General features: G+C 40.0%; 2 protein-coding genes and 1 long non-coding RNA gene across 6 annotated transcripts in view; all 3 read left to right on the forward strand.

Annotated features, from left to right (window-relative positions):
* The first annotated feature begins 859 nt into the window (after window positions 1–859).
* On the forward strand, window positions 860–27,757 carry RALB (RAS like proto-oncogene B). Of its 3 annotated transcripts, none has more exons than XM_088146418.1 (5): window positions 860–968; window positions 13,545–13,700; window positions 17,619–17,827; window positions 19,653–19,830; window positions 20,918–27,757. In XM_088146418.1, exons 2-5 carry the CDS (start codon window positions 13,587–13,589, stop codon window positions 21,035–21,037), a joined length of 621 nt encoding a protein of 206 aa, XP_088002544.1. In that variant the 5' UTR covers window positions 860–968; window positions 13,545–13,586; the 3' UTR covers window positions 21,038–27,757. The 3 variants fall into 3 exon arrangements, with proteins under 3 accessions (XP_088002544.1, XP_025022136.1, XP_007427799.1); XM_025166368.2 differs by having other exon boundaries at window positions 874–1,009; XM_007427737.4 differs by lacking the exon at window positions 860–968 and adding an exon at window positions 1,017–1,249.
* A 25,520-nt stretch (window positions 27,758–53,277) lies between these two features.
* INHBB (inhibin subunit beta B) lies at window positions 53,278–61,599 on the forward strand. Its single transcript, XM_088146419.1, has 2 exons — window positions 53,278–54,930; window positions 59,099–61,599. Exons 1-2 carry the CDS (start codon window positions 54,519–54,521, stop codon window positions 59,872–59,874), a joined length of 1,188 nt encoding a protein of 395 aa, XP_088002545.1. The 5' UTR covers window positions 53,278–54,518; the 3' UTR covers window positions 59,875–61,599.
* A 6,115-nt stretch (window positions 61,600–67,714) lies between these two features.
* The window catches only part of LOC112540577 (uncharacterized), a 20,963-nt gene continuing 16,588 nt past the window's right edge, over window positions 67,715–72,089 (forward strand). For both annotated transcript variants that reach the window (XR_003084666.2, XR_003084667.2), the window contains exon 1: window positions 67,715–67,924. This is a non-coding gene — a long non-coding RNA (uncharacterized LOC112540577). The remainder of the gene's footprint in view (window positions 67,925–72,089) is intronic.

The raw sequence follows: 72,089 nt of genomic DNA on the forward strand, positions 1-72,089 counted from the left end.
GCCTATTTTTATTAATTCCAAACCAAAATCCAATAGATGACATTCAGCAACATCACATGTTGGAAACTGGCCCTATGCAGTAGAAACATCCACAAGATAAGCATTGTAGCCCTAGAGCCACAGAAATGGCCCATTAAGGAATCCTGTTAATTGAAAGCCTGAATAAGACCATTACACAGTATGTGCTAGTGATATACCACTGACATAATTAGCTGCTAGCACTTAAGCTTCTAATAAAAAGATAATTTCAGCTACCACTGACAAGTTTCTATCAGCTGTAATTGATTAAGATAGAAGAGCTGATATGTAATAAGTGTGAATATGAAACAGCAATTTCTTCTCAGCATTAAAGAACACCCTGACTATAAAATTTTAATGTGTAATGAAAACCTATAATTATATGTAATGAAAGCTACATATCAGCTGCAGCAATATTCCCCTTCAGCAGGACAATCCAGTGGAACAGAAATATAAAACGAGATAAAAGCACAGCTAAAGCAATAGGAAGGAAAATAAGCGTAACTGCAACACAAGTAAAAATCCATACTAACATTACCCTAAACCCAATTCAAAAGGCCTTGTTGAAAAGGAGCATCTTGTCTCTTTGTCGAATAATGATGCAAGCCCGTGATTAGCCACCGGCCAGAACGTCTTCCTAGCACTGACTGTTACATACAGACGACCCTTCTCATTTTCTTCCTCGACCACCCCTTCTACTCCTACTCTACTCCATTCTCTACTTCAACCAATCATCCTTCTTCTACCTCCAATTGGACAAGAGGTGGCACGTGCTTGCGACGAACGCTTCTTTTCCTATCGTCGGGCTCCTAGGGGTGATTCGCGAGAGGCGCGCGGAAGCCAGTCCGGGGTGGGCGTGAGCACAGAGAAGGCGGGCGAATGCAAACAAACAAACAAAAAAAGAACGCCGCGTTTGTCTGACCCGCGACATCATTGAGCGCGCCACGTCGGTAATTTAAAAAGGAAGGAGCTGCGCGCGCAAGATGAGAACGTGAGGGAATCGAATGCTCGCGCGCGACCAGGCTTTCCTCCACCGGGGCGGTATTGAGCGCGTGCACACACACCCGCGCGCGGCGGTGGCGCTGCTGCTGCTACTGCTACTGCTACTACTGCTAATATCCGCCTCCCCAAAAGCCAGGGTAGCGGCGCTGAGGGCGGCCGGCCTCGGGCAGGGCAAGCTTGTTTTGCTCGGCAGCCTTAAATAAAGAAAACACAGACTCCTAAGCGAAAGGTAATGTCATGCTTCTCTTTCTTGCGGGGAAGCCGAAAGCGAGAAGACAGGCAGAGCCTTTCGAGGGGAGCGGGCTGCAGAAGCCGCGGCAGCCAGCGCTGTTCGTGCCGCTGAGGAGAGGGAGGAAAGGGGAAGCGAGCGCGGCGGGACTGCTTTGGGGTTGGACCATTTGCTTTCCATTTCGTGGGACTGCAGTTGGGAACGAACGCGAGGCTGGGGGTGAAATACGTTCCCCCCCCCGGAGGTATACCTGGAGGAATCCCGCAGGCAGCGAAAGTACTTATCGGCATAACTAATCCGTTAAGGGGGGATATCGCCTCCCTTTCCTTTCCTCTCCATTCTTATCCCGTAATGGCGGCGGAACTTTACGTGGTTCGGATGCCTTTATTTTACGGGAAGAGGTGGCTTTTGCTTTAGGTTCTTTTGGGGGAAAGAGAAAGGAAAGCGTTCCGTGGAAGGAGCTGTTCGTGGCAAGCTGCTCCTTCGGGGGCTCCGAATGTGTCAGTAGGGCTACGCCACTGGAGATCCCTTTGCTTAAGGAAATTTTTGTAAAGACTGGGAGACTTGGGTGCTTTATTGACCTAGGATAGGCTAGACAGTGGGAGGGGAGTATTGCCCAAAATAGAGCTTCTATGCGGGAAGCAGTGTCTCTTTAAATATCGCTTTGTAGGGGCAAGGGATCTGCAAAAGCCTGACTTGGTTTCAGAGAACTAGACCAGCACAGAACAGGATTGTTGGATTGTTAGCAAACCTCCCAGGTCAAATCTCGTTTCCACTTATAATTTACTAGAAGGTTGTACCAAATAAGCTTCAGTTTTCCTTTTTTCATTATGGACAATAATACTATGTAACCATTCTCTGCTGTCTAAGGTAGGGGAGATAATATTAACTCATACTAGAAACTAAGATGATGGGTAAATTCTTTATGAAGTGTCAACAGATCATATGTTTGTTGCTCTCCCCTTCCTTTCTGGATTTAATTGAAAAAGGAGGTTTTGCCTTTCTGAACTGTTTTAGTGGATTTCCCAAATTAAGTTGGCTTGGTCTATAGAAGTTAAAGTCTGTTAGAATAGAATATTGTTCTATATATATGGCAGGAATTGTTCAAATTATTTGTTATTAACATGTCATAGCTGCCTAGGTCCAAACAGTTATAATCTGCCAGAAAACATTTCTGATTCGCTAATTTGGAAGTGTCCAGTTCTTGGAATTCAGATTTGGATAAATCTAATGCTTGCACTGGAAACCCTTGAGTTGCATTACTTTTGTTTAAACAAAAAGTAGATGTATATCAATCCCAATACAGATTCTTAGGGAATTCCACTGTTTGCATTCTTTCCTTTTTTGTTCTCTAATAGATAACTAATCTCTCCTCTCATTATATGATTGTTAATTATCATACACTAAGGCATGTTGCCAAAAGGTTTTTTGAAAGTCCAAATAAACATTGTACAAAATTATACATATATTTGTGAAATTTTCAAAGAACTAAAAAGGCTAGCAAGACAGAGTTTTTCTTTGCAGAAGCCATGTTAATTTCTTCTCAGCAATTTTGGTAGAAAGAAATTAAGGTAACCAACCTGTAATCTCCTAAATCCCCCTAGGTCTTACATTGGTGTTAAATATGCCCCTTTTTGTACTGTGCATGTATTTTTAATAGCTCAGTAGGGTTTTTTCCTTCTAATTTAAGAATTCTCAGGTCGATGTCATCTAGATCAAGTATTTCTTTTGTTTGCCACTTCGTTTCTTACTATTATTTGTTTCACCTCTTCAGGCTCCCTTGAAGATAGCATTTCAAGTGTGGGTATCTGCCATTTATCCTTGACAGTGAAGACAGATACAAATTATTTCTGCATTTTCTCTGCAGTCTCCTTATCCTTTAGTAGTATTTGAACTCCCTTGTTTTCTAGTGGTTCAGCTGCCTCTCTGGCCAGTTTCCTAATTCTGACATGTTTAAAGAATTTGTTATTGGTGCTATTAGGGCTATTGTTTTAGGGCTATTAATATGTGCCTCAATTTTTTTTAGCTCTTTTTCCTTACATTCTTTTGTGCAATGAGGTAGCATTTTCTTTCATTTATGTTGTGCAAATTCTGATTGGGATGACCCCTTCATACCCCTCTCATTATTTATTTATATGGCCGCCCATTTCACAAACAAGTGACTCTGGGCAGCATACAACAAAGCTTAAAAACAATATACAAAAGCATTATATACATTGCAAAATATGGACTTTATCATTATGACTTATTTTTTGTATGTGCTGAGACATGTTAGCTAGTATTACACAGAAGCTTAACATTACTCTTGAGCAATATGAGAAAGAACACAAAAATGCTAGGTAAAGGAAGGGTAGGGAAGACTAGAGCAGGGGCTCTTTTGCCATCCAGAAAGAAGAAAAAAATCCTACTCAATGAGGTTCTAATGTTTCACTGAAGAAAGATATGGAAAATAGCCAGTAAATCTGAGGTTTGGTATATTGACTTCAATCTTGGTTTGTCAAATTTTGTCAGTTTGGGAAAGCAGGATACAACAGATTTAACTGAATTTATGATAAGAGACAAACATTACTAATTGATATTTTGGTATACATTTTTTGCAGTTGTATATAACCATAGAGTATTTAATAAAATTGTAATCTGTTTCTCTTTAGAAATTACCATTTAAAACTTCTGAGAATGACAGCATTTATAAATATACTTCTCACGTACTAGAGATTTGTAGCTGAGATTATTTTAGATGATTGTTGTTTAGCTCAGCTGAATTAGGGTATTTGAAAGAAAATACCATCTCCACCATTATCCTTGTTCTAAACTTATTATAAGTGGGTTTATAACCTATTAATATTGATCTGGTTCAGTGATAATGCTAAACCAAAATGTGGGTAATGGTGGAATGGGGTGATACATAAATCCATTTTAAGAAATTATGTTTACGGATCACCGAGGATAGGTTTGCACATCATGCACAAACACAAATCACAGGAACCAGGCAATTTTCTACTTCTGGGACAATTCCCCAGATTTCTAAGTGTCACAGTTGTGTTTACTAGCATCAAGGAGAACTTTATAATATGTATTTTTACTTACAATCTTTTTGGGTGGCATGGCTTTAGCTATAGTTCAGTCTATAAGATGTAAGCATTAATAACTCATTGTATTGTGCCTCAAAATTATTATGGCCTTATAGGATAGATTAGTTTAAATGTAATATCCTATTTGAAATTCATATTTCCTAAAGAATCATTCCTAATAGTTATTAGAAATTTTTATTTGTTGTTATAAAATTGGCTTGTTATAAAACAGAGTCCATATGCAGCCAGCACTGTAAATCAGAACTTTCAGTTGCAATCATTTTATATTGAAAATGATCCTCTAGAAATAAGAGCAGACTTTTATACATATTTTCCCACTCTTACCCCCCTCACCCCCAGCTGCGATACATTTCAGGCTTTTCTTAAGGGTCTCCTTGCTGTTCAGTGTTTTGGATTTTTTGTTTTGCTTAAAGGCATGGTGAGCAGCAAAACTCATTGCTTTTACTTGTATAAACTGTGAATCCAGGATAATGAGATATTTTATTCAACATTTAGGTTCATTACGTGCAAAGTGCTAAGGTAGCCTCTCCCAGCTGTAACTTTAAGATGTTTTGGGACTAGGACTCAACTCCCCAAATTCTCAGACCAAATTATTTCCCCAATACATCTTGAGGAGACCTGACTGGGGAAGGCGGAACCTTGCTTTCAAGGGGCTTCTTAAGGAAGTTAAGTAGGTGTGCATTAGCTAACAATAAATGTTGGTCAGTGCCCTCAGTTTTATTTTGACTTGAATTAGCAATCCTTTTATACTCTGACCTCTATTTTGTAATCAGAACAACACATTTTAAGAACAAATTCAAATTTCCATTGTGGTTGGAAAAAGCTGTTCTAATTTTAGGACATTTCCAGTGAAGACTGAATAGGACTTCTGGGATTAGGGTGTTTTAACTGTGAAATATTTTATACATTTCTAGTACTGTACCATATTATTTAAATACTGTAAGTTATTTATACATAGACTATCTAACCCCTATATTCATGGTTGAAAGCTACCTAAGTTGTGTTATTACTGAAGGAAATAACAGTGCCCATTGCTTCAAACTTGAATTACAAGTTTTAGCAGTCAGTAATAATTGTAAAGTCTAACAGCAATGGCTAAGTTGACTACAATTAATAACCTGATGGGGAAAAAGAACTGTCTTTTCTGTGTGTTTGCGTCTTACCTACTCTGGGTTTTCAATCAAGGAACAAGCTAATATTCAAATAAGGTAAGAGTCTTGTTTCAATTTATATCTTTCACAAGTAGTTTAAAGATAAAATACAGAACATTTGTTCCATCTAGAAGAACCTAACTTTATCTTGGGCACTCTTTTAAAATTGAACATATTTGTAAATATTAAAAGAATGCTAGGCATTTATCTTTATAAATATAAAATATTAGAGTTGGACAAGAAATATACCACTTTTAATTATTAAATTTTAATGTATGTATCAAATAAAGCCGTGTTAGGTTCATTGGAAAATAAATGAGAAAATGCTGAGCTGCACTTAAACATGCACATTTATGGACTTAGTTCTACACAGCATGCCAGCAGAAATGCCAGAAACACGTGAATATAGGACAGAAAGAAAAAGAAAAAAAATATAGGACACTCAGTAGTAAGGATTATCAGTAGCTGGTAACATTTTGTCATATAATCAATAGGTATCAGTTATACTCTACAAAAATGAGTTTTGTTCATTTCAGTTGCATTATAAATGCCAATCCATAAGTACATTAAGCTTTAACCAAAGCAAATTACAAAAACTTTACTGATATTCACATTATTTATTTATTTATGAGATTTAAACTACATAACAATTCTGAGTGGCTTACACTAAAAACTTTGAAAACAATTAAAAGAAAATCCTGTGGGTCTGGACAAATGTACTTGCTATAACATCAAATATAGTAACAGATTTTAATAGTTAAGCATCTTGTAAAATGAATGTAGAAAATTTAATTCAAAATTGTCTTCTATAGCATAAAGAATAATTTAAAGATTGGTATTGTTGATTCATAGAGCTCTTGTTCTATGGGTCATGACACATAGTTTAAGAATCCCTGCTTTATATAGCTTCTCTCACTCCCTGTCCCCATTTTTATGCAATTCCTGTTACCAGCACTAAGCTATATTCAGTACAAAACTTCCTCAGTCCTCCACAAAGTTTTTCTGGAGATACAAGGAACTGCAGCGGATGGAGAGGAGGGAAGGTTGGCTAAAATGGAAAGTCTCTTTGGATATAAATCAGTGTATTCCTTCAAATGGAAAAGTAAGATAATATTCAGTAAGAACATGTTATATATATTGCAATTTTCTTCCCAAAATTTGTTTTCTGTAAAATCTGTCCCTCATAACTTAAAAAATGTCTTCTCCATTTGAAATTTCATTTTTATGGTAGAGCCAAGAAGTTAATCTGATTTTGCTATCACAGCATTATCTTCTGTGTTATGTTGCTGCTTTTTCCTACATGTTTAAAACTAGTAGAATCCACAGGAAATTTATTTTCAATTATTTTGGTTCCATCCATTCATAGGAATTTTGTTAGTAAGACACTGAGCTAGGAATCTTTAATAGAGATAAGTAATGTTTGCCATCCTGGGCATTCTTGTACAATTTTGTATTATTGTCTGGCATTGGGGGAAAATGCTGAAATCTTGTAGGATTAGAATAAGACTTTGGTAATTTTTAAATGTTATGTGGGGATGGAGTACAAGAGCACTTCAGTTATCCTACATTGCCTACCACTGGCAACCTGTGAACCCTATATTCTGAAAAGTTTCTAGATTTGTATTATGGCATTTCTAGCTTGTAATTATTCACCATGTATAGTGGTACCTCGGGTCATGAACTTAATTCGTTCCGCGACTCTGGTCGCGACCCGAATTGGTCACGACCCGAATCAAATTTTCCCATAAGATTCAATGTAAATACGGTTAATCTGTTCTGAACCATATGTATTTTTTTTTAAACCACAAAAATATGAAACAAAGTACAGTACAGTATGAAGAGAGAGAACACTAACCTTGCTTGAGGCGACTTCTGGTGTGAAGGACAGGAAGGTGGGTGGGGAGGCGGTTATTGTTTGGAGGGAGAGTCCCCCTCGCCTATAGGAAGCCACAACCATGTGTCACAGCAGGGAAAATGGCCGCGGGTCGTGTTCGTCACCTGATGCGGAGTTCGCGAACGGAAGCAAAATTTTGCGAACGGTGCTGTTCGTGAACCGAATTGTTCATGAACAGAAGCGTTCGTGACCCGAGGTACCACTAGATCCCCATCATGGAAAAGTCAAGACTGAGTGATTGCTTGGATGAAAACCTGTAAAAATGGTTATATTGACACAAAATGTTGCATAACCATCTGAGGCTGGTTTTGCAAGTGTCAGTTCTTTAAGCTCTTGTGATGTTGATGGTGCTTAGCATATAAACTTGTTTTTCCTCTTCAGTGTGCCAATTCTGATTACATCACTAATGAGTTGTGAGCATGTATCTTGTTAAACTTTTAGGCTTGGTCACTGAACAGGCTTGGCTGTTCATGCCCATACACAAAAAGCCAGTATGTGTCTTCAATTTTACTGAATAGCATGGTTGTAAAAGGCAAGGCAAAATGATAACGTATAGCCATGGCAACATTTTGTGTGTGGGTTTTTAAATGTGGAAGAATGCAGGTATTCTTGGTTATTGCTTGGCGTTTTTATCTACCAGCAAAGGAATTTGCATTTAAAGCAACATAAACTTTTGGCAAAGAATGGAAGTATGTACTCTCTTGCTTCAAAGAAATAGCAAAATCATGCAGAAATGGGATTTGGATTATATAAAGAAGGATTTCTTTACATTGAACAGAGTATTAAAGGAAGATATTTTCTATAGCATAATATACAGGAATAGATAGTTGCCTTGCTATGTTTGATTTATTTCATGAATGCACTTTTATATATTATATAATGTTCTGAGCTATTCAAGGTTAAGTGATACAGGGAGAGAAGCAAAAATAGCTTGGCATATCATACTTAGATATATTGAAGAGCACAATGTAAAAATTTAAAAAATTGAAGTGCCTCTTCCACAAAATTAAGTAACCAATCATTATATAAATAGCAATCATATGACTTAAACTTAATGGTTTGGGACCAGCAGCATGACCTTAATTTTATAGTCTTCCTTCAAATGGATCACTTTAATAAATGCAGTGCTACTATATATATGTGTGACTGTGAACTCTTGCTAATGCAAATTATATTGCTTTGGAGATAATGGTCACAATAAACTATTAGCTGCATGCATAAACGTAATACGTATTCTCTAATAAAATATGTGAAAGAACTAGTGTGTTGTGACCTACAGACAAGATTAATGCATGCTTATACAGGTAGTCCTCGCTTACCAACTACTCGTTCAGCGACCATTTGAAGTTACAGTGGTGCTGAAAAAGGAGACTAACAACTGGTCCTCAAAGTTGCAGCCATTGCAGCACCCCCACAGTCACATGATCGCAGTTTGGGTGCTTGGCAACCAGCATGTATTTATGACAGTTAACAGTCACATGATCGCCATTTGCAACCTTCCCAGGGGGCTTCCAACAAGCAAAGTGAACAGGGGAAGCTGGATTCGCTTAATGACTGCAGTGATTTGTTTAACAACCATGGCAAAAAGGTCGTAGAATTGAGCATGACTCATTTAACGACTATATTGGGAAGTTCCAGTCCCAATTATGGTTGTAAATCAAGGACTATTTTTTATTTATTTATTAAATTTGTCCCCACCCATCTCCCCCTGATAGGGGACTCTGGGTGGCTCACAACTCATTAAAAACAATAAATAAATACACAATTAAAAGCCTATATACACAATTACAAAAAATAAAGGAAAAAGTCCATTAGGCTGATGGTTCAAGGCAGCAACACCAGCCCTCTAAGGGGCTAGCCAACCCCACACTTGATGACTTCTCTCCTCACCCCGGGCCAGATGGCAGAGCCAGGTCTTCAGATCCCTTCGAAAGGCCAGGAGTGAGGGGGCCAATCTCACCTCCGGGGGCAAGATATTCCAAAGGGTGGGGGCTACAGCAGAGAAGGCCCGTCTTCTGGACCCCGCTAGTTGGAGCTCTTTTGCCGAGGGGGTCCGGAGCATGCCCTCTCTGTGTGATCGGGTGGGATGGGTTGAAGTAGTGGGGAAGAGGAGTCCCTCAGGTAACCTGGTCCCATGCCATGTAGGGCTTTAAAGGTGATAACTAACACCTTGAATTGGACCCGGAAGCAAACCAGTACCCAATGCAGCTCACGGAGCAATGGTGTTATGTGGGTCCTTCATGCCCCAAAAATAGCTCGCGCAGCTGCATTCTAGGCCAGCTGAAGCTTCTGGATACTCTTCAAGGGTAGCCCCATGTAGAGCTCATTGCAGTAGTCTATCTGGGAGACAACAAGGGTATGAGTGCCCGTTTGAAGGGCATCCTGATCCAGGAAAGGGCATAACTGGTGCACAACCCGAAGTTGTGCAAAGGCCCTCCTGACTACGGCTGCCACCTGCTCTTTGAGCAGGAGCTGTGAGTCCAGGAGGACCCCCAGATTACGCACTGGGTCTGTCTGGGGCAATGCTACCCCATCCAGCACCAAAGATGACAAAATCCCAGATACAGAGGAGCCATTAACCCACAGCCACTCCATCTTACCAGGGTTCAGCTGAAGCTTGTTGTTCCCCATCCAGACCCTTACAGCCTCCAGGCACCGCGAGAGGGCAGTCACGGCATCATTTACCTCACCAGGGATGGAGATGTATAATTGAGTATCATCAGCATACTGATGATATCTCATCCCATGATGGCAGATGATCTTACATCTTACATGTAGATGTTGAAAAGGAGCGGAGAGAGACCCTGCGGCACCCCACAAAGGAGGGGCCGAGGATGGGACCTCTTGCTCCCTATCACCACTGATTGGGATTGGCCCTGAAGAAAGGAGGTGAACCAACACAAGACTGTGCCGCCCACCCCCAATTCCCTGAGTTGTCCCAACAGGATACCATGGTTGACGGTATCGAAAGCCACTGAGAGATCAAGGAGAGCAAGGGTTGTTGCACTTCCACCATCCTGCTCCCACCAGAGATCATCCATAAGTGCGACCAATGCCGTTTCCATTCCATAACCAGACCTGAAACCTGACTGAAAAGGGTCCAGATAATCCATTTCTTCCAGAACCCTTTGGAGATGTGATGCCATCACTTTCTCAACCACCTTCCCCAAAAAGGAGAGGTGGGAGACTGGACAGAAACTGTCCAGTATGGAGGGTTTCTTGAGGAGGGGGTGCACCAATGCCTCTTTAAAGGCAGCTGGAAACACTCCCTCCCGCAAGGATGTATTAACTATCGCCTGGATCCAACCGCATGTCACTTCCCAAGCTGCTTTCTCCAGCCAGGAGGGGCATGGATCCAGATGACAAGTGGTGGCCTTCACAGTCCAGCAGATCCTGTCCACTTCCTCAGGAACAACAGGATCAAACTGTTCCCAGATAACTGGGTAAGAACGATCCCCTGGTATCTCCCCGGACCCTCCACCATGCTCGGAGTCTAACTCGGAACGAATCTGAGCAATTTTATCCTGCAGATGCTCTGAAAATTTCTCCACGCGCCCCTGCAAAAGAATCCCCAGAACCCCCCTACTGAGGAGGGATCTAGTGATCCCAAAGAGGGCCACCGGGAGGCACTCTGCAGACACGATAAGGGCGGAGAAGTATTGGTGCTTTGCTGCTCTTATTGCCACAATGTAGGCCTTGATAGCGGCTCTAACCTGTGTTCGGTCGGATTTGGTCTTTGTCTTCCTCCAGCAGGGCTCTAGATGTCTCTTGACCCTCTTCAGCACCGTCAACTCTTCCGTAAACCACGGGGAGTGTCGGGGCCGATGTGGCAAGAGAGGTCGCATAGGCGCGATCCTGTCCAAGGCCCCGGCTGCCTCCCTGTTCCAAGCAGCAGCCAAGGCCTCCTCTGGATCGCGCGGCAGATCCACAGGAATACCCCCCAGCTCCCTCTGAAACCCTGACGGGTCTATCAGGCACCAGGGGCGGACCAGTCGCATGGGTCCTGCCTTTCTGCAGAGGGGGGTGGCATAGGAGAAACTCGGGGTCACCAGGATGTGATCTGACCATGACAATGGGGGAAGCTGTAAATCTCCCTTCAGATCACTTTGTCGTTGCTCCAACAAGAAAACCAATTCCAGCATGTGGCCACTGTCTCGGGTTGGGTCCCGCACAATTTGAGACAGGCCCATGGCTGCCATGATAGCCAGGAACTCCTGAGCTGCCTCCGAGGTCCGTCCCAGGGATGGCAAGTTGAAGTCCCCCAGGACCATAAGTCTAGGGAACTCCAACACCAGCCCCAGGATGGCCTCCAGCAGCTCAGGCAGGGAGGTTGCCATCCAGCAGGGAGGCTGGTACAGTAGCAGCACTCCCAACTGTTCACAGGACCCCAGCCTAAGAAACAGTGTCTCACAGCTGGAGACTTGTGGAGCAATGCCCCTGAAGGCCACCAGAGGCTCTCGGATGACTACCTGATCTACGTAAGCCAGAAGGTTTAATAGTAGGTAGGCTCAATATGAACTGAAACATCCTTGCTGACTGTACATTTTCCAATTCAAAGAAAATGGGGGTGGGGGGGCAGGGAGAGATTTACTATTCTTATGCTGATAGAAAAAGTTTTGAATTGCCACAATCATGTTTTAAAGTATAATATCTCAGTAGAATTGCTGAACATAAGATAAATTCTAAATGATTGTGATGTATATAATTGAGCCATCTAAAATATAATCCATTTGACTTCATTACTTTATCAGATATACACTATGAAAAAATAAAATTCAAATTTTTACCTTTGCAGTTTGTGATTTCATGTTAACAGTTAAATCAGCCTTAGATATGGGGTACTAGAAGGCTTTTACAAAAGCTTTCTGTCTCTATATAGATCAGTAGACCAGACTCTGTTCTTAAAGAATGGCTGCTTTCAATTGCATTGTAGCTGGAGAAAGTTGTTGAATGCCAGCTGCATGGCAAGTAAAAGAAGGATTGTATCTGCTTGCCTTATTAGAGTCAATAGTAACTTAAAGTAGAATTTTAGAAAAGTTCTGAGCAAATCTGGGGAGGCAATCAAATTTGAAAGCCATTAAATATTTTTAAATACATACTAGACAGGCAGAAACTATTGGTTATCTGCTATGAGTCTTACATATGAGCCTTACAGGGCAATTCCTAAAAGTCTAAGGTATCTCAGGGAAATTCCTATTCATTGAGGAAAATATTCAAATCTGAATAAATGCAGAGAAAATGAAAAGCACCTCAAAAGTATTTTGCTATTTCTATCTATCAAGTGGGCTTGAGAAGACCCATAGTCTAGCAGAGTTTGACAGAGAATGTTTGACTCCCCTGCCTGTATTATATAGTACTGTATAGACAATTTTAGTGTTAACAGTTCTTCAATTTATGAGCCTTATAGAAAATCAGTGTACTGTAGCACAGATTTGGTTTTTCACAATAGTAGGTAGAACTGGAGTACATAGACAAGAGCTTCAAGCTTCCAGTATAGTCCCTCTCCTGCATCTCTTACAATCTACACTACATTACAGATTTGGTTGGCAGGAACTTTCTTTGGGGCAGAATTCAATGATGATTTTCCATGACTGATAATAAAGTGATTTCTTCTCATGCAGTGCCAGAAAATATTTTCCCATCTCCCCAGCAATCTACTCTATGCCTTCAAAATCTAGGGGAGTTCTCCAAACTCTAAAGAGGGTACCACATGTTTAGTGGAGTATAAGCAAGCTCCAAGCTTTTATTTGTTCTTTTCTGTTCCAGCACATTTGCTTCTAATGCCAACTAATTGCAAAGTTGATATTTTAACAGAAATTGAAATTGCATATATCTTAATATTGGCTTGTTTACAAATTATAGTTTAAGCCAAAGTTTGTGCCTATTCAAGTGGAATTACAAGTTATTTGAAAAGGAAAGCAGAATTTTGCAAACATTTACTCAAAATCGTGCTAGAACTATAGGAAAGCCCATCCTATTCTAAATTGGTTCAATGGTGTATCCAGATGAAATTGCAGTTAGAGCATTAATGTTTATTTAGCCCTTCTCAAAGGTTTTGGCATATTTATAATTTTATATTATTGTGTCAGAGAATTCTGTCATTCTAATGATTAAATACTTGATCTGTTTAACAAAACACCTTTTTTTTTGGCTTTTAGCTCATCAGTCTACTCAGCTCATACCTGACAACTATATTAAAAATGGCTGCTAGTAAGGCAAAAAGTCAAAGCTCTCTTGCCCTTCACAAAGTAATCATGGTTGGTAGTGGAGGCGTTGGCAAATCAGCACTTACCCTTCAGTTTATGTATGATGAGGTAAGAGATTTGTTGCCTTTACATGTATTAAAGTAAATTACATCAAAATGATATATTAGAGGGTCTGCACTAAACTGCTTTTACTGTGCATTATGTGACATAAATACAACACCATACATTTGTAGAATATTGTTCAGGAAGAGAAGTAATTTTATTCTGTTTTCCCTGTTAGTGGTTCAGGTTAGATCTCATGTTCTTATATATGTGAAACATTCTAGAATAATCAGTAAAAATAATATGTCTTTATAACTTTCTATCCTTGAAAATAATTCTTTTCAAAACCAGTACACCAATTCATACATTTATTCTTGTTCTTTAAACTTCTCACTTCTCTTTTCTTAAGACTCTAATCATCTCTATCTCTGGTTTTTCCCTTCTTCTCAACACATGCCCCTTTTCCTTTATTTATTTATTGTGTGGCGGGAGGACTACTGGACACTAAGTAATACATTCAGTATGTATCCTTGACCTTATATTTCTTGTTTTACCTTAAACGCTTCTTAAATAATTTATTCCTATTTCCTTCTACTTACTTTTAAATTTCTCCTGACATACTCAACTCTTATTTTCATATAACGAAATGGCAGAAGTTCTTAAACAGAGCCATATTTCTACATTTTTCCATGTATACTACATATTCCTACAGCATTACCATTTTCAACATTTTAACAGCATCTATTACTTCATTTTCATCCATTTTTTCTTGGACACTAACATTTTTAGCGTTCATTTCAATTCTAGCCTTGGACATATCATTGTAATTATTTACATTCAAAATTGCTCTGCGTTGTCTTTGCCTTTTTTATCTTAACCATTCTTTGCTTTCTTTGATTACATCCTTTCAAACTTTTGTTCCTGTCAATATACATGATATTTCTCTTGTTCTCATTTTTGCAGCAGTCATTCTCTTCTATGCATTTTTCTCATCCATAGCTTCTTTCGTTTTATCATTTTTCTATTATACCTTTTTCATGCTTCTCATTATCATATAGTGCATTCGGAAAGTCTTCGGACCCCCTTCACTTTTTTCAATTTTGTTATTTTGCAGCCTGATACTACAGTCGTTCAAATTAATTTTTTTTCTCATTAATCTACACTCAATACCCCATAATGACAAAGTGAAAACAGAATTTTAGAAATGTCTGCAAATTTATTAAAAAGAAAAAACTGAAATATCACATTGGCACAAGCATTCAGACCCTTTGCAACAACACTTGAAATTTAGCTCAGGTGCCTCCCATTTCTCTTGATAGTTGCTGAGCTGTTTGTACACCTTGACTGGAGTCCACCTGTGGCAAATTAAATTGATTGGACATGATTTGGAAAAGCGCACACCTCTCTATAGAAGGCCTCACAGCTGACAATGCATACTGTATCAAAGCAAAAGCCACAAGGTCAAAGGAACTGCCTGCAGAGCTCAGAGACAGGATTATTGCAAGGCACAGATCTGGGGAAGGCTACAAAAAAAAGTTCTGCTGCACTGAAGGTTCCCAAGAGCACAGTGGCCTCCATAATTCTCAAATGGAAGAAGTTTGGCACAACCAGGATTCTTCCAAGAGCTGGTTGCCTGGCCAAACTGAGCAATCGGGGAAGAAGAGCCATAGTAAGAGGTGACCAAGAACCTGATGGTCACTCTGACTGAGCTCCAGAGATCTTGTGTGGAGATGGGACAAAGTTCCAGAAGGACAACCAGCCCTCCACCGATCTGGGCTTTCTGGCAGAGTGGCTAGACGGAAGCGCACTCCTCAGTGCAAAACACATGAAAGCCCGCTTGGAGTTTGCAAAAAGGCACCTGAAGGACTCTCAGACTGTGAGGAACAAGATTCTCTGGTCTGATGAAACCAAGATTGAACTGTTTGGCCTCAATTCTAAACATTATGTCTGGAGGCAACCAGGCACCGCTCATCACCTGCCCAGTACCATCCCAACAGTGAAGTGTGGTGGCAGCATCATGCTATGGGGGTGTTTTTCAGCAGCAGGGACTGGGAGACTGGTCAGGGTTGAGGGAAAGCTGAGTGGACCAAAGTACAGAGATATCCTCAATGAAAACCTGTTCCACAGCACTCAGGACTGCAGACTGGGCCGAAGGTTCACCTTCCAACGTGACAACGGTCCTAAGCACACAGCCAAGACAACACAGGAATGGCTTAGGGACAAATCTGTGAATGTCCTAGAGTGGCCCAGCCAGAGCCCTGACTTGAACCCTATTGAACATCTCTGAAGAGACCTGAAAATGGCTGTCCACCGACAGTCCCCATCCAACCTGATTGAGCTTGAGAGGATTTGCAAAGAAGAATGGCAGAAAATCCCCCAATCCAGGTGTGCAAAGCTTGTTGCGTCATACCGAAAAAGACTTGAGGCTGTAACTGCTGCCAAAGGTGCTTCAACAAAGTACCAAGTAAAGGGTCTGAATACTTAAGTACATGTGATATTTCAGTTTTTTCTTTTTAATAAATTTACAGACATTTCTAAAATTCTGTTTTCACTTTGTCGTTATGGGGTACTGAGTATAGATTAATGAGGAAAAAAAATGAATTTGAACAATTGTAGTATCAGGCTGCAACATAACAAAATTGAAAAAAGTGAAGGGGGTCTGAATACTTTCTGAATGCACTGTAATTGCACACACCCAGTGTAATTCCTTTCATTCTGTCCAAGCAGTTTTTTATTCTCTTTCCGTACATTCATTTTCCATTCATTCTATTAGGAGATTAATTTATCTCCTAAGTCTTTTTCACATAATGCTCCTACTTTTTTTTTTCTTGTTTTCTACTTTCTAATTATTTCTACTACTTTCTGGTTTTTTTATGCCCATTTTTCTGAAGATCTATTGTGACCTACCAAAAACAATCATTGGTCTTAGACTGAAAACCTGTTATCCCCTTTATACCCTTTACTGATACCATCAGTCTTTAATCAAAAACTATCAAATTAGTCATGCTTTTTTATTCATTCCTTTTCCATGTATACATATGAATTGATTTATGCTTAAACTACATATTCGAAACACACCTTTTTGAATAATTCATACTCTTTACCATTTATTCATCTTACATTCAGGTTGCAATCTTCTACATGCCATGGTTATCCCTAGATGGGGCACATAAATCTGCCATCCAACGTGGCTTTGATTATTTGAAACTTTCACATAACACTCTTCAGTAAGACAGGAAAGGGGTAGATTAGGTTACTAGCTGTCCATGCTGCATGCAGCATTCCCTGCTAATAGTAAAGACACACAGGGCAGTTTTGGCACATATTGGCTAGCATGCTACAAGCACAATCAAACCCCAGTTTTTCCCCAAGCATTTTCACTCTGTGTAAGGTAGGATTTCTAATATAGAGGCTACCTTGCAGGCCAGTATACTATTTCCAGTATCCCACTAGCTATTGAGTACATACTGTACAAATTCTTATTAATAGTTAATTTAATACTAAATTCATTTTTACCTCATTTTGTGGTTCATGTTAATGTGGCAGAAGCATAACATCTGGCTGGGTTGGAATCTTACTTCTCAAGAAAGAAATGCATAATGCTTTGGACTTCAAAGCTTGGCTTAGAATTGAACAAATTCTGATGGAAATTTAATAAAGCCATCATGAAGGGCTTCTGGAAAATGGAGCTTTTTGCCTTTACTCATGATAAACAGAAGTAGAATTAATGCTTCTAATGTTTTTAAAAGGATTTTAAAAAATAGAGTACATTGTTTTAGACTTTCATGTTTTGATCTTGGCCTTGTTTATTGTTACCTTAAGCAGATCTTTAACACATAAGTGAAGGAAGAATTTTTGATTCCAGTGTTATACACACTGGGGCTGCAAGTAGGCATCACTGCTAGCTGGATAATCCTCCAAATTAATTTGCCATCCAAAGGAGTGCTAGAATCCTATTTCTAACTATTGTTTTATATTTTCTAGTTTGTTGAAGACTATGAACCAACCAAGGCTGATAGTTACAGAAAAAAAGTTGTTCTAGATGGCGAAGAAGTCCAAATAGATATTCTGGATACAGCAGGGCAAGAAGATTATGCAGCTATTCGAGACAACTACTTCCGTAGCGGAGAAGGTTTTCTCTTAGTTTTCTCCATAACTGAGCACGAATCCTTTACAGCCACAGCAGAATTTAGGTAAATATGATCTCTAGATGTTTTTATCAGACTTTGATTTTGAATGAATCTACAATGGGTCCAAAAGAAAGATGTCATATTTCCTCCCCGTTTTTTCCAGAACACATTAAGCTTTGAGCTTCTGTTAAACTGAACAGGAAAATACTTAACATATTCGAAGATGCAAAGGCTACTAATTAAATGTGGCTGTGGGGTTGCATTTTGGGGGAATGGCTGATAGTTTTTATTATTCAATCCTCTCTCTGTTGATATGAATGTTTGCAGTAACTAATTGTATGGAACACAAATATATAATTTTATATCAGTATATTAGCTTATGAGAGCCAGTGTGGTGTAGTTGGTTAAGATGCTGGACTGGGAGACCTGGGTTTTGTTCTTCCTTAGGCATGTACCGCTCACTCTGTCAGCCCTACACTGGGAAGTCAGAAAACATCTATCTACTGATGCATAGTGGGCCAGCATGGTAGATTATGGTCAGTAATCTTGGCCTTCATCCTGCTGTGGATTGATTTGGGATAATAGTAATAATAACTACTACTGCTACCTGTATATTTGCAGGTTTTTTTTAATTGAATATACTAATATGTTGGAGTCCTTGGTGCTCTCTGAGCCAATTTTTTACCCAATTAGGTAACATCATCAGTGCAGGCAGTGTGGGTAATGGAATGTCTGCAAACAAACAACCAATCTTAGAGAGTACCAAGGACTCCACAGTTCAACTCTGAGCTACATATATTCTCTTCTAATGATAATACGGTGTTATGCTTTTCTGATGGTGAGTGTGGTACTGACTATATAAGGTGTACACTTCTTACTTAATCTCATTTAAAGTGTATTTAAAAGACTCTTAAGTTTTTTAAATACAATAGATTGCATCAATTAGGAAGTTGCAGTAAAATATTACATTTCTGAATGTTTATCTGCTATTATTATTTTGCTTAAGTCTTTTTAAAGCATTTTTTTAAAAATGTATTTGAAATGCTCTTGTTAAATTCAGTCCAAATGGGCCTTTTGTACTTAGATGTGGAATCTTTGCAATGGTTTTGCACTTAAAAAACAAAACCTTTTTCAAATTAAATTAACAGGGAGCATTCTGTACTTTAAAAAGGCAAAAATATAGCCATCATCTTAGGTCCTGAAGGAATGCCTGCAAATTTATAAAGTTACCCAGCCCCATGGATGAAATTATGGGACAGAATTGGGCTAGTATTTTGCCTTGAGCAACTCTTTTTAAGATTCAATTACAGAAGATACATTTCCTCAAGATAACATTAACAGTGTCTTTATATAAATATTTTATTATTTAGCAAATTTATATAGCCACCCATCTCACAAAACATGACTCTGGGCAGCATACAAATACAATAACAGTTAAAAGCCATATAACAATCTTAAAACACTGAAACATGAAGAAAAATAAAAACATAAAAATACCCAAGATTGCAGGAGAATAACAATCACTTAGCATTGTACAACCACTTTGCAGGCTCCCCATGGGAGCCCAAGGCTGCTGGAGAAACCATATTTTAAGGGCTTTCTGGAAGGCTAGCAGGGATGAGGCTAACCTCACCCTGGGGGGAATGATGTTCCAGAAGGCAGGAGCCACAGCAGAAAAGGCACATTGTCTGGGTCCCACCAGATGGAATTCCTTAGTAGTTGGGACCCACATCCTACCCCTCCTGCTTGACCTGATGGGATGGGTAAATGTAATAACATAATTCCTTGGTATACTATACTGATTGTTTCTGACATGTATGCATTTTAGACTCTAACAGGAAATAATTATTGTGGCCATATCTGTTTTTCTTTTAATACGCTATACTAGGGAACAGATTCTCCGTGTAAAAGCTGAAGAAGATAAAATACCATTACTCGTGGTGGGAAACAAATCAGACTTGGAGGACCGGCGACAAGTACCTGTAGAAGCTGCTCGAAGTAAAGCAGAAGAATGGGGAGTACAGTATGTAGAGACATCAGCAAAAACAAGAGCAAATGTAGATAAGGTAAAATAACAATTTGTTTTCAGCAGTATTACATAAATAAGGTTGTCAGATCACAGTTGACAATCAATAATTCATTTTTTTAACTGTACTTGTATATAAATGCAAAGCAAGAGAATTTGGCACTTTGAGTTCTCTGCATGTTGCGGAGAATCTGAGAGTAATCATTATAATAGTTATCAAGCATTTTGGTTTAATGAAAGAACTTGAGCAAATGGTGACATAATAAACTAACTACTTTTTGGGGAATAGAAGGATTTCTTGGTTGCCAAATTTTCTCTTCAATTATTCCCCAAACTGCAAATTATATATATAGCACAGTACAGCAGAAACTGCTATAAGCTTGCTGGAATACTCTTGCAATATATTAATGAAATAATTGCCATAAAACTTACTGAAGGACAATTGGTTCCTTGCAGCTCTATAAGGAATAGATAATATTTCTAATGGTGTGTAAAAGATGCTTTTCTTCTCAGTTGTGCTAAATTACTTCTTAATGAGGACTTCTAAAGAAATAATCTGAGTTTGCTTTCATTTTAATGAGTCGCTTTTTAATGAGATGGGCAGTGACAAATGTAATTAATTAATTAATTAATTAATTTGTGCTCCTGCTCCCCATCCCATGTCTTCTCGCAAATATCTGTGGATCGATCACAGGTTTTTTTAGCTATTGCATTGCCTATTCTCCATTTAATTTGAGAATCATATAAGCATGCTTAGCTCTAAGAAGTTAGGTATGATTGAAATGTGCAAATTCAACTTGTCTTGAATAAGTCCTTGTGTTTAACATTAGCATGTGTGTGTGTAGGTTAGATTACAGTTGAATTTTTCTGAGGCTCTGTTAAAATTTTCTTTTGAATTCCCTCAGAGTCCCAGTACTGTGCTTTCTGCACTAAATTCTAATAGTTATATAACAAATTTGTGATGGTTAAAAATTAGCTATTAAAACTCATTATTGTGGATAAACAGTAGTATGTTTAGAGTTTATCTTTTTTTTATAGTATCTTGCATCAATTTAAAATATGCACTATTCATTAATACAGGCCAATTACAAATGCTGATAATACTGTCTCATTTTCTTTCTTTTTAGGTCTTTTTTGATTTGATGAGAGAAATTAGATCCAAGAAAATGTCAGACAATAAAGACAAGAATGGCAAAAAAAGCAGCAAGAATAAGAAGAGTTTTAAAGAACGATGTTGCTTATTGTGATCTTTAAGAGCTATACATATAGGTGACAGTACTAACAAGACGTTTTACTACTAACGATAGAGGACTGAATTAATAAGAAGAAATCTGAAATCAATACATTTTTCAACTCACATTGGTATAAGAATTGAAGTCCAACAGATCCATGTATACCAAGAGGGATGGTTCTTGAAAGCAGCTGTCACTGGTAAACATTAATGCAAACATTTTTTCCTTTTGTCATAAGCAATTTACCTGTTAGTCACATGGTGCACTCTGAATTTACCTCCAGATCCTGTTTCCAAGGGCACTCTTCAACAACTCTTCACCATCCTTTTTTTGTTTAAACGGCAAGTTTTCACTGAAGTTCCACCAAAGTTACCTGTCTTTTCTTTGTGACTTCAGTTTGTGTGCTCTTAAAGGTTTAGGCCTTCAGTGATTCTTTAAAAACCACAAGTTGAAAAAATTGAGCTATTTCTGCCCTTTGAAATTTACAGTGCTGCTTAAAATAAGTTACGGTGGTGTCAGTTTTGCTGTTTTGCCAACATATTAGATGGACGATATAAGGCTTAAAAAAACTGAGCAGTGAGTTAGTATTTCTATAATGATTATAGTAATTTTCAGCCTATAATTTCAGAACATTAGTAGTTATATTCTGACAAGTTACAGTTTCTTAGATTGGGAGTAAATTAACCAGGCATCTTGATGTAGAGGAATTTCTAGGCTTAACCCAACTTTTCAATACATTTGAAGGGCAGAACTCCCATCCTTTTAGTCCAGCATAGTCAGTAGCCACAATTGTTGAGGATGATGGTATTTGCAATCCAAGACATATGAATGGCATCAAGTTAGGGATTGTTGGTTTATTCCATTGAGTAATTCTACCCTTCATCCCAAAGCTTGAACATTTCTATTCGTGATGTTGCAGTGGTTTGTGGTCATGTATTGAAGCCATAGTGGTTGCTACATTTTTGCTCTTAAACAGGAGAAGGGTCTGTTTTTTTAAAAAAATGTGAGTTCACATTCTGTAATCTCATGAATTGGATACAGTCTGTGTCTTAAAAGTAGATGGTAAAAGAATCCACCAGTACTTATCCTGCAGTTACTCCATTGGAACTGTTAAAAAAAAAAAGAAGCTTGTGCAGAAAATGCTTCTAGTGGATTGTTCGATGCAGAGAAACCTAGTGATGCATTACAATGGGCTTTACTTTCTTTCTCCCATAAGAGTTGTTGATATCTGCCTAGGTGACATCAAGACATGGAATTCCACTCCTGAGCACTCACTATTGTTTTCCTGGACATTGCGGAGCAGTGGTGGGTAAATTAAAAAGAGGGATATGGACAATCTTTTCACATGTACTTAAAAAAAAAAAAAAGATAACCAAATTAATGTTCAGTTGCCAAAAAGTCTGACCCTTGCTCTTGTTGTACAGACTTAATTAATTCTTCTGCTGAAGAACTTTTATAGTTATTCAATGGATAATGGGGAAAAATTGTAAGGAAGGCTAAATTTATTCACTTAACAAATGTTTTTTTTTCTTGTTTTGTCACTATTTGCATCATTAATGGGGTAAATAAAAATGACACGTAGAAGTATATACTTACACTTTTAAAAATAGCCTCAGCCAATACAGTAAACCATCGTTCTCAATTTGGTGCTCTTTGGATATGTTAAACTGTATTTTTTTTTTTCATTTCCAAACAGGATGTGAGAAGAACTGGTCTAACCCCTCAAAAAGCACCATGTTGGGGAAAGCTCTATTGGGCCAATACATTTTATAGAAGTGCTCTCCCCTGGTCATAAAAATACTTTTTCAGATTGTAGAATAAATTCAAAATTCAAAGAATAAGCATGTATGAGAATGCTCTGGAAGGTTCAGAATATCTAAAATAGAGCTGGGTATTCTAAGAGAGAGCTTTAAGAAGTGAGGTTATGATACAAAGCCAAGTCACATAAATCAACAAGCCAGGATTCTGTCCCAACCCCTCAGTTTTAATTTTTTTAAAAAACCATTATGTCTATATTGGAGAATACACTGTTTTCATTTAGTATGTGGCACAAAACTGCTCTGATCATTTTCAGCAAGGGGCTCTGGAAGGCTGCAGAAAAGAGGCTTGTGCAATTCATATGGTCCTGTACCAATGACTTGGAAAAGTGAATAAAACAGCATCTTCTGAGATCTGCAACTATAAAGTTGGGAAAATGGGGAAAGAGACAGGCAGCAGTACGAGGAAGAAAAAAAATACAACCATGTCTGAATATATAAGAAGTCGGTGATTCTCTCTGAATGTGAAGATTAAAATGTGAAGATTAGATTTATCAAATAAGATTATTTGAAGAAATCTGCCTGATAGTGCTAAAATGAGAATACTGTCAAGAGGTTTTATTAGCTTTACATTGGCATATTAATAAAACAGTACTAAAATGATACATGAATATATAGGCTGTAGCAGGTATCCAGTTAACATATTGTTACTATGTGCTGGAGAAGAAAGGATGTTTCTAAATGTGTACATGGGACCTGACAAGGCTAAAAAAGGCAGACTGGTCTTCTAACAAAGGATGAATGAGGTTCAATGTCATCTATCCGAAATGCAGATATAGATGTCATAATTTTCAGATATGGAGCTTTCACTAAAGTATTGTTTGGGGATATATATTTTTGACAGGTGTATCTGGGTACTGATTTTCTGGAATCTGGTACCTATGGATTTCATCTTGAACAGGGAGGGGCAATATGTGACCTTCCAGATGCTGCTGAACTTCAGCCTCCAGTAATCATAGACATAGGCTAACAGGAACGGACACAGTTGTTGCAGAACCACATCTGGAGGACCAGAAGTTGCTCAACCCAATATAGAAGTTTTTCAGTGATGATACTGTACATAGAACATTTCAACAATCATGAAGGAAGATAGAGCTTCCTAGCAATCTCTGAAATAGGTAAACATAGTGAGAAACTTCAGCAAAAAGAAGATTGGTTTTTTTTTTTTTAAAGAAGCTAGGGGATTTATGCAATAAGACAAGCAAAAAGACATAATTCATATGTCTCTCCAGTCTCTATATGTAAGACATAATTTAATGCTGAATGCCCTTTAGTGTGCAGGAACCACAGAAATTTATTGGGGAAAATAACTTGCATATTTCAGGCATATACTTTAGCATTTTGTTTTTAATCTTTGTAAGCCACACAATCACTTGTGTGAGATGGGCGGCCATATAAATTAATTTTGTGTGTGTGTGTGTGTGTATATATATATATATATATAAATAAATAAATAAATAAATAAATTCAGGGTTTAGAATAGAATTTGAGGGAGGAGCTTTCTTTTCAGTTCAGTTTTTGAAGCAGCTATCTGAGCCTTGCAAAGGAGGTATATTCTTAATGTACCTTGCAAACCACTTCTTTTTCATGCTTTATACAGCCTTAATACATAGTCCTTTATTCAGCAAGAACTTACTCTATCGTGGGAATTGCCCTGCTGCCTAAATTCATTAAATTACACTTATTCCCCTGTAACTTCTTATAAATGGAGCAATTAATTTAGATGTTTACTTTAAAAGACAGCCTGTGAAATCAGTATTAACATTGTTTAAGAATGAAGCCATAGCTTAGCTTGGGTTCTTCAGTTATTGAACTACAATTCCCAGCATCCCTCATCCTTGCCTATGCTGCTTCAGTTTGTTGCAAATTCAGATTCTGCACTTCCTGGCATAATTGCTTGGCTGCTTATACTGAAGTGTTTAAATGCATATCTAATTGCAAATGATGCACATTCTTCAAAGGATTTGAAATATTGTGGTATCAATGATTGCATGAACACAGTGACGGGGACACTAAATATATAGGAAGCTGTCTCATAGTGACTCATATCACTGGATCTAACTCAGTATTAGCTCCTCTGATCAGTAGCAGTTTTCCAAAATTCCTAATGAGACTTTTTCAGTCTTGCTTGAAATGGGTTGAATTATGAAATTTGATATATGTAGTTGGTTTTTATTAAGTGTACAAATGAATACATTTGTTTCCTCCCCTGATTTCGATATGGTCCATTATTGCCTATAAACCAGCTATTGGGAATCTGGATCTTCAGGATCCTGAGGACTATAGGACCTATTCAGATTTCCAAATTTATCCTTTCTAGGAATTATAAGAGGTAAAGTCTACTCACACTTGGAAAATCACAGGCTCATACACATTTTAGGTGTACATGTAAAAGCATCTGTAGAAATTGGATTCCAGATATATGGCAATTGACACACAGACCATATATGATCCCACACACTCATTTTTGCATTTAATGATTATGTAGTTTTGAGTTGGTTTCTACGCTTATTTATAAATATCTGTTACGGGCCAACACCAGTTAGGCAAGTCTAAATAACCAAAAGCAGATTGTGAGTGTGTCAACCATTCCAGCAAGGTAGTTGATCAAAACAGTTGGGATGTTAAAATTTAATATTAATTTAATACAATTCTGGGAAATAGTTTTTAAAGCCCCCAAATTATTAAGATTTTTGTGGGAGAGAGAACTCAACAGTATATTTATCTTCTTGTAGTAAAACAACAAACACTGAGCCATATTAGAGAGGAAAAAAAATAATGGGATAGTTTACAAACTAACAGTAATTACAGTATTTTCTAGTGAATGATCTGCTTCATTATAGATTCATAAAGTGTTGCCTTGGTTCGGGAGACTATACACATCTATAGTTGGGTGTGTAAAATGGGAACTGTGAACAGAAAGGAAATTTGAACAAAAATCTTTTAAGCCTTACCTATAAAATATTAAACTAAATCTTTTCAATTGGAGGTTTCATCCTTTACCGTTCATATCTTTTAAAGAATCTGAGTTATAGTTTTCATTCTTATTCTTATATGAATAATTAAAAAGGAAAACAGCTATTGTGAATGAAATGTGATTACTATCAAAGGTCACAGAAATTACATAAAAACATTGCATTAGAATAATGGAAAATTAAGACTAATTTCTATATATACTTTATATTGATATTTCTTATATAAACTATATTTATAGAATATAAGCTGTTTTTACCTTGCTCCTCCAAAGTACTTTAAAGTCTCTCCCTGAAACTCTTTTGGTTCACAGATATTATTGTTTTCAATGTTGTATGATGTAGCCCCACCAATTATGGCTTAGTATTGTGTGTAAATGAGGTCACTCTGGCTTGTCTGCAAATGGTGGTAATCCTGTTGACATGATTTCAGTATTATTTATGAAATATGACCTTTTAAGTGGAGTCCCTGGGGTTCTCTGAGCTTTCAACTTTTAATGCAACAGCATTTAAGAAAAAATTTCCTGGGTGCATAGCTGGAAAATTCACATATTTGGTTCCATATGAGAATGGAATTGAAATGAGCTAGAAAAGTGACACAATAGCACAATAAAAGTCTAGTTTCTGTTCTGAGAAGGCTTTGTGGTCACTGGGCACTTCAAGGAGAGGATGGTTTCTTGAAAGGCCCTGGCCTAATTACCATAATCCCTTGTCATACAGAAACCAGAGTATTTGGCACTCCAGCTTCTATGCTAAGAAAATGGGGTAGTCATTGGACTTGGCAGAAGAGGCTTTTGTATGTATGTATAAGAAATATACAAAAATATAAGAATAAAAATAAAACAAAAAGTGTAGAAAAGAAAAAATAAGAAAAAATAAAAGTATATAAAGAAGTAACTTCCCCCTTTATCACAAGTATAAACAATTTTAGTAATTTATCACCATCTCTCAAAATACAACAGATACTCTCTTCATTCCATATCTCATTTCTTAACTATAACTTAACTATAAACAAAATCCAAAAGCCTCCTCATTATCAGCAAAAGTCCATTAAGTGTTACCAGAAATAACTACTTATCTATTTTAACCTTGATCAAATAAACCAACTCTATATTTTCCTATACTTTTAATAATCTTGGTTTTTAATCCCTTCAAATAATGTCCTAAAGCTTGATTTCTTTTCATTTTTTTGTCCCTTCTCAGAGAATCATTCAAGACTTTTAACAGATCTTTTTTGTACATCCAGTAGGAAAAGGTTATCCAAATCATTCTTCTGGTTTGATACTTGTATATCCCCTTTCATGATTAAGGTATCATCCTGTTTCATTTGTACGTCCAGTATATCTTCTTGTTCCGTATAATTCTTGTAACTTGTCATATTTAAATCCACATTCAAATTAATTTCAGTCTTATCTGGTATAGCTTGTTCTTCTGTGACATCATTGACACACCACTTATCTATGCTATTAGACATTCTTAAAATTAATTTCTGAGTCCATTGTTCAAAAATATTCTTCAAAGCATCCGCTATTAAAGTATTTTGCGCAAACCACAAAACCTCAGTTCCTGCAGTCTAGTCACAAGGAGCAGCTATCCAGAGTGTGCATGTGCAATCTCATGATTTCTCCTTTCTCCAGAAAGATTTTGCTGGCCAAGATCCAGCATCCAGCTATCAGTCTCCCCCAAAAATGCTGTCCCAGTTTGGCAGGGACATCTAGCTCGCCATGGTGCTCACCAGGAGTCCCCACAGAAGAGGCTTTTCAAGAAATTGGCAGTGGCTGCACCATTGGTAAATCAGGCAATTGGTGGTGGTCATGAGCAAACATGGAGGGTCATGCTGTGCTTCAGATTCAAAGGCAGGAAGATGTATTGAAATGTGTAGAGATGTACATGTAGCACCTGTCTGCAACTCTTAAATTCAACACCTTTTTTTTTTTTTTTTTTTTTTTTAAGCAAAATGGTGCAGCTTCAGAGGGCAGCCACACAGTCCTAGGAAAAGTTGAAAAGCTTAGTTAAGGAGTTGCAGTCAGGTACTGTGATGCACTCCCAAACACCTTTTCATCCTCAGATTCATGTCCCAGTCTTAGTCTTCAGACTTTGCCTCCCTTTTTAGGGCTTACAGATAGTCTTCAGTTAACCACGGCAGTTGGGACTGGAAGTGCCATTGCTAAGCTAAAAGCTCATAAAGTGTGATCTCAGGTCCCTGTGCTGCATAGTGATGGTGATTCTGGCACGCCAGGTTGCCATCAAGTGAATCACCATGCGTTGTTAAGCAAGGATGTCACATGGTTGTCATTTGCTACCTCCTGCCGGCTTTCCCATTGATTTTACTTATTGGAAGCTGTCAGAGAAGGTCACAAATGGTGATCATGGGATGCTGTGATGGCCAGAACTCCAAGATTGTAAGTACCACTTATTCAGTGCCAGTGCAAGTTTGAATGGTTGCTGAATGAGTGGTGGTTAAGCGAGGACCACCTGTACTGAGACAACTAAAAACATGTAATTTATTAAAAGTAGTCTCACGTGAATAATAGTCTCATGGTATAAGACTGATTTAACTGAATAGCTTATCCATTGTTCACTGTGCCAGTTTTAGGCAAAGAATCTTGAATAAAAACTTCTCCTTTGTTGTGATCTATGAATCTGCTGTATGCCATTATGTAACTCTTAAAAACAAATGGAAAGATTTTACTATAACTAAATTTTAATCTATGTAGTTCTCTTGCCAGGAGTACAAAAGCAGCTTGCCATTGCCTTATTTCAATTTCCTTATACCCCGGGATTCCTGGAAGATCTAAATGTTAACAAGGCCAGATCCTGCTTACTTTCCAACCTCCACCAAGATAGTTGGGTGCTGCCACCTGCTGAAATATGCCAGCTGATGGCTTGTCTACTAAGCAGGCTGTAGAGCCGGATAAATTCAGAGATGGTCAAAGGGAGTTTCACTTAGTAATAATTGCTTGGCGTTTCCTTAAAATCTGCTCCATCTGGGCTGGATTTAAAAGCCAGCAATGTTTGTGATGTTTTTCAGATGAAAATGTTCTTGGAACACAGGAAATGAATGTGATCAGAACATATACATTTACTCCAAGGTTGAGTTAATTCTTCTGGCTAAAGATCCTGTCTTATATCATCAGGAACTGCCACTGAAAAGTGAATAGAAGCACTGCAATATAACTGAAGATCTCAGCACAATGTTTGATATTGTTGTATATTGCTGATGCAATCACAGCTGTGTGGAAGAACCTTTAGAGATTGTATGTGATTTACTTACAAATTGAACAACAGAGGAAAGGACAGGCAATGGATTGCTTAAGCCAAAGTCTACAGTGTTCTCCAAAATCCTGGATGTGCATTAATAGTTTACCACAACTTGATAAATGAGACAATCAGTAAATACTAGGAATGTGCAATGGACCCATGATGTTTGAACATGTCACCTCTGAAGTAGTCAAATCCATATCTTTGTCTCCTCACTTTCATCAACCACAACACTGTTTTTAATAGGGCTAAAGTCAAGCAGCTATCACTTTATTTTATTTGCATATAACTCAATTGGTGTCCAGAGATTTCTGTGTGCATTTGAATCCATATCTTACACATAGAAATAATTGTCCTATTTCAAGACACGCTTCTGAGTCCAATTTAACTGGCCACTCTTCAAGTTGAAATATTAGACATGATGAATTATGTCTAATATTAAAATGTCTAATATCTAAATCTAAAATGTCTAATATTAGACATATTAAATATAACTATATAACATGTTATATAAATATAACAAATTATATTTGTTTTATTCTCCCGTGACATCTCATTATATTAGCTAACAGTGATTATAGTAAGTACAAATTAATAGTTTTGTCCAAAGAGAAGTGGGTTTTTGACAATGGCTTATCTGCTCATAACCATATTTGTATTGCAAAATCAAGCACAAAACACACCATTATACTGTACTTACAGTAAAAACTCTACATAGCAGCTTTTAGCTTCAGAAGGGGGAAAATACTCATTTTTTCCCCCCTTTATACCAAGAGCAAGAAATTTCAAGTGCATGGCAACTTTTCACTTTATCCAGTCCAAACCTTATGGCAAAGATCCTTGGAAAACAGAGAACTTCTTTCCCCAAGACTAATTGTAGCACGGAGGGCAGTGGGAAGAAGCTACATATGCATGATCACCTGAAGAGGTGGGAATATGAGGACATAGTACATGAATGGAAGTACTGCTTTGGCCCCACTTTCGTCTTGCATCCGGGTCTCAGAAGGTTTTGCAGCAATGAAAATTCTGTGCCCTCAAGAAAGCTGAAGACTTTGCTTCCATAGAGCAACATCATATGAGAGGGTCTGCTTGCTACTCTTATACACTAACCTCTTTACCTTGGCCGGAAGCCTGGTCCATAAAACCAAATATTTGCCATTTTTGTTTAGTGCTGATAACTATGCTAAGAGGCAGGAGATTGATAAAATGACTGCTGATGTGAGAAAGGTATGTAAAATATTGATAGTTTAAAAAAAAAAGGAAAGTCGTCTAGAAGAGATTGGTTTATGGACATATCCGTGCAGTTTTCTTGGCATGCTATGGAAGTGGTTTGCCATTGTATTCCAAAATGCTTTTTTTTTTAAACTTCTCAGTCTAGCATGAAGCCTCCCATCCAAATACTAACTAGTCTCAGCTATTAACTTCTAAGGCCAGACACTTGGCTAAGTACTGTCTCCTGCTGAGTCACAGACAAACAGGCTAGTTCACAAACATTGTCTCTCTCTGCACATGTCCAAAAATTGCTACATGAACTAGAACTTTAAATTTGAATGAAATCAAATCAAACTTAGTTTTGTTAGGGACCACTGTACTTACAGCTGGAGATGAAACTGCCCCTGAATGTCAAAGTATGGCTTTGATCTGAAAAAAATTAGTTTGCCCATGCACCGTGTGCTGTTTCAAATGACAGGGATGGCAGGGATGGGCAGGATCACACCACCTGCCCCCCAAATAAAAGGCTGTGTTCCCTGTTGTTCATATGCACAGTGTGATGTTTGAATGAGTATATACATAGGGCTGAAAATTAAATTGGGACATCAGACTGTAAGAACTGCCATGTAAATTCCCCAAAGTTTGATTATATCCCCAAACCTAATATTTACTTCTAATCACATATGTCCATATGAAAATCCAAACTTGGATGGGTACATATATTAGAATGCATTGATTTCCTTTCCTATAAAAATGTAACAATATTCTGTTTCCCACCACTGCTTCTCACTGGGTTTCTAGTTCATACAATAAAAGAAGTCAATGACTCTGAATGGAAAATTTGAGTAAAATAATTATATAGCCAACAGGCTTTCTTCAAAAAGAAAAAAAGCATTATCTTCATACGTAAAGGTCAATATTCTAAATACACTGAACTAATAAATCTTTCAGATACGTTTATGAACATTTCTAACCAAATGCTTATGCTTTTTGTTCATGACTTTGGAAGCTAGATGGCAGAATAGTCACATGGGTAAAGTATCTTTCATTGAACAGTTTAAGAATCTTGGAAAACCTACTACAGTGTTTTGGCTACTAAATGGTTATATGTTGACTGCAATAAATAAACTGCTACAATAAACAAACAACTGATTATTAATATGGGACAAAAGACGTTTCCCAACATTTCCCATTCTCAGGATGAACTGATAGGGTATATTTTGTGTATCTAGTTAATTGTGAGGCATTTTGAAATGGGAATTTTTGCCTGTATCCTTCATTAATCTGGATCATAAAAATTTATAAGACAAGATAACTCTTTTTGTAAGTAACTGTATGCCTGAAACCCATATGCACAATTATCTAAGAACCACTAAATATATATATATATTGTCCTAAATCCACAACAGGTAAGCAAAATAACATCAACTATCCTGGAATAAGGATAAGGAGACAGCAGCCCTCAGATGTTGTTGACTCAAATTTCCATCAGCCCTAGCTAGAATTGCCATGATCAATTACATTTGGAGTTGTAGTTCAATGACAGCTGGAAGACCACTGAAATTAATGGGATTAATTAGCTATTTCACTGGAGCTAATTTGTATGTTTATTGTGGAACAGTTCTTTTTTCACTCAATACTGGGCATCTGTTGTGATGTTACTGAACCTTCTTTTTCTTTGCAGTTCACGTATTTCCCATGTGGTTCTACAGTTTCTTTTCAGAGTGCAGTAAGCCTCTTTTTTTAAAAAAAAAAATCTTTTTAAAATTAATATTATTTCTAAATTTGCATCTATAGTATTAACTGTAGATCAATGTCTTTTCTTTCTTCCTTTCTATGCATAAATACCTCCCAAAGGCACTATTGAGCTTAATTATTTGATTCTGAATTCCAAACTAGGATCGAAGTAGGAAAGGAGGAAGATGCCCATTGCATCAAGAAACACATGTCTAAGAAAGGAACAGGTCAGTCATGCAGAATGTTCTCAATTCCATGCTTATTAGACCTCAGTTTAGAGAGAAGTTTGGTAACAATAGTAGGAGACTAGGAATGCATTAGTGTTTGATAGATATAAACTGTATTTGTGTGTGTGTGTGATATATATGTAATATTAGTACACACTACGTGTATGCCTATGTGTGCACTGTTGGTATTAAATCATTTGGCATTATGTGCAATCCAAATCATGTATTGTTTATGTACAGTATTGATTTTATTTTAAGATATTTTGAAACCTTCCGTGCCCTTTTCTGAAGAAATCTGCATGGCAAATGCCACAGGTACAGTCTGTATTTAATCATACTTACAGGGGGCCCATTAAAATTAAAATAGTCAGTAGGTCTCTTTAAACATGACTAAGCCCGCATCTAGCCATAAAATTAGCACTGCTGCAATCCTCTACCCTACTCACAACAACACAACCAACCTTGCTTTGAAAGCCTATGGCAAAAAGAAAAGAGGAAGAAAAATTGTCAGTGTTAACTCTTTCATATATTAAACTGGAATGTCTCTTATGCAAATATAAATTCAACCACAATGATGAGTCAACCTCCATGTATGGGTAGGCAGACTGGCATCCTCCAGAAGCTTTCAGTTATAACGCTCATAATCCCTGTCTTTGGCCATGTTGAGCTGGGGCTGAAACGTCTGGAGGATATCACGTCTCTCCTTGCCTCCCCGCCAGGTCAGAAGCAGAGTGGGATACAGAATACATATGAAGAGTTAACAGTTTGGGATTAGCAACCAGGAACAGAAATTTTATTTCCACTAGTGCCCCCCTGTGGAAAATTGAAATAGATTCTCTAATTTTGTATTTGTGGAATTACTTTGTTTTTTAGCAGAATTCTGAGATTATGAACAAGAGTCTGGAGAAAATGGCATATATTTGGATGAGCAAATGTACCTGGCATATATTACCAAAGTTTGGTTTGGGGAGGATGGCAATGTTGCTCTCTTGGAGATCTGCCTTTCCAAACACCTTAAGAGCTTTCCCTGGATATGGTCATACTTAAAAACTATCTCCTAGTCCTTAATCTTCCCTTTCTGGGTTGTTAAAAGAGTGATGGGAACCATTGCAGAGTGCCCTAGAGTAAATTACTTTTCTAGACTCATTTCAGCCATGATTAATACCTGAGCATGGGATGGAAAGAGCACTGGATGCACACTGCTAGAGGATCTTTGTCAGGACCTAAATCAGGGAAGTGTATCCCATCTGGTCCCACTAGACCTCTCAATTGCCTTCAGTATTACTGACTATACTATCCTTTTAGACTACCTGCAGAGGAGGTTGAAGATTGGGGGTATTGTTTTAAGTGGGTCCACTGCAGGCCATTCCAGTTTGTGGCCTTGGGGGAGGAGAGGGCAGGCTGCTCACTTGTAGAATATCTCAGGGTTTGATCCTCTTCCCAAAACATCATGATATCCAGATGAAGTCACTGGATTCAAAGTGCAGTATCAATATGTTGATACTCAGTTGTACATCACCACCCAAGTTGAGCTAATGGTGCTTTCGAAGTCTTGTAATGTATTCTGGAGGCTGTTGGAGTCTAGGTGGCATGAAACAGGCTGAAATTTAACTTAAGCAGATTAGAGCTGCTGTTTGTTCATTGCAGATCTCTTGTCTGCTCCAGTGTTGTCTCTTGAGGGGCTACGCTGCTCCTGAGGGAGCAGATCTGTGATTTGGGGGTCCTCCTGTACTCTGATCTATTGCTGGATGGCAGGTGAAGGCCACAGCCAGGAGGTCCTTTGTGTTGCAGTCCTACCTGGAATGGGAGGATCTTGCAATTGTAACTCAAGCCCTCCTCGCTACTCGGCTGGACTACTGCAGTGCACTGTACTTATGGTTGCCTTTAAAGGTCACTTAGAACTTTAGTACTAAGAACAGTTAGTACAAAATGCAATACCCCATTTATTAACTGGCGCTAGACTCCACAAACATGTGTTATGGACCCCATATTGGGTGCCAGTAGATTTCTGGCAGCAATTTAAAGTTCTGGTCTTAACCTATATAGTAAAGCCCCCTATGGCTTGATGCCAAGGTACTTGCAGAACCCTTCTTTAACTACAATCCAACTGTTACGATGGCAATTGGAACCCTAATTGCCGTCACTAAGCGACATGGTCATAAAGTGCGATGTCATGTGACGGCATCACTTAGTGATGGGAATTCTGGCAGTCCCAGTTGCTGTCATTAAGCAAGGACCTCACATGACCATGACTTCTGACTTCCTGCTGGCTTCCCCATTGACTTTGCTTGTCAGAAGCCAGCAGGGAATGTCAAAAATTGCGATCATGTGACTGCAGCTCACTGTAATGTCATAATCACGAGCTGGGTATCAAGTGGCCAGATCACAACCACATGCCTGCAGGGATGCTGCCATGGCCAGAACTCCGAGGACCCATTATAAGTCCCCCTCAATCAGCACTGTTGCAAGTTTGAATGGTCGCTGAATGAGTGGTTATAAGGACCATCTGTATATGCATCCTGGGAAAAATTGCTGATAGTCCCTCACTTTAGCACAGTTGGGGGGCTAAGGCCAAGAGATGGTGTTCTCTGCTTTGTCCCTTGTGCTATGAAATGGCCTGAAATGATAGATTTGCCCTAATGTGGCTGACTTCTGGAGCTGGTTAAGATAGACTCTTCTGGAGTGTTATTAACTGTTTAAAAGGGGTGATGATATCATGTGAATGTATTGTTATTGTATGTTGCTCCAGTTGTTTTTGGAATGGATGCTGATTTTATTGTACTGCTGTGAGTCTTTGAATTGCAGTGGTATAGACATTTGATGAATAAATACATATTTTCTCATGGAGGGAATAGGTTTATTACTTCTCTTGTTAAAAAATGAGGGAATATAAATCTTTGCTGATCTACTACCTATCATCCAGAGATCTAACAATAAATCCAAACTGTGTTCTCTTCACCCAAGTGTTAAGGCAGGGGTACAAAAAATGGAAACTGGAGACCACATGTGGCCCACCAACATCTTTCAGTGGCCCCCAGATTTTAGTCTTTTTTGCAATTGGGGGTTCAAGAGGGTTTTAAGAGGAAAATTTATGTCTTCTTAAATTTTGCAAATGCATAAGAGACCCATTTCACCTCTAAAACCCTTGAAAGCCCCTCCCAAAACACATTCTAGGAGGGAGCCCTGGGCATGCCTTGCAAAACCTGGAGGCACCTACAAGCCTATGGAAGTTGGGTGCCTCTGCTTTAAAGGATTTACATAATAAATCTTAGGGGTGTGTACATCTAAAATAGCAAGTCACAGTGAATTTTTTTTAAAAAAATAATGTTTATTTTTGAAAAAATGAATTAATTTTGAAATGTGTCAATTAAAATGGTAGACGCCATTTGCTGAGTTTGTAATGAATCCAATCCAAGGAAGTTTTAATTGGCTACTTTCACAATTTCAATTTATTGAGTTGTCAGAGTGATGGGTGTCACGTTTCAGGATCTATATTTCACCCAGAATCACCTTTGGCTTTAATTCCTTATTTGGTAATTCTTTTCATCCTTGGATTTCTATAGCCATAAACACTCCTTACCATGTACTTCAACTCTCTAGTCCAACAGTGGGCAACCAGTGGCCCTCTAGATGTCACTGAACTACAACTCCTATTCCAAGTCTATTTCACCTTTGGTCAAGCTGGCTGGAATCACTTCACTGCTTAGAGCAAGTGCAACTCTAGGAGCAAAGGGGAAAACAGCAGAGGTAGTATGAAGCCTACAAGAAACTACAAGCTAAGAAAGTAGATGTCCCATTATTTAGCCCAAGGGTGGGTAATCTGTGGGCCTAGAACTCTGATGCTGGCCTAATTTCAAAAAATTTCTATAAGCAAGCAGTGAGCACATCTGAAAAGGACAATCTGCTTCCTCTTTGGCAGGAATTCAGATTTTCAGTCCCAAAAAATACATTTGGAAGGCATCAGGTTGAGGGAGCCTGCGTAAGAGTGTGCTTTGCTTCCTAATTCTTTCTCATATTATGCTAAGCCACAGTGTTAACCATGACATTACCTGAGGGACCATCTCACCCATTACATCGACCCGTCCCACCCGGTCTGGCAGAGAAGGCATGTTGCAGATCCCGTCAGTGAGAGAATGTCGACTGGTGGGTCCTAGGAGGAGAGCCTCTTCTGCTGTTGCCCCCGCCCCATGGAATACTCTCCCCCTAGAGATGAGGTGGGACCCTATCCTCCCTATTTTTCAGAGGGAATTGAAGACTTGGCTCTGCCAACTTGCATGGGGCAGGGAAAGATACAATTGACCCTGGGGATGGCTGGTGCCTTGACGATGCTCCCTGAGTTTATTAACACCTAATTAACATCAGCCTCTTAGAAGTATCATAAAGGAAGTTTGTTTTTTAGCATACTTTAATTAATTATTTATCTATTTTAATTAATGTTTATTCTGTTTGTACTGTAAACCACCCAGAGTCACCCCACGGTGAGATGGATGGTGACAAATTTGAAATATAAACAAACAAATAAATAAAGTGACTTGTTTAATATGAAATTGTTGAGTTCAGACATCACTAAGTCATAAACCATAGTCTACTAAAACTACAGCCACTAGGCTTACATCTTGTTCTAATCAAACACTCTCATGGATTAATCCAAATATGAATCCAGCTACTAAGAACTTGCTCAAAATGGTTGTATCACAGGATACCAAAGATGTCATTCTGTCCATGTGTGATGAAACTCCAAAAAGGTGACTGTCCCGTTTTGGAGCAACCATCACATCACAAGCTACATGGATGATCCAAGCAATATCTATTGGGAAACACTGTACCTAATTCAAGGCAGTCCTGCCTTGACTATTAACACTCTGAAAATGTGCCACGAGATTCATTAATTATGATGATGATATGCTACTTATCAGAAACTGTAACCAATTGACAGAGATGCCACTGAATCAGAGAATTGGAGACCGGTATTGATCAGTTACATTATATTCTCCTGATTTACATGACTTAATTTTCCTACCAATCTGGATGAGACAGAACTGAGAATCCAACTGTTATACATGCTATAAATGATACCTTATTTGCTGGTAAATCTGTTTGTGGAACATTTAAATTTGGTTTTCTTGGCTGTCATTTAGCCAAGAAAAACAAAGAGTCTCCTAGTATTTCAGCATAATTAATTGTTAATATAGTATAAATATTGCAGTCTACACAGGCTGTAACAGCACTGCTAACTAAAGAGCTGCATTTACAGTGGTACCTCGGGTTACGAATTTAATCCGTTCCGTGACTCTGGTCGCAACTCGATTTGGTCGCACCCCGAGGTAAAATTCCCCATAAGGTTCAATGTAAATATGGCTAATCCGCCCTCCGAATTTGGTCGCACCCCGAGGTAAATTTCCCCCATAAGGTTCAATGTAAATACGGCTAAACAGTTCTGAAACATATGCATTTTATTTTTAAACCTCAAAAACATGAAAAAAAGTACAGTACAGCACAGTATGAAGAGGGAGAATGGGGTGGGGAGGCAGTTATTGTTTGGAGGGAGAGTCCCCCTCCAAAGGGACATCGGGGAGATCTCCTTCAGGGGTTTCCTCTCTTCTTTGCCTCTTAGCTCTGCATTTTCTTTGGAGCCATGCTGACAAGCACACCAAAAACCTTCCAAACGTCACAAAACACACCACAAGCCTCACCGAGCGTCTCCTTGCTACCGCGATCTCGCCCACAGGAAGCCGCGACCGTGTGGCAGCAGGGAAAATGGCCGCGGATCCGGTTCGTAACTCGAGGCAGAGTTCGCAACCCGAGGTAAATTTTTGGGGCTGGAGCTGGTCGTATCTCGAAAAATTCGTAAGCAGAGGCGTTCGTATCCCGAGGTACCACTGTATTTGGTTTTGCTAGAAGTATAAAAGTATTTCAGCAGGTTCATTTCACCAAAACATATCTGATCTTTTCTGTTTCCCTTGCTTTCAGCAGCTGCCTTCCAAAAGCCAGTCCCATGATTTTCACCACAAGGGAAAATAAATTAAAAGTCAACTTTTGCAGAGTGGAAGAAGGGACTATGTCCATAGTCATATCAAGTTTTAAAAAATGTGGATAGGATTCTATATATGAACTTTTGGGTGGGTGGATGGATGGATGGAGATAGATAAGTCATATGCACACTCACCATTTGTGTTAGCACAGAAGAATTACTAGCACTCAAGCAAACATGAGTAGAACTCCTATTTGGCTCTCTTTGTTCCATGTGGAGAGTCTGGACCAGGATCAACATAGACAAGGATACTGAAATCAGGAGGAACAAATATGGCCTTATTCCTCTAAATCCTCTGAGATTTCTGGGGGAAAAGTGGAAACAAGGTTTAAGTCATGCAAGATAATGGAGATAGAATAGATAACTAATTAATCTGCTCCGTTGCTTGCTTATTTATTTTAAGCCATTGTTTAAAATGAGCAATAATATAATCCTCTGAATGACATATATACATATTACAAATATAATCATATGCAATATAAATACAATATAGAATCAAAATATTTCAAGCTAATAATGTTAAATGAAGATAAAATAAGATAACTCAGCTGCATTATATAAAGCAATAAAAGAACTATGTACAGTAATAACAAACATGGTAATGTTAAGAGCTCACTAAACTCAGCCATCCATAAAATGCCTGTGAAAAGAAATTCTTTGCTTGTTGTTGAAAAGACCATAATGTAAGCACCAGACTAACCCCTGTAGGTTTTAACTGACTGAATAATTATTGAATAAAGCCCTAAGAGATGGTAAGCAGGAGTTAGCCGTTGAAACAAATATTCCAATTAATTAGTTGATCATAACTGTATTATACACATCTAAGGTTTTGAGTTGTGTCTAGTTGTAAAAATAAGGAGCAAACAACAATAACTGGATAGAAAGATAGTAGCAGAAACAACGAACTGTTTAAGAATTAGGGAAAGATGATGGGAGATAGCTTTTAAAAAGAACTGTAGTTGTGAAATCTTTACACTAGTCAAGAAACCACTCTGCTTCTTTTTTTTGTTAAAACCAGAAACCATAATCTTGATACAACTCTTAGCAAATCAAACATCTAAACCAGAATTGGAGAACCTGTGATCCCTGCACTAGGACTACAATTCACAGCATTCCTCATCCTTGGGCATGCTTGATTGAGGTACCTAGAATTATAGTTTGCAACATTTGGGGAGTCGCAGGTTCCCCTCCTTTGAAGAGCTAGCCAGTATCATAGTCAAAATGGTGGGTATCAGCAGCTGCCAGATGTGGGAGGAAATTAGCCTAGTGTCATTATTATACAAATACTATAAGGGCACAAATACATAATGGTGGAATTTGCATGATCATGTAATTGTGTCATCAACGTTTTCTGTAGATGCCACTGATGGTTGCATCTCCTCAGGCAGGAGCAATAAAGGTATTACTAACACATAATTCTAGAATCAGCGCTTGAAAGAAAATTGGAGTAATCAATTTAAATTTCACTGGTTTCCTAAGCCAATGTTTGGTCAAGCATGTAATATTTAATTAGCACATCCAGTATTGATTAGAAAAGGGTATGATAAATGAGAGAACGAGAAGATCTACCAGCTTTTATTTTACAACCTCTTTGAAGAACTGAAAAAGGGCAACTAAAAGGGTGTGGCCCATTGGCATTTTAGGTGCTGAAGAATACATGACAGGCCGAATAATATGCCATCTGCAATTAAAGTTTGAATTTACTCTGTATGCCAATTAATCTCTCATCAGTGGAATATTGGATGAATAAATCATATTTGAAACACTGAGGAAAGGATGTTTCAAGACATTTCATTAACAAACATTCTTCCATGACTTAGTAGGGTTGGAATGTCAGTAATGGGTGGTGTTTGAGAAACTTGCTCCTAGCGAATCTGGATATAGGAAACACAAGGGGAGAATTGAGCTAAGAATATGAGCCTCAAACTAAAAATGATAAATTAAAACCATGGACCAAAATTAAACTGGTGACATTCTCATTGTGACTATCTTAACTTTGAGGATAGTAATGCAATGGTGATGGCTTCTGGCAAAGCAAAAGTTTTGCTATTTCACAATAAAGCAGATTAAATATAATATGGTTCAGATGTTACTTTTAATTAGATGAATAAGCACTGAAAAGCACTGTGACATGAGAATTTACTTTCTTTTCCAATGTAGTTCAGCAGAAGGAAAAATCAAAATATTTTATAGTGCTTTTTCACCATGTGCCCCTTTAAGAAGAAAGCAAGCAACCTTTGGAAGAGAAAAATATATTTTATATATAGAGGAAAATATATTTTAATTTATATCTCATCTGGGCATCAAGGAAAGACTTCTGCTTCCTTGTCTTGCTAACAACAATGGCCCAGAATATTTTCAAGATATTTGTTAATATCCCCAGAAACCAATTTAAGAGTTTCTCACACAAATCTGGTACATCTATTGAAACATTTTCATTATGGAACAGTACCAAACACTGAAAGCGTGCACATTGCACTAAACCATAAAGTGATTCGTTTGGTTTTAACTTAGCATTCGGCTGATCCAAAAAAAAAAAAAAAAGCAAACCCTGCATATGTGGGAAAAATGCTGGGAAGAAAAAAAAAATATGGATGGTACCAACTATTGTAGTTTATAACTGTGTGTCATGATACTAGCTACTGAAGTTTGTGGTTCAGTGTGATGTTGAATCCAATCAATGTTAATGGTGATTTATTCAATAAGCAATGGTGAAACAAAACATGCTTAGTGTGTGAATCAGGACTGTGTAAGCTAGTACATAAAAGGGAGCAGCACAGTCAACACACTGTAAACTGGCCTTAACTGAAGCACAGCTGAAGATGCATCTAAATTCAAATATATAAAAATCTTCATGACTGGTCTCCTTTGTGTTAGATTAATGCACTAGCCACTACACTACACTGAAAGAGTGTTCACATAACATCATGTGAGGTTAACTTAAACCTGATTTGGGCAATTCCACACAGCAGCCTAAGCTGCTTGTCTCCCATGCTGCTCCTGACTGTTTCGGAAGCTGACTTCAAAAATCCCACTCTGGATTGCAATGGTTTGGCAGTGGAGCTGGACTGGTGCTCAGTCTAGGATATGGCTGGCCCTGATTGGTCATCCCTTGCCTCTTACCGTTCCTGGTGGTGCAGGGAAGGCAAGTCTCACGGGCTGCTCCCATACGGGTGGGTCTATGATGCCTTCCTGCCCTTGTTAGAGGTTGTTCCCTCCTCACTAGGCCCATTTCTCTTCTTCTCTTTTCTCAGATATTTGCACACACGGAGGCCTTCACATCCTCTTCCCATGTTCTCTACTTTGACACTAATGCAGAAACCTCACCACCACACCTTACTATACCATCATTGCTTCGATGCTAGTGATCTAGCTTTTTCCTTTGTTGGTCCATAGACACTCTATAACAAGGAAGAACTGGTGGTTCAGGTTGATAAAAGCAAACAAACAGCATTTGTTGAAACATCATAACTTTGTTCCAACCTGCCTCCCTTGCAACTTAAAAGATTTCAACAACAAAAACAACAACAAGAAAGGGAAGGGAAGAGCAGGGAAGGGTTATAGTACAGTGGGTCTGGGGTGATGGCTGACAGGTGGGAAAGAAAGAGTGTACTTCACCCAGCCTGTACAGGAAGGAATCCAAAGGGTGACCATTGGGAAATGTAGGGGTGGAATGGAGGTGTACTGGCAGAAGAATGGGGGAAACATGGTGGCCAGGAGATTTTAGTGGAGTTTATGGCCTTTGTGGACCATTGCTGAATCAACTAGAAGAAGGGGGAAAAAAGCTGCTACTGACCAGCTGAGAACATAGCAGCCCAGCAGTCTAAAATAAAATGGCTCTACAGAGTAACCACCAATGGCTGGAAGAGAGGGGATGTGTGTTACACTACTGTATAGCCAACTGGAGCTGTAATATCACTAGACTGGAATGAAACCTGGTAAATTAGCCGCTTGGAAGGGCTTCAGATGGAAAACAATATGGGGGTGTGCATTTGCAGTGGGCTGGGAATGGGTGGACAACAACATCTGTTCCTGCAGTCAAGAAATGGTGGGGGCCAATACTGGTGATGTGGCAAGCGGAAACTCCGAATCTGATCATACACCACCCAATTTTAAGGCTTGCAAGATATATTTCACCTGACAGGATTCACACAACACACTAGGCTAAAATGTGGTTGCCTAAAAAAAGTTCATGTTTCAGTGTGTTGTAACAATGCAGCTGGTTGTCTATTGTAGACAGCTGCCTGTCTGCCTCATTAGCCGCTGGCACGCTTTTATTCCAAGCTTGCAAGAGCTACGACACTGCCCCGTTCTTTAGATGCTGCATTTATAATAGGTAAAGATTTCTTGCTACTCTTTGTGTTTTTCTTTTGCTGGGTTTGGTTGTAGCTGCCAGGGCTAAAATCAGGAATGGTCCATTTGGTTTGTGAAGTGAGCTACCGTGAGTTGCACCTTGGAATGTCTTCCTGGCATGAAGTATTCCTAGGCCTCACCTGACCATTGGGCCCTCTGGGGCATAAAGGGCTATACAAGCCCTTCTGTTTGAGCTGAGAATTTGTTGAAGAAACAAAGTACCTCTTGGTTTAGATGTGTTTGCTAGTCCTATAATAATTCTTTGTAGATCCCACAGGTGGAATAGGTACTTAAATTTCCATGCCCCAATTACTTTTCCTCTCAAGTTGACACTCATCAGCCACAACTACACCTAGCAAGTATCTGAAAGGAAACTTGGCATCTTTTGTTACAGAAACATTTAAAGCACCACAGGTGCCAAATCTTGAACCCATGGCCTTTCCTACTTATTTCTGCTATTAGCAGATTTTAATTAGTTTAATTTTCTGGAGTGTCTTTTTCCAACTTGCTTCTTTCCACTGTAATGAAATACATGGACTGAACTCCATTTTGCCACGCTTTGGGCTTCTGATTACATGTCTTCATGTATGAGGAATTTAGGAAGTATCTAGATTGACCACCTTTGTCCTTCTCACTGGGAGATTAGCTGGCTAAATCATTCCTTGTGTCTCACAGATCTCTGATTCTGAGATGGAATGCCCTTTGCAGTTGAACCTAACGCTGCCTCTAAACCAGAACAAGGCGTCTATAAACACGCTGGGCCTCAGGCATTTTGTCGAATAAAGCTGCACAAGGTTGTGTCCTTCCCTCACTCAACAAGTGAAGTTACACAGTGATTTGGGCCCCTGAGGCAGAAAACCCCTCATGCATTTCTCTCCTTCCTTGGCATTACAAATGCAACAATAATCCATTCAAGTAATTAATCTTTGTTTATTTTTTTCATGATGGCCAAAAACTACTTGAGGCAGTTGCTTTTCCCCCCCTACCTGGTTGACTGTATCTAATCTCCAGAAGTTAAGCTGGGTAGTACTTGGTTGGGAGACCATCAGAGAATCACAGGAAATCAAAAATCGTCCTAGAATAAGTCAATGGCAAGCCGGTTCCACACTGTTGCAGGAGATAACCAAATGCTGAGCTGAAAGGACACTAAATGTCATAGATATTTACGGTTTTGGAACAGAGCTAGGCAATTTTTTTTTCTTCTCCAGGGGCTTTTTTTTTCAGGCACCAGAGACTGTAGGGGGGTATTTTCAATGGTACAGAGGGGACACATCCAACATTCTTATGGGTTTTTTCCCCCCAAACTTGTCTTGTGAGGCTTAGGGGAGGTTAATTTCTACAACATAGTTTAATCCTTAAATGGCAAAAAAAAAAGACAAAACCTGCACCACTTCAGACAGGCATTTCTCAGTCATTGTGTTTTATCACAGATTGCCTTTTTAAAGGCATTAATGCTTTTATTTTGTTTGGGTTCTTGGAGCTCAGAGTGATAGTGATCATCATTATCCTCCTGCTTTTGGGGAGTCTATAATGGCTGTATCTCTAATGTACCTCTCTCTGGGTTTCAGCCATTGCACTAAGCCACACATTATTTGGTTTGAGCTTAGGATGTTGTGTGAACCTAGTCATTGTGGTTGGAGACCATGGTTTATAGTTCAAATGTGATGGAAGCCATAATGTAATGTGAATCCTGCTGACCATGGTTAAATAAAAGACACCTTACTGTGACAAGTAAATGTGATCCATTTGTCAAAGATCCAAGAGAATGAAATGAAAAAGATTTTAAAGGGAGAGGAGGCAAATTTCATTATCACATTTTCTTCTAAAATAACACTCTTGCTCAGGGAAGATGTTGTCTTCCAGCAGTTGCATTCTGGTGAAAGAATAAAAGAATATTTCCTGTTGAAATATTAACCACCTTGGCTAAAGGAGACAAAAACCTTTCCGGTCACTGACTGTTCACTGCCCCCAGTCAGATTCTTTTGATTATCATTCTTTGCAGCAATACATTTGTACCTTCTTTTTTAGCATGCTTCCCAAATTAAATACAAATACATTTACCCATCTGTCACAAATCTGATCCTTCCCTATTTCCATGTAATATCTTTTTTGTCTCCCTAGATTGCATTTAATGAATCAGGCAAGCATGACCCTGAATAAACTAAACATTAAGCAGCTTGAGACTGTATGTGTGAAAAAGAAGAGAGAAAGAAAGCCATCCTTTCTCAGATTAGTATAGCACAATGAGCAACCTAGGAAAGTGAAAGGGTGTTGGGGAGAGAGGAAACACCAAGAGCGTGAAGAATTAATCCTGCTAATAGTTCAGTTTTTGTGCATATGCAAGAAATAGAGTTGTCCCTAAGGGAAAGGGTTGTGAATAAGAAAGGGCCAGAAATCAGTTTTTTAAAGGACACTTTCACAGTTTAATATATCAAAGTGGGCCAATCTGGGTTGGAAATATCTCAGGTTGGCTACACTATAAAATCAGAAAATATTTATGTAAAAGCAGCCCATTGTAACCTAGTCCTAAAATCTAGGATTTAGAATTGTTTGAGCAAGCTGGAAATACTTTCACTCTTGATAAAGGCTAATTTGCAATACTGTAACTTGTTTCCATGTTGTGTTTTAAAACTAAATGCAAGCTCTATGGCTTGAATATCAGGAATTCTTTTTCTCCCCCCGCCCCTTTGTTTGCCATTTTGCCTGATAAAGAGTCCATCCAGTTAACTCAAAAGCTTGCATTCTTTTTTATCCTCTTATCCTAAAATTGTCTGATCATTTGGAATTGTAGTGTGTGCCTTCCATATTAATCAAGGGCATAATTAAACATCTATAGGCAGTGAAGCTAAACTACAGATAAATAAATCTGTTAAATACTATTTTTCAGTCATGAATATCCTAACTGCATCACACGTTGATATACATTAAATGTTATTGTTTTGGTAATCTTTTTCTTTGTAAGATATCTACATCTCTGAAGTTTCAATTGTATGCAAATTCAGATCAATCCCTCTAATCTCCATTTTATTCTAAGTGTATTCTACATGTATAGGATTATGCTAATAAACTCTATTACTCAAATCCATAAGACTAAAACAAACAGTTAAAATTATAAATTTGTATAATGTGTATATAATTAATACCTACTAATTGTGTTATGTAACTTTTTCTTGTTGATCAACTGTTAGATTCAAATGTGCTGTTTCACAAAATGTAGAGAAAAATCACATTCCTTGCTTTAATGATTTTGTTCTGAAGAGGAAAAAAAGAAGGCAATATCTTTTAATGTTCCCATCTGTACAGTTACTCTAAAACTCTAGCAAATTTAGACAATAACTGCATTCATTTTGATACCGATTCATTTATTTTATCCATAGTATTGATAGTCCCACTTATTTAAACTAGAAAATATCTAAAGGAGAAAATATATTATGGTCTGTATGTAGGAAGATCATAATCAAACAGCCTGCCCTTAGGCAATAAGATTTGATCAATATATAAATCATATTTTTATGTATTTATTTAATCAATTTATAAAGGCTCCCATTTCAACAAGTGGCTTTCACAAGAAAATTATGTGCATAATCTCAACTGTATGTAACATGTCTAATTTATCTAATTGCTTGCCTTTGCTTTTTCATCTCCCTCCCCCCATTTATTTATTTATGCCCTAGAAGTCTTTTATTTCTTCCCAACCCTTCCCTGGCCAATCAGTTGAAACCTAAGACTTCCAGAGAGCTAGATTCAGGAATCAACTGAAATCCGTGGGAGTATTGCTTCAGCCCATAAGCTGGGGACAAAATAATTGCCACTTCAGTGTAGACATTCCTCTAACACTATTTTAACTCCCCCCCCCCCAAATTATCATGTGTAATATTGAAGGTGTAAGAGGCTACTAAATGTAGGCAGCAAAAATCTGGACAACTATGAGATGACAGCAGAGAGATAAGGAAAATCCTACTCTGCTGTTATCCAGTAGTCATCCAGATGTTTGCAGTGCACATATGATTGTCTTAAGATATGGTAATAAGTAATATTGAGGCTTTTTTCCCCCCAACTGGTAAAGCAGAGTACAGTTACAACTAGGAAACAGAGTAAAGCTGAATAGAGGATTTATGTTGCACTCCCTGTTTGAAATACGTTTGAGAATTGTTGCTTTAACTTTACCCAAAAGAACCTAGAGATTTGTGTAGTTATAATGATGTTTGTTAAAAATACCCCAGTTCACCATATCAAAGGCACTTGTCCTTAACAAATGCAAAAAGTCCATTGATAAATAATAAACTTGCCATTTTGTCCACTTGTACTTTTTTTGGAAGAAAGATTAATAAATATGATGATGTACAGTATATGAGCTCCAGGTACTTAAAGGAAAACAAAGAGAAATCAAAGTAAAAGCTGTGCAACAAACAGTAGTAAGAAGTTATTTGAATTTCCTAAAGGCCCGCACCTTTCAATCATGTATTTTAAAGAACTCTGTGTTGGAAGAGTTCTAAATTAGGTGTTTAAGACTGCAATTCTTTATTCATTTACTAGAAAGATCTTTACTGGATTTATATATTTGCTATTAAGCATAATTAAAGGTGCTGGTGCTTAAGTTCTAACATGTTTGGGCCCCAAATAATTGAGGGAACACCTTCTCCTATATAGTAGTCATCTCTTTGTGTATTAAGATCAGAGGACACCCTTCTCACTCCCTTCCACAAGGGAAAAACAGATTCCATCTACAAAAGAACTGTGTTTCTATGGTGGTATCCCACCTTGGAAATATCCTGTGGTTGGCTAACACTATATCCTTTTGGTGGCTTAGATAAAGTATTTTAATACAAATTATGAGTCTATTTTAATCTGTTTGATTCCATTTTAAATCTCTACATTATATTCAGATTCTAAGATATTTTGTTGTGTATAATTTTCAAATTCTAGGTATATTGCTAAGACTTCTTGAATAATTTCTAGAACAAATAACACAACCTTGAGAAAACACAGAGATGATTCTGCTGAAGTGTTCTGCACCTAAACTCAGAGCTTGAATCTTGTTAAATCAGCCTGATTTTATGTATACCAATAGAAGAGAATATGTGTAGCTCAGGGTTGAACTGTGGTGTCTTTGGGGTTCTCTGAGCTTGGTTGTTTTCTTGATTTTATGTATGTTATTCAGAATTAAATCCTATGGAGTTCAAATTATTCCCTAAATGCACTTGCAAAGGTTTAAAGCTATTCTATCACTATTCTTTATTATCCTAGTTAGATTTAAACAATGCACCAGATTAAAAAAAATAATAAAAAAATTATTAGATCCTACTAATAATTCAATGATTGACCGCAGAGCAGTGTCTACCACCTTACAAACTAGTTTCATAAAATACCCATTTTTATCAATGTGTAGAAAGTTTCTGACATTGATTTATTTGGATGTACATGTTGGTATAAACTGCCAGCTTTTGTACTTGCTATGAGCTGCAAATGAGATTACAGATGTGGAGCTGCAGAGGCTGTTAATGCTTGTAAATGGGGTGTCAGGAAAAAATATGAAAAAAGATCACAAGTCCTCAAGTAGACTGGAAAATGAAATCATATTGAATGATATTAGAACCTGCAGCGTAAGTGTTAATGTTTTAGATATACCAATATGTAACAGAGCTACAAGAGACTCACCTTCCCCCATATGTTCCTGACAAATCAGGTGCACTTGATGCTGCAAATACAGGAAAAGGAGAAGTTGCCAGATTTAAATACAGAAATCTTATTTCACTCACTGCATGAGATCTCAGGATATTTGAGTGTTCAATGATAAGCTGAATCGCTCTTATGTAGTATGAGTTAATTAACACCTGATACAAAACATATATATTTAGAACTAATAAATGCATGTTGAAATGTATGTGATGAACAACATAAGCCAGTGTTGTCCAAACTTGGCCACTTTAAGATGAGTGGACTTCAACTCCCAGAATTGAAGTCCCATGCTGGCTGGGGAATTCTGGGAGTTGAAGTCCACTCATCTTAAAGTGGCCAAGTTTGGACAACACTGACATAAGCCAAAGAATATCTAGTTAGAATTAAGCCCCAATAAATTCAATATATTTAAGCCCAAGAAAATGTTTGTTTATGTTCTTTATTTACAGGGCCTATAGGCCACTCCAACCAACCAACTCTGGGCAGTGTACAATTCCCAAATCCAGAATTTTGGTTAAAATAAAGACAGAGTCAAGGTTACTTGGAATCACAGCCTTAGAGGTATACCAGTTCTAATTCCCATGTAAAAATATTTAAAATGCAAGCATTAATCAGTGTTCAGTGTGGAAATGCTTCATGCTGTGCAGAACTTTCTCTTTTCATATGCTATCGCAATGCCCCAGCGGTTGCTGTATCAAATATACCTCTTCTCATTTTGAAAGATAGATGATCAATGGATGGCTGTGTGCGTATATATGTGCATGTTCATATACATATGTATGTATAAAAGATGCCACTTGCATGAAGTAATTAGGTCAAGTGCATATAGGAACTTCAGGGAAAGTTGAAATGAATGAAGCCAGACCACATCAAGTCCATGAGGCTACCGTTCTACTGTTCTTATTTATGCAAAAAATGATCCCCATTGTATTCAGTGGGGTTATTTTCTAGTACAAGTACATAGATTGCAATCTTATGCAGGTATGGAAAATCATTATGATAGTCTGCATTTGCTTTTATTTATTTTGGGCCTAGAACACTGAGGTAGAAGCACTCTGCTTTTATTAAATAATGCTAAATTATGAGGTGTGAACAAGGTGATGGGGTAATACAAGAGTCACTTGTTTAAAAGTTGCAGTAAGTAGATCACCTTAAACAACTTCTAATATTTGTGATCTGACATAGTAATCTTGGTTGGAGATGGGCAGTTCACTCAGATTTACACTTGGTGGTCTCTGCACTTGACCTAATTACTTCATGCAAGTGGCATTTCTTAACAAAGCGCCCACAAAGCTCTTTAGCTAATGGAGAGGAAGGCGAACTCTTCGATTTGTCTGTGCTGCCAACTGGAAACTGGCAGTTGTTCTGCCGAAAGCAGCTCAGATCTCATAGAAAGTGGTAAAAGCCCAGCTTAAACTTGAAACAACTTTTTTGACCTTGAAACATTTGAATGTTCAACCTTTAGCGTATCTGCAGGGTCTCCCTACAGGAGACTGCAAGGTTATCAGATTTTAAGGCATGTGAGGTGAAAGAGGCAGGCCGAGCTTGTGCTTCCAAATCATTTATCTAATTAATCAATTAATGATTATCGAATCAGTTTCAGGGCTCACAGAACATTCCGTGAGAGTCGGCGCTAAGGCCTTGCAAAGGCCAACGAAGTACAAAAACAGACACTGAGGCAATCCTTTTTGTCTGCCATAACACTTCCTCTGAAGACAGTGGTGGCCGAGAAGGGAAGGGAGGAAGGAAAGAGGACGAGCTTTCGGGCAGCTGGCCCTTTTCCAGCAAGAAGCGACAGGCGGCGCCATTTGCCTAAAGTTCCCTGGACCGTCTCCGGCCTGCTGGAGAGAGGACCGGGCGCCTGACGGCGGCGCCGCCGCTTTCACCTACTTCGTAAAAGACTTGCCCCCTTGCGCCTCGCCTGGAGCCCCACGGGAGAGCGCTGGTTCTGCCCTGCCTGGAGCGGGTGGCCGAGCGGCTTTTCCGACAAGCGCAGGGCTTCAATGAACCTGCCGCCGGCCTCGTTGCCAGCGGCGAAACAGAGCCTCTTCCAGCTTGCGGTACTTTCCCGCGCCCCCTTTGAATCCCGGGTTGTTCTCCGTGTTGCGTGGTAGCCATTGGAAGGAAGCGTCGGGGGCAGGGAGGCGGGGAGAAGGGGAGTACGGTTGAAGATTGGTGCGTGGGCCCCACAGCTCCTATTAATCCGAATCAATGGAATCCCCATTGATTCCATTGGGACATCCAAAGCACCCTCAAACACTTCGACTCGGAAGTAATCTCATAGAAGACAACTGCCCATCGAGGCAAACGGACCTATTTGGCGCAAGTCTGGTATTCCGCGCTCAACTCCTTGGAAGTGAGCCACCTGGGACTTAGCGTAAAAGGACTGCCAAGTTAAGGCTGAGATGCGGGGCACGCTTACTTAGAGGAAAGTCCCACTGAAACCCGCAGGCTTTAATTCCGAGTAGATTGTCCCCAGAAATATCTGCGGACAGAAATCAGAATCTTAAGAAGCCAGAACCGAGTCCAGAAAAGTCCTCGGCTTACTGGAGAAAACGGGTTTGAGGAGAACGTGTGAAGCTGCGAAGCGCGCGCGCGCACGTTTGGAAAGGCGTTGATTGACAGATTTGCCCCCAGTCTGCGGGCGCCCCGGAGGCCGCGAGAGTCCCAGCTCTCAAGGGCCCGAGAACCGAGGCCTAAGCCTGGGGGAGGGGGCCTGGAAGCCGCGGGAGGCGATTCATGTTTCGGCCGCGCATTTCTCCGAGGAGGATTTCAGGGCAGCAAGTTCTGGGCGCTGGGGAGCTAAGGATGTGGTGTTGCCCCGACCTTCTCTCGCGCTCTGTTTCCATTGTTGTAAAGCGCTCGCTTGGTGTGTGTTTGTTCTGCCTTCGGCGAGCGTTCGGCTGTAGCGGCGTGATTGCGTGTGTGTTTCTCTGTGTGCTGTCTTCGTGCTCTGGGTGGCTTTATTTTGTTTCTTCGCTCTCTGTTGCCCGGGATAAGGGCAAGATTCCCACTGGCAGTGCCAGGTGCAAGCTCTATTCTCTCTCTCTCGCCCCCCTCCCCTGCTTCGCCGCCTTTGGAGCCTGCGGCTGCCTATTAAAGAAGCCGCGCCGCGAGCCAGAGCGGCTGAATCAAGGCCACCCCCGTCCCCACGCACTCCCACGCCAGGGGGACAAGCAGGCGAACCCCCTCCTCCTCCGGCGAGAGCGGATGAAAAGGACGGGCGCTGGATTGCGGGGAGGAGGTCGAAGCCAGGCCTTAAGAAAAGCCAGGGATTTCCCCGATGAGAAGCCCTCCAGAGGCGGCAGCGATCAAGCCGAGCATGCCCCCGGAATACCAAGAAGCAAGGAGGCGCGCAGGGCACCAGCCAGCCCCTGCCTTTTGTGTCTCCTCTCCCTTCCTTTGCCCATCTCTTCGTGGTAACTTCCCGGTCCCCCTTTCCTCCTTGATCGACCAGTGCTTGATGTGGCCGCACAGAGTAATGATCCCCTGGCAAGCTGCCCGGCTTTGATTCTCACTTGCACACTGTCCTAGATGTTCGTGGACATGGATAACACTTGAATGCCTCCTTGCAAAGCCCTTTGACCTAAGCTGGTCCCTTCTTAAGACTGGAAAGTACTGGGCCTCAGGAGCCCGACCCTCCTTCAGAGAAGCTAATCAGGAGAAGCAGAGCAGAGCGATTCCTACCATCTTTTTCCTTGGCACCTTTTGCCATGCATGAGCCTGTCCCATATCCTGAGCAGATCCCACACTATTTAAGCTACCTTGTTAGATTTACTGCATGCATGTACTCTGCAAGTCTACCTGCTACTGGAGGGCAAGGCCTTCAGGTACACTAATCCAACTGTTTGGGTTGCTCAATTTGGCCCTGCTTTCTGTACCTCTTTAAAGGGCAAGTTCCCCAAACTGCTACCTGCCATTCATACTTTGGGCTGAATCTCCTGAGACTTGAGTTTTGACTCCAACCCAAGGGGGACCGATTTTTACTGATGGAGAACCAAGCTAGGCTAGTCAGGAGTAAAGTCCGTCAATAAAGAAGGTGACAGGCCACCCCCAAGACAGTTCTGAGCTAAATAATCCTCAGGGTAGCACCAGCCAACCTTGGCTGATCTTAAGAAAAGTTTAGCAAGTTGGGAGACCACCAAGAAATTACAGGTCTGTAGTTTGGGTTGGAAAGTTTAAAACAATGGTAGTAGCAAGCAAGGCAAACCTTCCATACCAAAGACAAGGTAACCACAGATGGACATATCCATGCAATCACCAGAAGCCCAGCTGGACTCCCTGTCTTACCCAAGGAAAGACCCTCTGCTGTTTCTTCTCATGTTAGAATTGCCTCCCTGTCTATTCCCATGCTACTCCTCTTAGACATGGTAGGTTAGACATGTGGAGCATACTGGGGGTATAGTTGTTCGCTATACTTGTCACTTCTCCAAATGTGCCCTCCAAGTGATGCAGCAGTCACATCGGCTATTTATTTATTTGTTTATTTATGTATTTATTTATTTCCTAATTTCCTATACTGTAACAGTCCAGCAAGGTCGGCTGCTATAAGGCCCACATGACAGGCAAGAGCTGGAAGAGAAAGCTGCGCAGTGTCCACGGTCACCCCTTCCACAGACTCTAATCCGCAACGATCCTCCCAATGGGCTAGCAGCTTGGCAGGTTAACTGCATGGCAGCTAACGTTATTCCTCGTAGACTGGCAAAGCACATCTTTAACCGCCAACTTCTGCTACGCGTACGTGTGTGTATGTGCGCGTGCGTGTGTGTGTGTCGGGGAGGGAGTTAGGGATAGGGTTCGTTTAAGAAACAAGTAGAGGTATTATTTCCACATCAGGAACTTGCTGCAATCCGTATAAAAGTTTTAAAAGAAAAGTGGCCCAACGTTATGATTTGGCAGGTGAGGGAGGGAGGGAAGGAAGGAAGCAAGGAAGGAAGGGGTGGGGAAGGAAAAGAAAAGCGCTTTTCCAACCGAGACCTTTTGCTTGGAGAGCGGGGGCGGAACGTCAGGTTCAGGAGCGGAAGGGAGCGAGCGAGCTAGAGAGAGAGAGAGAGAAATTAAAATACGAGGCACAAGCAAAGCTCAACTGGCGGAGGGAGGCAGCGCTCTCAGTCTGCGCTTACTCACAAGAAATCCTAGTGCCAAACACTAACCGGGACAGCATTGCTTGAGGCGAAGGGGACCCCTGAGAGTGAGCAGCTTTAAGCAGGACCCACTGGCTAGATTTCTTCAAGTTACTTCTGGAGCTTTTTCCTTGTTCCTCCCGTGGCTTTCTTTGATAACATTTGTTTCCAACCGTGTTTTAACTTGGAAAGCTGAATGCTCAAGGGACCTCCAGGAAAGGGCCCCATCGGCTGGACTGTAGCCCCAACTTGACCCAAAAGGGACTCCAAAAGAGGAATCCGTCTGAGAGAAAGGAGCAGCCGCTTAAAAAAAAAATTTTTTTTTGCAATTGACCGGATCTTTCCTGGGTCCTCTCCCTACTTGCTTCCCGTTCTTTGCTTTCAGGTTAACAGGCTTTGTCAGAGGCGAGCGACCAAAGGCGCAGAAGGGAGACCGCGCTCACCGCGCTAAAGAGGGCAGCTGCAAAGCGTATCAAGGGACCGGCTTGGTGGATTGGATTTGGCGAGCTTCCCCCCACACCCGACCGCCTCTTCGTGTGGCGAAGGATAGGGAGGCATCGTTGATTGGAGTGTCCCCAGCCTGTCGCTATAAATTGGATTGACTCTCAAATCTGCCTCGTGGATCCTCCACGCCACCCCGTCTTCCCCCTCCCCTTTGGCCCCCCGATGACTCTTGGCTAAAAAAGAGCGCTCTCTCCCCACCTCCTGCCTGCTTTTGGCTGGACGCTCCCTGCCTGAAGGCAAACCACTGACATCATGACGGAGGAGTTGGCTGCTTTGGAGCTACCCGCTGGCAAGTGACCGAGTGAGGCCGCGGGGGGACTCCGGCTGCCCTGGGGGAATCGGCTTTCCCGATCGACCCCTCTTCCCCGCCCCGCGACCTGTCCGCCGAAGCTCCCTTTGCTGGCCTTGTGCCCCCGCCGATTCGGCAGCCGTTCTCGCAAGATAGCGCCCCCGCCCCGCTCGCGCTCTTCTCGTGGGGCTTGTCCGCCGCCCTACCGACCGCCCTGAGCTCCGCGCGCCCAACCCGGCCGGCCCCCCGGCTCAGATCCCAACCTCGGAGCGGCACTGCCCGGTGATCGGCATGGACGGGGCGGCTCGGAGGGGGGCCCTGGCCGCCTCGCTTCTGCTGCTGCTGGCGGAGGCGTGCTGGCTGGTGCTGGGCGCCGGAGCCTCGCCAACCCCTCCCGGGGCCGCCCCCCTGGACACCTGCACCTCGTGCGGCTTCCGGCGGCCCCCCGAGGAGCCCGGCGAGGTGGACGGCGATTTCCTGGAGGCCATCAAGAGGCACATCCTGAGCCGCCTCCAGATGCGCGACCGGCCCAACATCACCCACGCCGTGCCCAAGGCGGCTCTGGTCACGGCGCTGCGCAAGCTGCACGCCGGCAAGGTGCGTGAGGACGGCCGCGTCGAGATCCCCAGCCTGGACGGGCAGGCGAGTGCGGGGCCCGCGGCCCATCAGCAGGTCTCTGAGATCATCAGCTTCGCCGAGACAGGTGGGTTGCCCGCTCGTGGGCCTCGCCCACCCTCCCGCATCGCCCTTTTGGCCCCAAGCACCCGTCGCCTCCGCCTCGGAACGTGGGTCCGAGCATCCCGTCTCGCCCGCAGCGAGCCACTTCCCGGTCTCTGCAATCCCACCGCTCCCCTCTGGGGGCCGCCGGTCCTTCCTCCAGACCCGCGTCCCACCTCACCTGCTTTACGCTGCCTCTTCTGCCTTCCAGGGACCCTCCGCCCCCGTTCGACTGCCCATCCTATCCATTTTCCTCCCATCAGTCCCATCCTGGCCTGGCCTACCCGTCCAGCTCCATCCTTCTGATTTACACTCCCCTTACCTCCCCTTTTCCAACTACTGCCACACCCGCCTTTATTTCTTTAGAGTGTGGGCTAAATTCCTGTCATATGGTTTTGTAACTCCTGCTCGGTTCTAATTTACCCTCTGTGCGATCTGTTCCACACCCCTCTATTCACCTCTCCATTCGTGGTTTCTGTCCCTGTAATCAAGTCTACTAGTCTATTCATTTGTAGTACTTGTTCCACTTAAACCTAATCCTTACGTAGCTTAACCTTCTGCTAGCATGCCTGCTACAAAAATTCCATCTATTTACCACCCATCCTCCAGGCTCTGCTGATCAGATCTCTTTGTCATATTTTCCTCCCACAGGCTATAGGTTTATACATGCTACTCTCAGAAACCTCTGCCATCCTCATGGCATAGTTCCTTCCCATGCAAAACCCATTCACTATTTTTCCTGCTGTGCATTGCTTCCAATCCATCTACCACTGGCTGTTCCACACCCTGTTTTTTAGCTTGTGCCATACAGAATATCTGTTCTCCTAACCTCTTCATCCAGGGATCCATTCTCATCCCTTCCAGCCCCCATCCTCCTGCCCCACCCACCTCTCTGGCCATAGATTCTCCTCCTTTTGTGCCTGCTATCAACTGGTAACGTGAACTTGGCTGCTCTGCTTTATTGACCTATTTTGCTCAGTAACCTTTCCATCTTTCTAACCCCGTCCTGTGCACCACCTGACTTTCTTCTACTCCCTCAGCTCCTTCAGCCTCAGAGAGCTTCTGGGCATTCACATACATATATCCATCCGCTCAGTGACCTCTAACCTTTTTTCCTCACATACACTCTCCATTATTCATAACCTTAATTCATTAATACTCTCCTTTGGTGAGCCCATCCATGTCATTTTTAGATGCATTCATTATTCTGCAAGGCTTTCTAGTTCCTATTCCATATCCATCCACCTACATATCAGTTAAACCAGAGTATGAAGTTATGAATCAGTAAAAATAATCAGATACTACTCTGCAATATCACCCATTAGTATTTACTCACCCATAAGAATTGCATTTGTGATAGCATTTAATCCATTTTTCCTTCTCATTTCCCAATTCACAACAATATCTGCTCATCTTGTATTTCTTCCTCTGGTGTAACATCCACCTTTTTTCCTTACTTCCATGTTCCTCTGTGATTCTATTGCTCCTTCTATTTTAATAGTACTATATCTATCCCACGTCTCCAGTTTAGCTGATCTAATGTGCTGAAGTTACCTTCTTGCATATCCAAGTGATATTTTCTCACTCTACATCTTAAACAATATCTGTCTGACCCTCCTTTCCCTGATATTTTGTATCTACGTTTCTGTGTTCTACAGCTGCCAGCTAGTAAAACCACCAGTGCAAATACTTGACAGTGGTTTTAAAACATCTTGTTCCTTGGAAGTTTATCAGGGATTCTTCAGTGAGAAGGTGACAAACAAGCTTTCCTTTCCAGCAGAACGCAAATATAAAAGAACATTAGGTGTGTTCTAAATCACACACCCAGTAAACACAGGGCAATAGTGTGGCCTAGCAGTGTCCTGTGTATGAGCTGAGTGTGAATATGACATGTGTTCCTAAATCATTTGCAGCAATGTTGGATTCATAATAAATGTTCAGGGGTTCCTCAGGAGAGCAGGTACTGTAAAAAGGGATGCTTTAAGGTAGAAAGTTTGAAAACCATTATTACATACAAGGCAGGAAGAGATAAATGGATAGGTGAATGGATGCTATCTGGGTGGGTAAAATGGGAGAAGGACAAATCTATTAAAACTTTAGTTATCTTCCTCCTTTTTTCCCACTGCAATCATAATTTATTACCTGTTTATCATTGATATGTCACTGTTACCTTGTATGCTATTTATGACTTGCTTACGGTAGGTACAAATTTCCATATTGCAAGAAATTTGCATTGGCTACCTATAATCCTTTAAAGAACTGGTGCTATTTGGATGTGTTGGGACTACAGCTTTCTGATAAATACACATTCAACATACTATGTGATATTTTCTCCATCATGGTCCTGGAAAGTTTAGATTAAGAATATGTATCCATCCAATATTACTACTAATAAAGTGTTATCAATATATATAAAGATAACTGATTCCTTTGGCACTGTAAGAACAGGGTCTAAACTACAAAGATTTTGCAATTCTGCTTGACAATGCCAGAACTAGGGTTTTTGTCTTCAGCAAACTGAACGATGTGGCAGTGAATTGGAATGAAATGAAGCAGAATGAAGAATACTGAATAAACTCTGGAGCTGTGTGATCCTGTGCATATTTGCTCAGAGGTAGACCTGTTTCATATAAATGTACACAGGATTGTAATTTCTAGGTCAGAGGTGTTTGGGTAAGAGATTCAGTGCCAGCTTGTCCCATGTAGTGTTCATATTATAAATATATAAATTAAAAACCAGAAGGCAGCAACCAGATACTCATGGCATCTGCTTTCTTGCTTTAATCTCAATGAAAAAAAAACAACAATGACATTATGTTGGATCCAGAGTTAATCCCACTGGCATCAGTGGGACTTGAATTAGTCTTGTCTAAGTTAAATCCCATTGATTTCAAAATACCTATTCTAAGTATGACTAAGTCTGGATCTATCACCTATTGGGTGCAATGAAAACTTGCTTAACTTACCCAGAAAATTGTGTGGGACTTATAAAATATTAATGTCTGAAGTTCATCTTTTGCTTCCATGGTTAAACAAACCACCTGCAAGGAGTAGAAGAGGACTTGTCTTCTTTAAAGCAGGGTTCCTCAACTTTGGCAACTTTAAGATATGTGGACTTCAACTTCCAGAATTCCCCAGCCAGCAAGGGGAACCAGCCGTCTTAAAGTTGCCAAGGTTGAGGAACCCTGCTTTAGTGTGTCCAGATACCAAGTAAATAAATAAGACAGGAATCCTGTACCTTTAAGAATTGTGCAAAAGGGAATTGAAGTTAGCAGGACAAGCTATCTCTCTGGGCACAATTATGACAAATGCATCTGCTCTGCCACCTCAGTTCTTATTAAGGCAGTAAACCTTTGCTTGGATAGTACCCCTTTGAGCTATTGGTGGGTGAGGCTCATAGTATTGAATACTAACTCCCCTCACCCCAGCACACTGAAAGCTAAAATGTCAGGGAGACAGTTGTGCTAGAATGCTTTCTCTGAAACTTTTATGTTCTGGATATTGTTATACAAAGGAACATGCTTCTATTTGCAATCTGAAACAATCAAAATCAGACAATTTTACAATCCTGGTAAGAATTTAGCTTTGGTTAAGTGGACAAGTCAAGTCCTTGCATTTCCCAAGAATTACAGAGCTACTGCGTGACATTACAGTACATCTAAATTGTAACCAAATCCTTTCTCTGAAAAATGTTCCCTGATTGTTAACAATTTGTGCTTTCTGGGAAGATTATACAGGAGGGAGGCCTGTGCCAGGCCAACACTTTAAAAAAACTAATTAGCACTTATCCAGGTGCTCAGAGTTCCTTTCATGACTTTCCATCTATCTGAACTTAATTGCTTGTATACTAATTTCTAAGGATCTGGCTTTTTTCCCCCATACCCTGATTAGTTTCTCTCTGGGAACTTACTTTATAATGGGTTTCTAATACTGATTCAGCCACTGAACTAACTTTGCAATTTATAGTTGACCGTGTGCATTCTCCCCCGCCCCCCCCCACCTTTTTTTCTGGTGTAGCCATTGATGTATATTATTTGTGGCGGATAATAATCTTATGCATTTATTTTGATCCACAATTAATTTTTTTTTCTTTAAGAAAACCTAACATAAACATCTTTTGAACTTAATGTTTTTTTTTCCCCGTTATATCCTAGATGACCTGTCATCCTCTAGAATGCGCCTCTATTTCTTCATTTCTAATGAAGGGAATCAGAATTTGTTTGTGGTTCAAGCCAGCTTGTGGCTTTACTTGAAGCTGCTTCCATATGTCTTGGAGAAAGGCAGCCGGCGAAAAGTAAGAGTCAAAGTGTATTTCCAAGACTCGGACACTAGCAACAAGTGGAATGTGGTTGAAAAGAAAGTTGATCTCAAAAGAAGTGGTTGGCACACATTTCCCATGACAGAAGCAATCCAAGCTCTGTTTGAGAAAGGAGAGAGAAGATTGAGTTTGGACATTCAGTGTGAAGGCTGCGAAGAGTATTCAGTGCTGCCAATTTATGTGGATTCTGGGGATGAATCTCACCGGCCTTTTTTAGTGGTGCAAGCCCGCTTGGCTGACAACAAGCACAGGATTCGGAAAAGAGGCCTGGAATGTGATGGCAGGACCAATTTATGCTGCAGGCAACAGTTTTACATTGACTTTAGGATCATTGGATGGAATGACTGGATCATAGCCCCAATGGGTTACTATGGGAATTACTGTGAAGGGAGCTGCCCAGCCTATTTGGCCGGAGTCCCGGGCTCCGCTTCCTCTTTTCACACAGCAGTAGTGAATCAGTACCGCATGCGAGGGCTGAACCCAGGCACCGTGAACTCCTGTTGCATTCCAACCAAACTTAGCACAATCTCCATGCTGTACTTTGATGATGAATACAACATCGTGAAGAGAGACGTTCCCAATATGATTGTGGAAGAATGTGGTTGCGCCTGATCTGGAGGAGGATGTTTGGAAGGGGCAGGGGCAGGGAGGGGGTGAGAAGATTCCCCTACTGAATGGATTTGGAAGCGCGACTGCTCTTTTTCTTCCTTCTGGGCATGGATGTTAAACATTACTGCAGAGGCAACCGCAGCAAAAGCAGCAATAGCACTGAGAAAAAAAATATATAAATATATATCATTGCACTCTGTTGTCAGGACAGTGGCAATCTATGGATCCTGGACACTAAAAGTATACTATTACATATAAACTAATGCTATCAAGTTACTTAATCCTACCTACATGCCCAAAGACACAAGTATGTGTATGTATGTATGTGTGCCTTCATGTTGCTGTGTGTGTGTATGTTTATGTGTGTGTGTGTGTACACACACACACACACCCCTACAGCAACACGAACGCACACATTACATGATCAAGCTCAGAGGAAGGCATTATGTAAGGGAGTTAGATGTCTGCTGGTGATATATGCATACAGGCCAGTAGACGTTTTCTTCTGTCTTTCAACCAGCCCTATATTTAGAATGAAATGTTCAGAGAAAAACAAGAAAACAATCATATATGCCCATACACAAGTATTTCAGTGACTGACCAAACAAACAACCAACTACCATCATCTCTAAGGTCTAAAAGGAAGCAGCAGGTTACCTGCTTGGTGCAAGATTAGTCCTTCCTCTTGATGTTGAACGTAAGATATACATATAGCACTTCCAGGACAGAACACTGATGAAGCCAGTCTCTCTCTCTCTCACTGTATGTATGTATGTATGTATGTATGTACGTATGCATGTTTGTGTAAGAGAGAGAGAGAGAAAGAGAAACAGTACCATGTGCTTAATATCAGAATGGTGGCTGTATTCTTCTGAATGATCTATTGGCATGATTTTATGCTTTACTGGACAGCTAGGTTCTCTCATACCACTCACATGGATGATTATCCCTGGTACGTTGTCGAAAAAGACTTGGCCCTTCCTGTTCTAGTTTTGCTCATGGTCCGTATTACATTCTCAAAAGATTTGCAGCATCAAAACCTGCAGTTGAAGTTCCATGCTTGGAGTACAGTAAGGTTACAATGGGAACAGCTGGAAAGGACAGAATGAAAGAGAAGCCAGTGTTAGCGCAAGTAAACTTACGAGCCATAAGAGAAATCTCAATCACATAGTGGATACATTTTGGGAAAGGAGGAGCACCCAGTGTTTTTAAACTGTGAGAATGTTTACTACATCCTGAGGAAGAAAAAGGAGAGAGAGAGAGAGAATGCACAAGTAGAGGGTATTACCTTTAGTTTGGTTTTCAAACCCTTTTACGTATCAAGGGTGGCTGCAGAGCTCAGAAATCCATGCTACATCATAGCACTCGCAACCTGCTTGAATGCACGTTCTTATAGCACTTGCAGATTTCAATGCCTTGACTGGTTGGTACTTGATGGCGCACTTCCTTTTGCTCACTGTTCTCTAGATTTAAAAACAAGTGCCGCATGAGCTATGCAATTTAAAGTGTCAACCCACACTAGATGAAACTGGACTGAAACGAGACGGTACTTTTTATATTTTTTTTATACTTGAAATTAAATCTTTTGCTTCTTTTTTTAAAAGCGAGTGATTGGTTTTCATGTTTGCACTGATGTAGTTGCATGACTTAGGAGAAATTATCCTTTGAAAAAAAGTTATTTTTATAGCAACAAAAATACTGGATACAGTGAAAATATATTATACAGAACATTTTGGAACCAAAGAGGCCAACGTATTAATTGTGATTTTTATCAGATGGCAAGGCCACGGTATCTATAGTCACATAGTGATACTGAACACTCTGTGTTAAGACCTGCCAATTTCTTTTCAGGGTACAAAATAGATTCCATTGTCTTTGGATCAGGATCTCCTCTATACCCTCATATGTAGGAGGCATTCCAAGATGTACATCCTTTAAAAAAGAAAGAAAACTGAATTGTTGTTTATTTAATAAAGTCCCTTGTAGGTTCTGTTCCATCATAATTTAAATACCAAACAACATTCACTTACATTTGCTGTCCTAGTATTTTGCATTTGTGTACAGTTTAAGTAAATAAAACAAAAGAGGGGGAAAAAAGCTTGAGAACTGCAGCAGCTTCTTGCAGTTATGCTGAACTGTTGGAAAAAGCTTTGTTATAAAGTATCTGTAGCTTGGGGGATCAAGGCCTTATTGCTGAACACGCTTATGCTCTGTTCAATGGAAGCATGAATGCGGAACCGTTGGTCGGATAAGGGCCAGGGAACTCAGTGCAGGTGCAAACTCCATTAAATTCCACAAGGCTAATGTTTTGAGCAAACAATTCAGGGGAACATGGCCTAGGGCCTTGCAAATCCCAAGATTAACTGAGAACAAGCATGTATTTGCTCTTCCTCATCCATCATTTCACAATATTCTTACCAAGAATACCCCTTGTGGAAAACAAGGCTTTTGAAAAATTACCAACCAAAGAGAAATTGATTGGGATGAAATATCCTACATGGACTGGAATGGCCATTTTCAAATCAGAGAATGCTTCCCATTTAGACTTTCTGCTATAGAACCCACATGCACCTGCCGTAGGATCTTAGCAAGGGATGGGTGTGTGTTTGGATTTTAGGGTAGCATTTTTCAAACTGTCACCCTCCTTCAGCCCTTCCTTAATCCTGACTTAATATACCATCCTGTTCACACCATGTTAGTAGAAAGAACTACCATCATAAATTGGGATATCTGGATGATAGCCTCCATTCTGTGTTCATAGCACCTTGGTAATCAAACATCTTGCCTCATAGGTTGAAGGCCAATATTTTCAGAACAATATTGGTCAGTGTCTAAATAATGATGGCCAGTGAATGAGACATGACCTTCCCAGAGGCCCAAGATCCACTTTGGCCACATTGTCATCCTGCCTGCCAGAAAAGGAGTGGTGAAGCACAATGTTCTTTTCCATACCATGTTGTCATAGGATCCTGTTGATGGAAGCAGGAAAAATTACCAGTTTTCAGGAATAGGAAAGATGGACCTAACACTGCTTAAATTCTTGGCTGGAGAACAATGGAAGGCCAACACTTCCAATGAACAAGAGGAACAGCTGGGTTGGCAGGGTGGTCTAGCACTGATGGAAACTGTAAGCAAGGAAAGGGCCTTGGAACGCTAAGAGCCGTAGTCCCAGCAAGTAGAAGGTTGGGGATGCTTAGAACACATGCCCGGTACATGATGGAGAGCCTGTTGGTCTCCCTCGTGCTAAGTTCAGTCTGCGTAGAATGCCATATGATGCTCCAAATGTTTCCTATATAATTTCACAGTGCAAAGCAAAATCACTGTGGACCTCCAGGAAAGTTTATTTGCTGTCCATGATATCCATGATTAGGAATCTCTGATAACTTTCCTAGCTCAAGCCAGAATTCCTTTGGAATATAATTTGAAAATAAGCATATAGGCCATTCCTAATCTTGAACTATCTATTTCCTAAAATGTAAAGATCAAAAGCTGCCCGTGCACCTCAAGTAATAAGATCCTATGATTCAGATTGAGACTCCAGCATTGGAAAAAATATGTTAATGAAAAATATGCTATTTTCCAATTTAATCTGTATATTATGAAGGTTTCCCCTACAAGAAAAATGCAGGTAGTCCTCATTTAGCAACTGCCTTGTACAGCGACCATTCGCAGTTACGATGGTGATGAAAAAGTAACTTTGTGACCAATCCTTGCATTTATGACCTTTGCAGTTCCGTAAAGCAAAGGAAAGCTGAAGTAAGATCATAAACACAGTTGCAGTTTCACTTAGCAACTACTTTGCTTAACAACTAAGTTTTCAGTCCCAACTGTGGTCGCTAAACAAGGACTACCTGTAAACAGAACCTTCAAGGTAAATGTTTTTATTCAGAATATGACACCAGGGGGGAGAAAATAAATCAGTTATTGAATCCATTTTAAATTAAACCTCTCTCTTTGGCTATTTTTTAAAACTTAAAGAGCTCAGAGATCCAAACATGGTCTCTGCTGTCTGAACTATTCACAGTGGTGGTACTTTTTTCAATATTTTAGCTCATTAATCTTCAGATAGCGTGTCAAGCCCAGCGTACATATCTTCTGATACCCTAGCCCAAACAGCCTGATAGCCATGCCTTGTGCCTTCCCTCCCTTATTTAAAGAGGAAAACAGATTTGTGTTTTTAAAATCCCTATTGTCAAAGCAAGGATTACTTTGCAAAGTCCCCATACTCTACCGAATAATGCATGATTGAAGTGTCTTCAGCTCCTGGCTTTGGCTGCATTCATTTATTCTCTGCAGTGATTTAAATGCTGGGAAGATTTTTGACAGTGGGAAAGTGCAGTGCTTCCCACAATGGTGCACTCCAGATATGCTGAATTTCAACTTCCAGAATCCCCAACCTACATGAACAACACATTGTAAGGCACTTGTTTAGGTGGTTGGTATAATAGTAAACTGTAATTATCTCACAGTAAAGCATTCATATATGCTTCCATGCTTGTTTACAATCATCATCATCATCATCATCATCATCATCATCATGTGGCAACATTAATTTATACTAACAACATTTTAAGAAAGAATCCATAATATGCAAAAACAGGAATAGAACAAGGTCAGAAATTACCACAGAATAACTCTTGGAAAATAGATTCATCTTGGATAATTTGAAATAGCTGGTAGGGATGTATTGTGCCCTGCTAGATATTTGGGAGGTAGCTAGGGTTGCCATTTTGTCCCAGATACCAGCCTAGAAAACAAATCAATATTGTAGCACTAGGAAGATCCACCCATTCGCAAGTTCAAACTAGAATGGAGAGAAGGAAAAAAACTTCTCCATTGAAAATCCTTTTCCTTTCTTTTCTCCAACTAATTCTTTATGCATCTAGATCTGTCTCTCATTTTAATAACTATTAAAGAAATAGATACCAAGTCACACATGTTCACATCCTTAAATGTTCTGATTTCTTTAATGCAAATACATTATTATTCCAATGAAGCTGCTTTAGGTTATTCTGATTTCTTGTTTGGGTAATCACAGAAATCAGCTCAAGAGACATCAAAATTTAACTTGAAAAATACTCTGCCTTTGCCACATCAACAAAAATAATACTATTACTTTACCAAAATATAATTTATCAAGAAAGCAGAATTTTCATATAACTAATGCTAAAAGTCACTGATGTTGCATACAGGTACTACAGAAGTTTAACTGAGGGCTGCAAAAATCCACAGGATTGCTAGATGGCAGGAAAGAGAACTCTAACTCTTTGCTGTCATTTAGTGGTCATCCAGCCTGGGTTTCAGGAAGAGTACATTCAATAACCTGATAGACAAGAAGACCCCTTCTTGCATACAAATGCTATCTCTGAGGTGAGATACAGAGCTAAAACTGAGAGCCAGTTTGGTCTAGTGGTGATGGCGCTGGGCTAGAAGGCAGGAGACCGTGAGTTCTAGTTCTGCCTTAAGCACGAAAGCCAGCTGGATGACTTTGGGTCAGTCACTCTCTTTCAGCCCCAATCACCTCACAGGGTGATTGTTGTGGGAAAGATAGGAGGAGGAAGGAGTATTAGGTATGTTTGCCACCTTGAGTTATTTATAAAAATAATAAACGTGGGATAAAAAATCTAAAAAAACCCTAGAATATAAAGAAGAGGTACTACACACTCTATACAGTACAGGGCTACCTTACATTGCAGTTAGTGGAATATATGGCAGCCAGGCTGTGATTGGATGAGACCCACTATTGTAATGTAATAACAATTATCTGGTCACTGCACTAATTACCAATTCAAAGTACTGGCCTTAGTCTATAAGGTCTACATGGTTTTGATCCAGGACACCTAAAGACCATCACTTCCTAAAGGGATCTGCCTTGTGGTACAAGTATGTAGAGAGGGAGTGCATAGAATTCTGCACCTAGGAGAAGTGAAGAAAGCAGAGACGCAAAAACAGCCCTTCTCCATGATAGCCCCCATACTTTGAAAGACTGTCTCTGGAGGTATGCCTGGCACTCTGAGTATTGATTTTTGGTAGAGCCACAAAGGCTGTTTTGATCAGAGGGGAATTTGGAGTTTGATTTTAGAGGTGTTCATATTGTTCATGAGATTTTTATGTTTATTGGGTGACCATTTTTATTTGGGTTGCTATTTGGATTGCTGAGATCTTGATTCTTATGTTTTTTGTAGCTGATTTATTTATATTTTAACCCTATTTTTGTAGACTATCCAAAATCTTGGGAACTGGATTGTATATAAATACACACACACACAGATTCAGAGACTCCAAATGGAGATGATTTGGAACAACAGTGAATCTTCCCAATAGTTGTCCTGTAAAAAACACTCTAAGAACTCAGGATAAAATCATCCAGGAAGCCACAAAGAACCCCAAAACAACATCCAGTGATCTGTAGGCTTCTCTTGTCTTGACTAACTTGGAAATTAGCGTTCATGGCTATATCACCAAAAAAATGGGATTCATGGGGAAAGTAGCATGATAGAAGCCATTGCCCAAGCATACAGGTAAATCCACAAGCAATGGGTGAAAGATAAATTTAGTGTTTTGGAAGGGCCACATCAGGCTGCAGACCAGAACTCCACAGAAATAGGCAGGACCTGAAACAAACAGTTCTTGCTAGAAAAACCGGAGCTGTTACTGAGTTGAAGCAGCTCACCATGAAGGAATGGGCCAGAATTCCTACACAGTGAAGTAAAAGAGCAATCACTAATTACGAGATGCTTTTGGATGCAGCTGCCGCCACCACCATGAGTTACTGGTTCTAAAAGGGCAATTTAATGTTCACACTGGCATATCACATGTTGGATGACTGCTTCTCAAATAAGTGAAGCAGGCACCAAACATTGGTGTTATTTTTTTCACTCAGACTCCCTTTATATATCAGTACGACGCACATGAAGCTGATAACATTCAGTAGCAATGACATGAAAAAATCCAAAGAGGAGCAAAGACTTCTTCCTGCGTGGTGTTGCCAAACTCTCCAAGGACAGATGCTGTGTGCTTTTTCACAGAGTGTTCAAAGGGTTGGGTTGTGAACTGGAATGATTTTTTTCTCATACATTCCAAATCTAAGGGCTGTTTTATCCATGTATATTTATTTATCACCTGGTAAGTATAATACCATGTAATGCCTGGGAATTGTGAAAACTGCACACAAAATTATCATATCACTATGAACATTTTCCATCTTGAATAAACTCAGTCTATATGCTGAACTCCCAGTCATCAAGATGATTTTTTTTCCTACTTGTATTTATTTACTAAAACTATGTCTATAATTCTTGTCTGAAGGCTATTAATTCAAATAATTATTGAATTCAAAGAACTGCAACAGAAAACCTCCATGAAATCTATCAAAAGCAACTTTAAAACTTCTAAAGCAATTTAGAAGGCAAAATGGGGGGGGGGGGGAAGGGAGTACAGTAATAATGGGAAGATGCATTTTCTCCACTGCCAACTAGGCCTCTGCAAACAGTGGTTTGCCTTTTCTAAAGAACAGGGCAGTTCAGAGTAAGAAGACAGCCCCCAAACTGGTATTAGGGCTTTGAAGCCTAAAAGTATCACCTTGAATTCTCAGAAAATGATTGGCAATCAAGGGCAGATTTTTCAAAGGGGGACCGATGCGACCCAGATATCATAACTAGTTGGCAGCTGGCTTTGCTTTCATTGAAGTTTCCAGCTCCTCTTCCAGGGTATCGTGTGTTACAGCAGTTCAGATGTGATGTAACTCAGGTGAACTTGTTGACGTTGCCAGATCGTAGTGGCTGAGGAACAGCCAGAGCAGTACACTACATGCAGTTATGTAAACCTCTTCCCTGCAATGCCATTACCTAAGTTCAGGGGACAAGTCAGAATCAGGGAGAACTCTCCAAGTACGAAAACGAGCTTTCACGACTGAAGTGCAGAAAAATCAAGCAAAGAGTGTGCCTTATTTTTTTGCTTCTCAATATTAAATTATTTCAGATGAAAACTGCAATGTTCCTGCCTGATTTAAAAACAGCAACAACTGGTCTGGACCCCACATAATTCATTCTGGGTAAGAAGAATGCAATCTGTTTCCTTTTAAACCTTCTGAAACCTTTCTCCCCGTTCCCCTGCCAGCTAAGTCCCTCCTTTCCTCAGGGTTTCTGTCTCAGCCTTGGAATTAGGGTAACTGTTGCCACAAAAAGGAAAGATACTTCTGCCTGATGAAATCAATGAGAAAACCTCATGTTAACGTCAGTCGTGCCACAACTTTCTAAAAAGAATTTAATAAGAACGTAACTAAATGTTATGACTGAGGCAAAGCAAAGCAGGCTGTTTCCTTCCCATGCTTGAAACTGTGGAACAGATATAGCTTACATAAACCTGAACCCTTCGCTAGAATGAACACAGGGTTCAGACTGAAGCTTTGTTTCCTCAGGATCAATATTTGAAACCGGGTTCTTTGCTGTGTGGTGTCCAAATCAAGGTAATGTGGAGGCACTATCCTGAAACAGCCAGGAAATCCTGCACTTCTTTCCTCTTCCTTTTAAGTTAGGCCTTTGGTAAGGGCAGCGTAGGTTAGGATTTGTAGTTTTGAGAACACGGGGTGAGTGCATTCACAAAATGGCTGCCATGAAAGGCATGTTCATTCATGAAAAGATGGCTACTGACCAGGGCGGGCTCCAGACATTTTGGTGCCCTGGCAAAGCCATACTCTGGCGCCCCCTGTGGTTTGGCTTATCTTCCGATTTTGTTAGGAATTTCAAAAAGGCACGCTCTTGTTTCTTTTTTTCTTCCAGTTTTTGAAATTACACTTACAATTTTCAGCCCTGGACCCTTCTTTTTTCTTTTTCAGACATTTTCACCCTATTTACTCTGAATCACAGTAAATAATTTTAATTACATCAGTACCCACTGTGGTCATATGGCAACAATTCTGCGAAGTTATATTTAACCCTCGAGTGGGTGTGCTGGTGCGCAGTGTGCACCATTACTCCTTTTCTGGGTATAACTTTGATAAGCTGATAGTCACATGATTTATTCATTCGGTACCTTCCTATCAGCCCTTTGTCTTGCTTTAATATTATCAGGTTCCTGAGGTCCTTAGCTGTAATAATTTTTTTTTTTTGGTGACTTGCAATGCCTCATTGGTGTGCTGTTCACTACCAGTTGACCTACTTAGTAGGTAAATATTTTCAAAAAGTGTAGAAAGAAAAAGTTCTAAAGCAACAAGGAAAGAGGATCAGATTTTACACTCATAATGTGTATTTTGGAGCCAGTTTGATCTAGTGGTTAAGAGAGCCAGTTTGGGCTAGTGGTTAAGGCTCCAGGCTAGAAACCAGGAGGCTGTGAATTCTAGTCCTGCCTTAGGTGTGAAAGCCGGCTGGGTGACTCTGGACCAGTCGCTCTCTCTCAGTGCATGACATCAGGCTCAGGCGACAACCTTGTCAGTCAATTCCTAATGCAATCAACATTTGATTGATCCAAAAAAAGTGGACCCTGCACATGCAGGAAAAATGTTAGGAAGAAAAAAAACCTGTGTATGTTGGAAGTCTTTTCAATTTTGTCACTCCTTAAAATTTGACATCCTAGGTGACTGCCCAGGTTGCCTAGGCCTAGAACCAGCCCTGCACTGACAAAATGTCAGTTTTCCAGAAGGAATGCATGCTTTCCGCATGCTTTCCATCAGCCCAGCAGAATGTTTATGGGGCGCGAAGACATTGCCAGCAGTATCCATGGGGGAGTGGGGAGATTAAAAAAGTCAAGATAGCAGTCATGACTGTGTGATCTAAACCCTGTCCCTGTGTATGTACACACAACATCAACACATGTAAACAGAGGCAGGGCTTTGATAGGTTGCAACTGCCATCTTGATTTTTTTTACCCCCCACCCCGGGACACCTCTGGGCATTGCTTCAAATAAATATAATGCTTCAAATAAATATAGTGCTAGGGTATCCCATGGATACTGTACAGTAAGCCAGCTTTATATTTAGCTTTTTTACTGAAAGATTTTTTTGAAAAAAAGTCAAGTGGGGCAGGGAACCAGGTGGGAATCAATGGAAATGGTCTTAATTGTGGGCTGGGAGTTTTATTTTAGATACCGTTTGGGGAGGAACAAGGAAATAACAACAGTTATGGCGACAGTCAAAGGCTCCAAGCACTACTAATTAAAAGGCACAGTGTACCATTCCCTTTTTTTTTTTTCTTCCATGTTTAAAAGGAAAAGAAAACAGAGGAGAGAAAACAGGAGGGTTACAGATTGGAAGATGACTTCTAGAATCAGCCTAAAAAGAACAGTTACAAACTGGATCTTGTGGGATTTGGAAACTAAGTCTTAGAAAGTATGTGTAACTTGGAGAAGGGACACCTAAGGGGAGAACTGATAATTGCCTTTGGATATCTGAAGGGGTCTCATGAAGAAGCTAGAGCAGAATGCTCTCTGTTGCACAAGAGATCAGGACTAGTCCTAGTGGATGAAAATGGCAGGTAAGCATTAGGAGAAAGTTCCTAATGGCAAGAGCTACTTGACAGAGATTACCCTGAAATCTGGTGGGCTCTTCTTTGGCTGAGCTATTAAACCAGCATCTGGAAGGGCCATTTGTCAGGGATCAACAGAATTGCTTCTTGCACTGTATACCCTCCACTGATCAGGGGCTGAACTAGATGATCTTCAAGATCTCTTCCAATTCTAAAAATGTTCAGTTCCATGATTACATTTAGATTGCAAAATGGATGACAGAGCCTTACTTCAGTATTTCAATCCTGCTTGCTGTATTGGATGAAAACAAATATAGACACTTTAGAAAAGCCATTCTATTTCCAAACACTGGAATTTAATCAACCTAGGACACCATTCTTTCATGCAAATCACTAGAGACTATTTAATTATATCTTGATGGTTAAGACCCCTGGGTACATGGGTATGTAATTCGTAAAGGTTTTCTTTTCACACTAGTTTAATGTCAGTATAAATCTATTGTTTTCAATGGCGTCATACCTGACTTGTAGCAGTGCAGATAGGAGAAAAAATAATCAGGTTCTTTAATGTCCTTCCAACATTGGTTTTGGAATAACTAAGTAAATGATTCTCTGTTTATGTAATTAGTCTAATTATATCAAATTACATAATTGGTGCAATTATTTGGGATCACATAACCACCATGTATAATATACTATGGCAGAAAACCTAATACTTGCCAAACAAGTATGTATCCTGTGATCTGCCCACTTTTAAAATTATCCTACAATCCCCTCCACCTGCAAAAAATCTCAGTTGAATTGTATGCAACTTTTACAAAGTAAACTTTGCTGGTTGAATCAAGGATTTCAGATGTTGTCCTGATTGCTTTCTCTTACAAAAAACCCTAAGAATGTCACTCTTTATATTGTTCAACCTATTATCTGGGAGCTTATTGATTATTTCTGACAAAATGAGTCACAGTAGTTTGTGGAGCTGAGAAAGTAGAAAAGTAGAGCAAGTTTAAGAGGCTAAATTTACAATGTCTGAAAAGCACAGATGCATACTACAAAATATGCTGGTTTTATATTAAGTGGATTGCTTTGGCTTTCAAGAAAGTATCCTGGGAATTAGGGTTTAGCAAGAGTGCTGAGAGTATTTTCAACCATGCCTCTTTAAGAACTCTGTCTCTCCAGATGACTTCTGCTGGTGCCCTCCAGATCTGTTGGGACTTCCTAAAATCAACTCTGGCTGGCGGTTTATGAAATTGTAGTCCCAAAGGATCTGGAAAGCACTGGACTGGGAAAGATTGCCCTCAAGGCTAAGGTGCTGGGAGTCTCACACTTGTGCCAGAAGAAGGAAACAAAATTTTAGATAAACTTTCAAAGCAAGAGTGGACAATCTGTGGTACCTGCGTTGCATAAGGTCCTCTAGCACCTTTGATATTGTCTGTCACAGGTGTCCAGAAAACCCACCATCCCTTCTCCACTTGCCTTCCAATCTTGACTTGCTGTTGCTTACTTCATACTTCTTGAAAGTTCTCCTTGCAATAAACCCAGGAGCCCAGGAACCACAGAGCCTCTCAAATGTCTGCGAAAGTCAGAGATTCCAACAATATTGTGTGTGCGTACTTTCAAGTCAGTATTGATCTTTATCAACTGCCTGGACAAGTCTCTGCAGTTTTCTTAGCAGCATTTTCAGAAGTGGTTTGCCATTGCCTTCTTCCTAGGGCTGAGAGAAAATGACTGGCCAAAGTCACCCATCTGGCTTCATGGCT

The sequence above is a fragment of the Python bivittatus genome, unplaced genomic scaffold (genome assembly GCF_059951505.1).
Source record: "Python bivittatus isolate LINGU-HERP-01145 unplaced genomic scaffold, Pbiv_v1 ctg000480_np1212, whole genome shotgun sequence".
Classification (NCBI taxonomy): Eukaryota; Metazoa; Chordata; class Lepidosauria; order Squamata; family Pythonidae; genus Python; species Python bivittatus.

Coding starts and splice junctions, on each gene's coding strand:
- INHBB (XM_088146419.1), top strand. CDS start 54,519: ATGGACGGGGCGGCTCGGAGGGGGGCCCTGGCCGCCTCGCTTCTGCTG. Junction 54,931..59,098: donor CATCAGCTTCGCCGAGACAG/GTGGGTTGCCCG, acceptor GTTATATCCTAG/ATGACCTGTCATCCTCTAGA.
- RALB (XM_088146418.1), top strand. CDS start 13,587: ATGGCTGCTAGTAAGGCAAAAAGTCAAAGCTCTCTTGCCCTTCACAAA. Junction 13,701..17,618: donor TTCAGTTTATGTATGATGAG/GTAAGAGATTTG, acceptor TATATTTTCTAG/TTTGTTGAAGACTATGAACC. Junction 17,828..19,652: donor ACAGCCACAGCAGAATTTAG/GTAAATATGATC, acceptor ACGCTATACTAG/GGAACAGATTCTCCGTGTAA.